Below are 72,089 nucleotides of genomic sequence, written 5' to 3' on the forward strand. Positions count from 1 at the left end.
ATGGCGATGTTATAGTTGAAATCTCTTTTCACTCCAAAGGTATTGCAATAGTTGACAAAAAGTTTAGTAATGGTTCCTCAGACCAATTACAGAGATGGATGAGAGCTTGTTCTTTTGCTTATAATGAGATGTTCCTAACTCCTTTACTGACTTTGAAAACATATAAATCTGAATTTAAATAGAAAAATATGATAATTAATATTCATTAAATAAAATACACAATCGTCGGACCTTGTACTAACACTCAATTCTTACCTGCTTACTTACACATAGGTTATTTGAAGGGAGCCAGCAACAACTCAGTCCGGCAATAAGAGAATTAGATTCTTGAATATCTCCAGGGTGTGGGGTAATAAGCTTACTTGTGACAACATACCATATAAGTTCGGTTTCCCCATTAAATTTGAGGTTAATAAATTTTACTGTTTAAATAAAACGATAAATTAATTTGATAGAACAAAATTTATTCTTGAAATAATTTCAATAAAATTAATGAGAACTGCTGTGATTAAAACAGACGAGAATATGAAATTATGACATTGCAACTGAAAGAAACTAGGCATGAATTTGAATTCTTCTTGACCGGACATTTAACAATTATACACGAAATGTATCCCCCACTGGTTCACTTGATTGTATCTTCAACACATTAAGTGTAATTACGACGTATTCCTTTGAGTTGGTGTTTTGCTGTAGGTGTTTCAAACCTAATTTGGTTATGTATCCTTTTTGTTTCACTGACGAATAAGTATCCATGTGATGACGTCTTAGTAAGTCTGTCCTATATGACTTCATGGAAAATCTATCCTATGACTTCGTGGTAAGCCTTTCCGTCCGTATCTTCGACTTAGTGACTGACCAACTGTGGCCTCACTCTCTCAGTGACCAATGACTAATGACTCACTGAGGCCTCTCCTTCCTGTTGACGCTCCGACTGACGCTACAATATGCAGCCACCTTTTATAGATATTTGTTGACACACCTACGCAATCTCCAGGAATAACTATGATCTACTCCCACCTCGCGGCAAATATTACACCCTATGGTGAAACCGCCGGCGGCACCCTGGGTATCTCTTAGAAAATGAGCTCACCGCTAAATGCTCACGATGACGTAGGAATGACTCTGCAGTTACTCCAGCAGTATTTCGCAATATTACAATGTCAGAAGTTATTGCACACACTACATCCACATCTGATATACAGCAACTCTTACTGTACATGTTTTAGTGTTTAATCTACACACACATATATACGTAACAGTTTGACTACAATCACGCAAGCGACAAGCATTGCAGAATTGAATTGAATAATACTACGATAATAGTAATCTCACAGATAAAATAATAATACGGGCATAATAATAATAATAATAATAATAATAATAATAATAATAATAATAATAATACAGAGATCATCTTGTAGCGGGATTTGAATCGTTACAATAGAAGTCCACCATTTCTTCATAAATTATTCTTCTTTTCGCATCGAGCACTTGTGGCTTGTTTTCGTTGGTCTCAAATCAAATTGTTGGATCAATGATGAAACTTTCAGAACAGGATGGCTTAAAAGCAATAATATTAATGCGTCGGTTGCTTCCTCTGTTGGAGACACCGTGTACTTCTTCATAGACATAACTTTGGGCGTTATAATAATAATAATAATAATAATAATAATAATAATAATAATAATAATAATAATAATAATATATTATTAACATTATTATTGTTATTATTATTATTAATACGTGGAATGAACAGGACAATAGAGAATGTGTTAAATGTACTTAGGGCCCTGATGTGGAATGAGGCTAAATTTTGTGAAAATTACTCAGCAGAGGGGCGTTAATACATCTGAAGGTGCATAGCACTTAAAGAGTTAATTGTCCAGGTGTCACAAGACTCCCAAGGCTATCCCAGCTACTGAACTGACAGCCACAATGATGCTCCAGAACACTCTGGCCTCTCCCATCGTCAATTCTGTCAGTCTTTTACCCCAACTGCCAAGTCAACCTTCTCATGTCTCAGTGGCCATCCCAGCACTACATACAACGACCCCTGTTGGAAAGTTTAATTACATTTCAGAAATATCATGAGAATTTTACGCGTCACACTTCAGAATTTATATCTAAAGCACCTACCAGCCTATTACTTTGTATCATGGCTTCAAACTTACTGTAACTTTGCAGCCTAAAAGTTAAGAGCTTCATTTTTATTAAAGTCTATGTGTCTCATAAACCATCCAGTGGAGGAAGCTTCAATGAGTGACGACGTTTCCGCACGTCGAAATTTTCTGTCGAGTTTATTGCGTCGTTTTATACTCGACGCTCTTCACCGTGGCACGGAATGAGTTTAATTTCACAGGGTGGCGCCGTTCTGAAAGGTGATGAAAATGTACGTTTTAATATTGAAGAGTAGATGTGAAGTCTATATGAGAACTTTTGAGAACTAGTGGTGTGGCCTGAATTTATTTCAGACGAAATATTATTTAAAATGTTCATTTGGTCGTAAAGTTATTCAATTATGCATCGTATCTTTATCGCAAATTAATTGAATCAAGATCTTTAATTATTATTATCTATATATGGAAATAGTTCACTAAAAACTGCTTTGGGAAGTCTCTTTGTACGTTCTTCTGGATCGGATTGCTTCATTTTAGTTTTATTTTCTCCAGAATTACCTGCCGGTGAATCATGAGGTATGGACAGGAATCTAAGTTCAGCCAACTTTGACTAATCATAAAATAAAATCATTAAATGAACACTCCAGTAATTGCAAGCGAAGGCTCATCCTAACCCGCAATGCATTCTGCACATAGCAGGTTGCTAAGTGACTAGCACTTTCGTTAATATTCTGTTATATGTGATTTTCATCCTGTCATTGCATGCAGCCATCTTTGATTACCACATGTCAAGCCAGGGATTATATACTTCCTCTGATCATGGAATAATATTATTCTGTGCTACATACTCTTTGATTCTCTGACCTTCCGCAGCTTCTAAACATGCTCAACAGATGGCAGAACTTTCGTAATAAATTACATGCTACTGACAGAAAACAGTCTACGTACGTACAGAAGGGAAGGTATCAAGTCGACCAGCCTTCTGTATGACTATTAATAAAACGCAGGGACAAACGCTTGAAAAAGTGGCTGTCCACTTACCCGAACCAGTATTCGTCCACGGTCAATTGTATGTTGCACTACCTCGGGCAAGATCGTTTGAAAATGTTAAGAACCAGATTCGGTAGAATGGTCGAAGCACAGATAATATTGTATGGAAGGAAGTGTTATAAACTACATTACCAGTATTAAATGTTTATGAAGCTATTTGATATATATATATATTCGTTTGCGGCCATTAGAGACCACGTTAGGTAACAATTACATGTTTCTGGAAGCCTTCCGCACAGCCCAGAACTTTAGCATCCTTTCTCTGGCAGCCTGTCTTCTTTCTTCCGTCCACGCACGGTTAAGTTTTGGTTCGTCATGGAATCCCTGAAATCTGTCGATCACTGACCTAAACTTTGTTGGGTTCGATATGTCTTCTGAATTTAGTACCACCTGTTTGAGATCCTTTCTCAGCTCCCTGAACAATTTGTCCGACACTTTAGGTCTGCTGTCTAGTATTGTGAAAATCCTTTTCATTAGTCTCTTCTCATCCATTCTAAATAAATGCCCATAGGATTTAAGTCTCCGTTTTCTCATGGACTCAGCCTTTCATTGTCTCGGTAAAGTTCTTCCCTTTCTCGCAGCCTATACTGTCCATCCACAATCTTTGGACCCATTATTTTGCGAAGGATCTTTCTTTCGAATTTCTCAGCTTCTCTCAGTCCCGCTTTTCCTGTCATTTGGAGGCATTCACTAGCATGCAGGCATTCCGTTTTAATCACTGTATTGTAGTGCCTTAGTTTAGCTCGTCTGGAGATGGTTATTATTATTATTATTATTATTATTATTATTATTCTTTATTTCACAATTATAGCAGGTAATACATTAAGTACAAGAAATAAAGCTCAATAATTATTTATACCTGTGGGAAGATTAAAAGGACACATAAGTTGAAATACCTGGGTAAAAAGAATGTAATGGGGTATGGCTTTTAGTGCCGGGAGTGTCCGAGGACAAGTTCGGCTCGCCAAATGCAGGTCTTTTGATTTGTAGGCGACCTGCACGTCGTGATGAGGATGAAATGATGATGAATATGACACATACACCCAGCCCCCGTGCCAGCGAAATTAACCAATTATGGTTAAAATTCCCGAACCTGCCGGGAATCAAACCCGGATCCCCTGTGACCAAAGGCCAGCACGCTAACCATTTAGCCATTGAGGCGGACAAATACCTGGGTTAATGAATCCAACCCAACGGACTGGGTAAAGAGGCAAGCAAGGCAGGAGACAGAAAATTAGATCTGGCGCACAAGCTAACACAGAACAGGTATAGCAAACGGGCAATATCTTACAAGACTGAAATGAAAATCCACAGCTTGTTTACAGTCATTTGACCGGGTCAGGAATGGAACGAATGAAGCTCCATCTAGCGGCGAGGATAGGGACTGTGCCGGCTGCCAAAGCGTGTTACTCTCCTCTGGGGCAATGATTAATGACTGACAGATTAAATGAAATGATTTTGGAGTGTGTTACTGGAATGAAAGATGACAGGGAAATCCGGAGTACCCGGAGAAAAACCTGTCCTGCCTCCTCTTAGTCCAGCACAAATCTCACACGGAACGTTCGGAATTTGAGCCACGGAACCCACCGGCGAGAGGCTGGCGCGCTGCCACTTCAGCCACGGAGGCTCATTTACAAGGCCAAAATCCGATATTATTAATCGGTAATAATAAAACCGGAAGGACTGTACGCTTCAGAATGTATTATCTGTGCAGACAGTACAAAATAAGAGTTTTGTGTGTAAATTGCTCAGAATTTAAAAAGAGTGGCATTTCTTTATCGGTCATGTCCACAAATAACAAGGAAATGCACTTCTTACTTTTCCGTAATTTCTGTATGTATGTATGTATGTATGTATGTATGTATGTATGTATGTATGTATGTATGTATGTATGTTCAGTCGGTTAGCGATGCCGCTGGTGGGATCCTCAACAGCTCTGCCGTCAGCTGTCATAGATGGCCTAGGCATCACTGAAGAGACGTACTAGGGAAAGGAGAAGTGAGGTAGTTTCCCGTTGCTTTCCTCGCCGAGCCGGAGTTGCTATTACATATCAGTCTGCCAAGCCCACTGAAATGCATACACCAACCGACCCTATGAGCAACATTTTCACACCATTCATAGCAGGGACTGGCTGCATAAGGATTGTCATTACTAGCATCGTTCATACCTCAGTCACTTTCATATTGTCAAAGCCAAGGATAAGACAGAGGCAGATCTATGAAAGTAACAAATTGCTCTAGCCTATACCAGAAGACATAGTGCACTGTAAACACTAGGTCCTTCCAGCAAAGGCATAGAAAATGGGCAAACCGAATTTAATGAAAATCGGTATATAGAGTCGGGGAATAAGAAATACAGTTAGCTATAAACAATATTATTCAGCCTGGATTAAATGGTAGTTTAGGGGGAGGCGCCTAAAATTTAATTTTAAAATACCAATGTTACTGGTCCTATCGAAAAGTACTACATAACAAAAGTTATAGAGAATACAATTTCCGATTATTTATATTTTATTAAGTTTTACCGTACCAGCTAAGATAAGAGTGGTATTCTAGAGTCGAAAGAAAACTAAATTCAAAAGCCTACAATATCGAAAGCTCATAAAATTGATCGAAAATAACATTACATTGACCATTGTTGTGATATTCCTTATCTCTTATGCTGCCACTCACCTCCGATAGATGGGATTACTGCTGCGTATCGACACAGTCTTCGTGATGTGCAAAGGCAGTGGTACCGAGTATAACACACTGGTTCATCATAATATTCCAGCTATTCGATTCCTACTCTGACGTGCTGATTGGAATGATCAGTGTGCACACTAATGACCTGGTCTAGAATTACAGTTTCGGCCTGTTCCAAATTATAGCATCACTCTAAATTCAATCCTGTAAAGAGCCGTTGCTTAAGAAAAGCTTCTTCCCCTTCATTTTTAATAAATTCTAAATTAATTTTATTCCAAATTACCAGCAAAGAGGGTGTTTCTCCTTTGGCTTTGAGGAAAAATTTGCCTCCAAGTCAGATAGATTTTCCCCAGCCTAGTGTAGTGAATTGAAATTTTCCGACTCATCGGGTACTCCTATTAAACAGATGAGTAAAAGGGCATAGATTTTTCCCTGTGACTCTACACTATTCGCCCCACTCCCTCTCGCCCCTCGAAATTAAAGAGTGTTCACGGCTTACGGCTGTCTGCGGCCCGGTCGTTCCAGCTCTGGAACTTTCGACTGTTAGATTGACAGTGTAGTACTGTTCGCTGAAAGTGACAAAATGTGTGGTTTTTCATTATTCGAGTATATCGTATGATAGCATTGCTTTTTGTTGCCCATTTCAGTTGGGAAAACCACTAAGACAGTCTTTCTGAGGATGTAAAAATACAGGTGGAGATTGCATGTCTGTCATTATAATGAAAACACCCCAACATGATTGTGACTGATAGTAGGCACTATTGCCTACCATTACAACGAAAATTCCCTAACCCAGTCTTAACATAAGAACAGACGTTTGGTGACTTTCCCTTCGTATTTCTAGGGATGAAATTTAATACTACCTTACTCACAATGTGTACACTACCTAACCTAGAAACCTGTATACAATGTAGAATTCCATAGAAAAGCACGAGTACATCAGCTAGTAAAAAAATAAAATAAAAAGAAGTGGAGCTGCAAGACCTCGAGAAGAAGGAAAGGAAAATTCTGAGGAAAATTTTGGGACCGCAGAAGACTACTGATGGGAGATGGAAGAACAGGAGAAATGAGGAGTTCTACAAGTACACTGAAAAGATCACGGACAAAATGCTGCAACGAAGGCTGAAATTCTACGGACACCTAAGAGGAATGGATGAAAAACCACTGACCAAAAATATCTTGAGGTACATCGTGAGATTCAGGGCCACTTCGAAGCGGAGAGTCAAGTGGGATGCAGTTGGAATTACACTAGAGATGATCCATAACAAAAGAAAATTTGGAAGGAAAGTCGACAATTTAAAATCATTTGAAAAACACAAAAAAGGAGACCCAAACGGATCATTTCCGGAGAGGAGAGAAGGATGAGAAGTGAAAGAATTAAGTGGTTCTGGGAAGAGAAGAAAAGAAAGGCCAAGAAGCCTTAAATTCTATGCGATCCATATTTGGCTAAATTCGGAAAGAAAAAGATTTAAAAACTAAATTTACAATATACGCAGTGAGAATTTTACTAAAATTCTTCAGCATACTTCATTATTTCCTTTTCTATTTACGGTCCGTGATGAGCATTCAGAAATGTTCTGACCATGTTGCTGGTATTTAAAAACGCAGACATTTTTTGCCATAATGTGACCGTAGATGGGGAGCTTCCGTAACTTTGTGTTTTCTGGGAATTATTTTGGTATGAGACTAGTGATGGAAAGGAGGAAAGTAAGAATTGTCGCTCTCTCTTGTTTTCAGATTCTTGCTACTTCTATAGACAGAGGAGTACTGTATATTTGTCAATCTTCTCCCTGAATTTCTGTTGCATTTGGTGGTCATTCCGAACAGCGATGTCAAGGAGATAGTTGGTTCTCTTAGCCTCTTAATATGATGCTTGATCCATTGTGTGGAGCTATTTTATACATTTGTACCGTGCGATCCCAGTCGAGTAAAAAGTCATCATCCTCCAGGACACTTTGTGGGAAATATTTATGATTTTTGGTGTCTAACTTTGGCTACAACATTATGTCCGTCAGTCTGTGAGGATGTTGGCGCTAGGAATCTGCTATTGCTGTGATGTGCTCAATGGTTTCTAGGCTCCTGTTACATTTACTGCACTCTTCATTTTTAGTACTGGGATATTTAAGGACGTGTTTTCTGTAACTCATTGTTGACATCACTTTATCCTTTGTCCCACTGGTTGAATCTCTCAGTTCCTTGAAATTATTCTCCCCTAGACAACCATGAGTTTGAAAGTTGTTTCTCAGTGTCCTTGTCAATGCTCTTCTTATAGTATCTGCCAATAAGTTCTTTACTAACCCATCTGTCTATCTTCTCCCTGTGCAGGAAGTTCCCTGGACTGTATATTGATGTGGTCTTAATGTAAATTCGAAAGGCAGTAGTTTAGATCTGCTTCAACTATAGCCATTCTTATTATTCTCATTATTATTATTATTATTATTATTATTATTATTATTATTGTACCGGGCGGTACACCTCCGCGCCGCTAATTTAAAATTTGCGCCAGTTGAAACTCTCCTACTGGAGGAAGCCTGAACTTTAACTACTGTGCTAATTTTCTAGTTTCTCAGAAGATGTCACTACTTGTAAATTTTGAAGTTTCTGAACTTTGTCGTTTTCGATGTATTTTTGTTTTGCCTGTAGTATGAAGTGTGGACATTCTCTTCCAGATGGCACTTCTGAAGAAATACAATTATGCACCCTAGTGCGAAGTGAAAGAACTATGTTTTTGAAGAAATTTTGAGTTTATAAGTTTGTTCTTTGTTAAATTTCTTTCAGTTATTGTTTATGTTGGCAATATTAACCCCTTCCTTCCGCCAGGTTTGAATTTAGCCAATCCCGAATTTCTTTAATTAATTTATGACCAATCAGGTGTATCTTCTTCAACTTGGATATGTTGCTTAACCCTAACCAATAAAATTCTTGTGGGAGGGTGTTCTCATTCTTGAAACGCCTCGAACTTTCCGCGAGAGTATATAAACTGCTGATTTTCGGGTCTCCGCGGCAATTCAGTAACATCTTTCAGTGTGTAAAGTACGTAGCAGGGGGCGGGAAGCGCCTCTTTCTTCGGGCAGCAGTTCAACCACAAGGTAATGGCCTTTTAATAACTTCTTTTCTTGCTAGCTCAGCAGTTTAACTCTCGGGGCAGGTCCGAAGCCTTTTCCATGTAACTTTCCTTTAAAATGTAAAGACACTCGGTATCAATTCTTTCTGTTTTAACTACAAATTGGGATAGAGTGTGATTAACCCTCTCGAGCTCCCACTCATTTTGCTTCGAGGTGAACTTATTTTCTCAACCGTTTCTTCCTGTCTAGCGTAATGTAAATTGTCTTCTCATATAAGTCACCTCTTTAGTATGGGATTAGCCCTTGCATTAACGGCCTAGTGCCAAGTAGGTTTTAAACAAAATGTATTAGGAGTGCAGCTTCGCCTCCTCTCAAATTGGTATTGTCGAGGCCATGTAATATTTCTGTTTCTTCACTTAATAGGCCTCAGTAGGTTGGGTATCTTTTACCCCTGTGTCTATGTCCTTGGAGGACAGCTTAAAAGTTGAGTTTGGTGTGGCCTTTGTTAGGCTTAAACTTTGAGAGTGGATCGCTCTTTTGAAATTGATTTTGGGTGCCTCGAGGAGGCTTTACCTTGTAATTGGGAGCAAGTGCTTCTGAACATGATTGGGGTCTTCTGCCCCTTTGTCGAATCTTGTTTTTTTGGGTAAAGTTGGGCTAATTGCTCAAGAATTGTGAGTCCGGGGCTCGAAGCCCAAATCCTGTGAATACTGTAATTGTACATTTGTTACCTTGCTACTCTGTACCTGCCATTCTTGTTATTTCTTGATTTTGCTAAGAAAATATAACCTTGTTAAATTTTATCTTAACTTTAATTCCGTATTTTGAGACCTGTTCACCCCCGCACCTTCTTTCACCTCTGCCGTTCCACAGATAGCTCGGAACAATTATTATTATTATTAGTATTTGCTTCCTGATTGACCTGTCAAGGGCTGCCTAGATGAGGTGGTAAAGGCGTGTTTGGTTCACCCGAAAGGACATTGGTTTGATCGTACATCAGAAAGAAGAAAACTTTAGGAACGAGCTTTCCACTCAGCCTGCCACAAAAATGAGCAGTAGATTAATTCTTGTAGGCGAACTTGGCCGAGTATAGAGCTATTCACTCCATTCCACTAAGTGCTGAGATTACGGATAGAGTTCCTCTGCTCCCAGCGCCTTCATAGCCTGTGGGGAGCTGGCTCTGCTTAACGTCTCACTAACACGCACGTTTTCGGCTACACTGGAACAGAACAGGACTAGGAACTGGGAAAATAGCTGCCATGGCCTTAATTAATGTGCATTCCCGGCATTTGATTTAGATGAAAATGGAAGGCAATGGAAAATGGCCTTATGGGCTGGCAACGCGAAGTCAGTTCACTCAGTATTATTATAGGTAAAGCAATCTCATGGTAGGTCCTTAAAGAGGATTTCCTGCGTCTGTGGAGACTGATAACTGTTGAAACTGATAGTAAAATCGTTATTTTATGTGCTGGTACATCAGCCGACATGTAGCTGGAGTATTTGTGCACCTTCAAATACTACCAGACTTGGCTGAAATCATACCCACAAACTTGGTTCATGCTGAAACGGTACGAAGCTCGACGGCGCTATTCGTGAAGTATTTTCACCTGAAAGAGACTGGAAGGTTTGTAATTTTTGTTAGTCATCCTTAAGCGTGTATTCGGGAACTCGAACTTCGTGTGCGCGTTCTTAATGGTACAGTAGGTACCATGGTTAACGACTTCATAAATTTGTCTTCGAATCCTTTCAGAACTTACGTACAGCGTAAATAGGTCCCCGTTGCTTTATTTTTTGATAGACGACAACTCCAACAGAGATTCTTCCACTGACTTAAAATGCCGTCCTCGGGCATCACAATGTATATTATCCTATTCTTATGGCCGTGTCTGTCTTTCGTTGTATTTTATTCTATTTCTTCTATTATATTCCTCCCCTATTCCCCATCGTGTTTGATTAGTCAGATGCCCTTGTTGTTTTTTTCGTTACACACAGACACATTGAACAGGAAATATCTTCTTTCAGCTCAGATGGTGTTGTCACTTCCTATTTGGAAGGCTAACGCACAGTGATCCCGCTGAGGATGGGGGCGGTAGAATAACACACAAGGTATACCCTGTCTGTCGTAAGAGGCGACTAGAAGGGGCCGCAGTGGCTCTAAACTTTGGAGCGTGGGTTGGCGATCATGGGGTCCTTAGTTGAGTTATGGCATTGCTTCCATTTACTTGTGCCAGGCTCCTCACTTTCTTCTATCAGACCTCCCTTGGTTAACTCTTCTTGTTCTTTTCCGACCCCGAACGGTATTAGAAAACTCGAGGCCTAGAGAGTCTTTCTTTTTCACGCCCTGCGAGGCCCTTGCCTTACTTTGACCGATATCTTCATTTTTCGAAGTGTTGGATCCTTTTCATTTTTTCCTTTGGTTAGTGTTCTATAGAGGATGGTTGCCTAGTTTTGCTTCCTCTTGAAACAATAATCACCACCACCACCTAATGCATAGTGAGGCATCTGGAGACGAAAACCAACACTTATAATTGACCACAGCCAACTAGATCTCGCTGCATTCCTTATGACGAACGGGTCTACGTACTGTAATGAGAGTAGTTTCATATACTTCATCGAAAACTTGTTTCTACTTGATGTTTTGATAGATGTTGCCAAGTTTAAAACAACTGACGAACAACTTTGTTTCCGTGCGATACCAACAAACTGAAGCTACTTTAACTGAATGGATCACTCGCAAAGTTAATTTGCCAAATGTAACGCTTCAAACAGGGCATTAAATAATCACACACAAGCAGTTACATTACTTTGGAATACGTCTATTTTTATGAAACAGGAAACGTTAGGATTAACGAGGAAAATAGAGAATTATCCTGCACTTACCAAATTAACGTGAGAAATATAACGCGCATATAGACGTAACTTACAGGGTACTACGAATTGACATAAATGACGATGAAGGTAATAAGAACACACAATAATGCACTTACTGTACTATGACGATATCAAGGTTGTAGATCCAACACATAATTACAAGAAATGACATACAGGGAGAGCAGCGTGGTGGGAAAAAGTATGCAGCAGTAACATATCTCATTATTATATCCCCGTGTCACTTATAGAGCCATCTGAAGAGTTTTCACTGTCCACAGAACTGACGAACCTCTCCATTATTATGTTATCCATGTTATCCAGAATTCCCTCCTTTCCTGAATAACGCCCTTCACGTCAATCACTGCATATATCCTCCTCGCAGCCGTCACATGATCAATTAGGGCGCACGCCGCATTATATTTTCTACCTTCCTTAAATTGTAATTTTTTTTGTTTCGGAACACGAAACAGGCGGTGTTCGAGACCTATACGTCAAGCTCACACTGAATCTCCCGTGAAGAATACACTTGAAAAACGAACAGTAATCCCTTAATGTGCAATACAGTGGTGTTATGACAACAACAAAAGGGTCCAGATACTCAGTGACTCGCAAGCTGCGTTGAAGCCTATAGACAACGAATAAAATATTAACACGTTAGCAATTGCTATAAGAACTATAGCTCACCAAAACCGTCATATCTGCATTTCTTGTATTGGCGGACATACTGGATCCATTGGGAATGAGAGATCTGATCAACTAGTAAAATGTGGAAATCTTGTATGACAGTTCTCCCTTATGCTATGCAAGAAGACAAATCAAAGAACATTTCTTGAGTCAATGGAACCTCCTTTGGACCTCTGCTTCAAATTGATCCGTTACCAGAATAATACATTTTCCCCATAGTTTACAACCGACTTCAGTGTAAATTTTAGTGGCAAATTTTGAGTTACAATTTATGTCAGGTGATGGAAATTTTAAATCATATTTTGAACGTTTTAAAATTATTTTGACAGGTGACTATTCTTGCTTTTGTGTGTCTACTCAAACAGTTGATCAAATAATATTTGATTGTCCTACGTTTACAAGAGCAAGATTTGATTTGGACCCTCATTTGAACTGCTGTAACATTAAGCTTTCACAACAACCACTCTACCATATTTTCATACAGAAATGCTATACAAACATTTCTTAATTATCATTCATCGCATCTTTCGAAAACTGGTTCTGTAAATCACCATCATTATATTTAACTTATAATTGTATGTTTCAACCATAACCCTAAAATACTTCGCAAAATACGATTCATTTGTATTGTATATTCATACTAATAATAATAGTCTCTTAACTGAAAATATCGTAAATGCGAAAACTATGATGCTAACGAACAGAAAAGGAATCCTGTCGAAGCACTGAATCCTACAGTTGACGACTTCAAATTGCATACTTGTATCTCTCGAAAACGATGCAAATAAATTAACCGTTATCAATTAGAGTTTAATTTATTAAACGATGCAAATAAATTAACCGTTATAAATTATAGTTTAATTTATTAAACGATGCAAATAAATTAAACGTTATCAATTTGAGTTTAATTTATTAAACGATGCAAATAAATTAAACGTTATCAATTTGAGTTTAATTTATTAAACGATGCAAATAAATTGAACGTTATCAATTTGAGTTTAATTTATTAAACGATGCAAATAAATTAAACGTTATCAATTTGAGTTTAATTGATTAAACGATGCAAATAAATTAAACGTTATCAATTTGAGTTTAATTGATTAAACGATGCAAATAAATTAAACGTTATCAATTTGAGTTTAATTTATTAAACGATGCAAACAAATTAAACGTTATCAATTTGAGTTTAATTTATTAAACGATGCAAATAAATTAAACGTTATCAATTTGAGTTTAATTTATTCAACGATGCAAATAAATTAAACGTTATCAATTTGAGTTTAATTTATTAAACGATGCAAATAAATTGAATGTTATCAATTTCAATTTAATTTATTGAAAGATTTGTTTATGATCATTTCATTTCCCCAGAGGGAAATGTGACGCCATTTTCTAAAATTTTAATGAGTTTCTCCTGTCATTGCAAATCATTTGTTATTTACTGTTTTCTTAATATTCTCATACCTAAACCAAAGTACATTTTTAATGTTGAATACATTTCTTAACAGACAAAATAGGGGTCTTCATACTGTCAACAACGTAAAATTAAGCAATTTTCTCAATTGTGCCGAATGTTGAAGGTGAAAGGGGAATAAGGATTCAAATTATGAGTCTTGGATAGCTCTTCTTCTTCTTCTATACTATACGCGAACCTTTTCTTGAGCCCGATTTGTACGGGGTGAGGAGCAAGGAGGGAGCATTGCCGGTTCCGGTTATTCTGCCAACTGGATGGAAATGAAATCTGAATTGAATCGATAATATGATCGATCGATCGATATGAATTTTCTAAACATTTATTATCTTACGTCAACAACTGTGTCACACATACATTATTTAACATTATATAACATTTCTCGATGCGAATCTTATTACTAGCATGAATTATATAGTTTGGCTTTGCTGTGTAAACAAATACAGTACTAGTTCGTAAACTGTACGCCAGATGTCGCACAGCGATGATTAATCGATTCATAGTTTGTGTTTCAAAGGTTGCCAATATGGTTGTCGAAGATAACCGAGGTCTACCGATTCAGCAGTAGGGAGTTCACGGCTCAAGAAAAGGTTCGCGTATAGTATGCCTTCTCCAGTCTCCCGGACGTTGGCGACCAGTATGGACAGTGTTTCTCGATCTTCAGCAACACGGTTCGTATTCCAGTCCAGTCTTGAATGTTCTTGAGACGTGACGTTCTTTTTCTGCCTACTCCTCGCTGTCCCTCGATTTTTCCCTTTAAAGTGAGGTGTAATACTGCATATCTTTCACCACGTAACACATGCCCCAATTACGCAATTTTCCTGCATTTCACGTTGATCAGTAGTTCTCTCTTAGAGTTTGATCTCTGTAATATTTGTTTGTTAGAGACGTGTTCTATTCAGGAGACTCTTAGTATTCGTCTGTGAAACCACATTTCTAGAGCTTCCAGCCTTTTTATGGTGGTCGTTTTTAAGGTCAAAACTTTAACTCCATAAAGAAAAATTGACTAAACATAAAATTTAACCATGCGCTGTCTCAGTTTTAAGTTTAAGGCGTCATCACAAAGTAAAGCCTTCATGTTCTTGAACGTTGATCGTTCCATTTCTGTACGGGTCTTAATTTCGATATATTGGTTTAAATAATATGATATGCAACAACCAAGATATTTAAATTTGTCAACTTGATGGATTTGTTTAGTTTCCTTAGTGTTGATTGTGAGACCCATTTTTTCGAACTGTATTAAGCTTTTCTAAATACAGTTCTAGGCTTTCAATACTACTGGTAAGAAGTACTGTGGCATCTGCATATCTGAGTGTGCGTATCAGTTCTCCGTTGACCTTGATTCCCACTTCTTCATCTGTTAATGCCTTAAGTACAGCTCCCGAGTAGATGTTGAATAATAACGGGAACAAAACACAGCTTTGTCGAACCCCTACCTAATTTCCATATAGTCTGATGTACCAACATAAAACTTAACCACAGATCTATCAAACTAAACAAAAACAAATTTCAAAAATCACTTCCGGCCTAAATGCAGTTTCGGTAAAACAGCCTAAAATCGCTTGTTTCTTTACTAGCTTTTTCCCCACTCAAATCCTAGCTAAATTATCTCATTTACATAATTGTTTCTATAATGTGTTCCTTGGTTGAATGCCCTCAGGCATTTTTTGAGTTTTGAAAAATGTGCACACCGAATGTTGTTATAAGGGCTTAAGTGAAACTCTGCATTGACTCACATTAGTGCTCGTAGTGATGCTTAAGTGAATCAATGCATGGGCTCACATTAGCGCTCGCAGTGGTAGAAAAAAGTTAAACTGGTAATCTAATCAACCGGATAACGATAGTTAAGGAAAGGTTTGTAATTTTTTGGAATAAATAAAGAATAGGCTATATTATTATATTTTATTATATGTTATTTACCTAATTGTTAGCTTATGTCCCTAGGATGTTTGCAACATTGAGTTGTTTGTCTGAAGGGCTAGAACTGTGGATTTTTTCAAATATATTCAAACTCTTAATGCATTTTCAATCGTGAAGTGTTCGAATCCCATTTTCGGCAGCCCCGAAGATCGTTTTCCGTGGTTTCCAATTTCCACACTATGCAGATGCTGGAGCATTGCCTTGAGGTCACGGCCGCTACATTCGCAATCCTACCCCTTTCCCAACAACTAGAAAAAACCAATCATAACATTTACAATGTTTCGTCTCCGCGTGGCAATGTGCTCGTCAGTTGGATTTCCACACGTTTCCAAGACACTTGTGGTAAGTGCGCCGTTGAGACACTACCATAAGCCTCTTTTGTAGGACAATGCAGTGACGGTACATTAGGGGAAGTATGCATCTCCACATGAAGAGAATGAATATCTGCCTCCGGCTTTACATAAAAGTTTACTCTCCCAGAATGAAACCATACTAACATTTTTGCATTTGCTGAAAAGACGCTTTTCCGGGGCACTCGAAGGAATAGTTGTGTTTAATTTTCATCCTGAGCAGTGATGGATATTTTAAGAGAAGTTTAATGTCTGTGGAAGGACTAGAGAGGTGAGAAAGTAGGTCTGTCTCATCTATTTCTGGTGAAGCTATTGGTTCTGTTGTAGTAAAACTGAAAATTATTCTTCGTCAATATTTAATTTTTTGCCCATTTCTGCTTCCATGCCATGTAGCCCATATCGATTACAACAATTTTACGATTGCTATTCTACAGGGTGACCCAAAGGTATGTTAACATTTGACGAGGCAATTCATGGAATATTGGAGGCAGAGGTAATAATTGACACACATGATTGGCAAGATGTGAGGCTTTAAAATAAAGTACGTAAAATGAACAACAGATGGCGCTTCATATGATATACAAACAATAATTACCCTAAAAATCGAGGTTTAGCAAATACGATGTTCTTCATATCACATGCACAACATGTCGGTCGACATTCATCAGCAATACGCCTAGTCGAGGGACAATGTTGTAAACAGAACGGTACGGCATATTCGTAGGTATGGTGGGAAATTGTCGTCGGATGTTGTTTCTTAGCATCCCTAATGAGGTCGGACGATCACGGTAGACTTGCTACTTCTTGTGTACTTAAGTTTAGTGCCAATAAAACCCCATGTCATGCCAATCAGGTGTGTCAATTATTATCTTTCTACCTCCAATATTCTGCGAGGTATTGCCTCATCAAATGTTAATAGACTTTTGGGTCACCCTGTATTTCAAGAAGTAAATTACTACAAAAATACAGTCTAAAAAGAAATAACGAATACAAGTAAAAATTACTACAATTACTTCCCAATTATTTATATTATTTTACCATTACGTTCCGTAGTAATTTTACGTTGCTAGGTACTAGGCCCCGTGGTGTAGGGGTAGCGTTCCTGCCTCTTATCCGGAGGCTCCGGGTTCGATTCCCGGCCAGGCCAGGGATTTTTATTTGGATATGAGGGCTGGTTCGAGATCCACACAGCCTACGTGGTTGCAGTTGAGGAGCTATCTGACGGTGAGATAGCGGCCCCGGTCTCGAGAGCCAAAAATAACGGCCGAGAGAATTTGTCGTGCTGACCACACGTCACTTCGTAATCTGCAGGCCTTTGGGCTGTGCAGCGGTCGCTTGGTAGACCAAGGCCCTTCAAGGGCTGTAGTACCATGGATGTTTTAGGTACTCACTTCCAGACTTCGTGAAGGCATTTAGATTGCCCTTTTAACACAATTTTATGTACTACTACTTAAATGTTTTATTTCGTGTTCGGTGGGCCACCTCGACGGTAACACCTTCTCTCAGCCCTGGGGCGTTTGTATCGGTGATGTGATTTGCGGAGGAGGTGAGGTGTGTGTGACCGTGGCCTATACGGGAAACTGTACCACCAATCGCCTTACAGCAGGAGAATGGGAAACCATGAAAAACCATTCCCAGGACAGCCGAGGGTAAGCACCCACTCCTCCACCTCCCGAATATAGAGCTGTAAGGTGGTAAAACTAGCCGCTTTAAGCCGAAGACCACACAACTCGGTGCATTTCTGCACTCATGTTCATAACCAGAACACCTTGGAAGACTACAGATGGGAAGTTCATATTCACAGGACATGCGGATTAGTATGTTCTGAAGAAATGATTAGCATTTGAACCATATTGGCCCTCAGGTTCAAGGTCCACATCGATATATCGACGCACCACCACGACTGGTAAAATGCGCCTGCGGCTCTCGTTGTCGCTATAAACCGAAGGTAATGGATCAGTGTGACTTGAGCAGACGTGCAGGATGCCTCGCAGACGTATGCGAGAACCATACCATCAAATGAGTGAGTTTGTAAGAGGGCGCATTATTGCCACGAGAGAACGTGATGCATCCATCCGGGGAAATTGCTGCTCGTGTGGGTGAAGTGTGCCAGCAATGCAACGGGCGTGTCCAGAATGGTTCACAGAAGGCCGTAGAACACGACGAGATGGGTCTGGTCGCGCCACTCAGGCTACCCTCCGATAAGATCGACACCTCATCCGAATGGCATTGCAGGACAGATCTGCATCCTCCTCGGCTCTGGCGCAATATGGAACAGTGTAACACATCGCACACTATCAGGAGTGACAGTCCGTTGCCATTTATTACGGTCTGGGTTACCGCCGCGTCGTCCAGTTCTCCGCCTTTGACTAATGTGCATAAACATGCTCGACTGCAATGGTGTATGAAACGACATCACTGGGGACAGTAATGGCAGCAGGTAATGTTTTCGGACGAATCCAGGCCGCATTTTGGTTCGCCGCAGGCAGGGGGAGAGGAATCACACGGACTGCATTGGCACAAGACATGCAGCGCCAACTCAAGTTTTTACGGTGTGGGGTGCTATTGGGTACAACCACAAATCACAGCTGGTGCGTGTCCAGGGCACTGTGACGAGTTTGACCTACGTAAATGACATCCTGCGACCCTTTCTGCACGACACTCCAGACGCCGTATTTCAGCAGGACAATGCGCGAGCACATGTTGCTACACGAACATGTATCTTCTTGTTGTCACAGGATGTCAGACTGATGTCCTGGCCTGCCCGATCACCAGACTTCTCGCCAGTCGAAAATGTGTGGGATATGGTGAAACGGCGGGTGCGGCGCTGTGACCCAATGCCAACCACCAAAGATGAACTGCGGAACTAGGTGAATGCAGCACAGATGGCTATACACAGGACGCCATTTGCGCCTTATACGCGTCGATGCCATCACGCATGGAACAAGTTATCAGTGCCCATGGAAGACCCAGTGACTACTAGGCAACAGGACACACGATGAACCTAGGTGACTGACATGTTAATCGTTTCTGCAGAACATACTAATGAACATGTCCTGTGAATATGAACTTCCGACCTCCAGCCTTTCAAGGCGTTCTGCTTTTTATGAACATGAGTGTATGTTAATTCTTGTACACGTACTTGGGGCTTATGGTTTTTGGTTTAGGCAGTGCGAAGCAAGAAAGTGTTTGAAAGGCCGGTTTTGGCATAAACATGTCTCATGGCTAGGGATCACCTGAAAATTTCTGTCTTGAAATTAGCGATACAAAATGTACGTCGCGGTGTTACCTAGCAACCGTGCAGACTGTGCCGTAGACGGCCATGATTGAGTGACATTATCGAAGAGGGGCGTTAGAGTAAAGATGGTATATGCCATCTTGCAGGCTGTGATGTGAAATATTGATGGATGGCCATAACTGAAAGACATGGAGAAGGCTCTTTTATTAAAGAGGCCTAATCTCACCATTCTACAGAGAGCTGATTATTCCATTCCGTGAGAGTTTCATATATTCAGAGTCAGTTTCGCTGTTTCAATGCACTGAATCTGAACTTGTCGACTTGTCTATACAGCTGTCGAAAACGATTCTTTGGATGCAAATAAATTATTTGTTATCAATTTGAGTTTAATTTATTGAAAGACATATTTCTGATCATTTGATTTTCTGAAAGGAAAATTGAACACCATTTTTTTGGACTTCATTCACGTACATCAGAACTACTACGCTCCGTTTCGTCACATGGAAGTATTTCTCGATAAATGTTTTATAAAATAATTGAAATCCCTATCAAATTCAGTAGGATGGTTATTGAAATTAGCCTTCACAAAGACACCTGCTGGGGACTTTATTTAATAAATCAGACTGTGACCTACCAAGCTGTTGGTGCAAGCATTATCCGGTTTGATGAATCGATCAAGTTTCAGGTAGTCCAATTTAGTGGAACATCCCAAGCCTTCCTGTTCCGAGAAGTGAATTTTGGAATGCTAACAAAGTTGCCCATATCTGGCTACAAGCGGAAATAGCAGAAGATTAATATGAGCTCATTTAATTCAGTGGCAAGTGTCGAATGCAATACGAGTGTTCGTGAAAGATGTTCTTGTTCTGGACGTGTCCGTTTACATGGCCGTCACTTGTTCTCATTTCCATGTGCCGTGACAAATGATCGCCGACCACTCCTGCAGCCGATGTTCACTCAGTTCACCCTCGAACTCCCAGGCAAGTTTCATTACGAAAGCACTTACGGAAATAGCCAAAGTTAGCCAAGCAACCTACGGAAAAGAAATCATTGAGAGGACGTCCATTAGCAGTACAAGAGACGCTTTTCATTGCAGTAATCCTTGTGATTAGGTAATCTAATCTCTGAAGGCAACGACACCTGGGTAAAAATAACAAGTAACAATTACATAAACAGCCGGAAGTAGTAGCTCAGACGGTGGAGTGCTGGTCTTCTGAGCCCAAATTGGTAGGTTCGATCCTGGTTCAGTCCGGTCGTATTTGAAAGTGCTGAAATATGTCAACCCACCAACCTCATGTCAGTAGATTTACTGGAACGTAAAATAACTCCTACGAGACAAAATTCCAATATCTCAGCTTCTACCTAACACCGTAAAGGTGGTTAGTGGGATGTAACATTAGTAACAACTATTATTAATTACAGTCTGCCTCTGTGGTGTAGTGGTTAGCGTGATTAGCTGCCACCCCCGGAGGCCTGGGTTCGATTCCCGGCTCTGCCACGAAATTTGAAAAGTGGTACGAGGGCTGGAACGGGGTCCACTCAGCCTCGGGAGGTCAACTGAGTAGAGGTGGGTTCGATTCCCACCTCAGCCATCCTCGAAGTGGTTTTCCGTGGTTTCCCACTTCTCCTCCAGGCGAATGCCGGGATGGTACCTAACTTAAGGCCACGGCCGCTTCCTTCCCTCTTCCTTGCCTATCCCTTCCAATCTTCCCATCCCTCCACAAGGCCCCTGTTCAGCATAGCAGGTGAGGCCGCCTGGGCGAGGTACTGGTCATACTCCCCAGTTGTATCCCCCGACCAAGAGTCTGAAGCTCCAGGACACTGGCCTTGAGGCGGTAGAGGTGGGATCCCTCGCTAAGTCCGAGGGAAAAACCGAACCTGGAGGGTAAACAGATGATGATGATGATGATTATTAATTACATAAACGCAGCTTCACTGCATTTCTTGATATCACAATAAAAAAAAATCACCAAAAAGCATCCACTTACATAAATGCATCTTCGTTATAGACCTCTTACGCATTCCATCGTTTAGCATAATAATAATAATAATGATAAAAGAAAGGAAAATTTTAAGAAAGATCATAGGATCAACATTTCAGGATAATAAGATAACTTATATCAAGAATGAAACACTCTACAAGAAAATTGAAAAACTCTCAGGTACTGTGCGAGAAAGATGGATATATGTTTACGGTTTTCTTCTCAGAATGAACTTCAATAGATTAACCAAACAAATCTTTGACTTGCTTAGTAACCGTAAAAACAAAACCCAACTGGTTTAAAGAAACTGAAGAAGACCTAGTAGAATATTAAAAATTACAGAAAATTCACTATTCGATGGAACCGTTAAAGTAATAACTAAAGATGAAAATATATAAAAATTAATTAAAACGAAACCTATTATCTCGGAAGATGAGAGGAAACGAAGATCAGAAAGAATGAAGAAATACTGGGCACTAAGGAAAGAACACCACACAGATAAAGGATTGATTCAACGTACCACAAAGAGAGTGAAACGAAATAATAATAATAATAATAATAATAATAATAATAATAATAATAATAATAATAATAATAATAATAATAATAATAATAATAATAATAACCTGATAATAGCAATCGTCCTACTGCTCAAAGAATTACAATATTCATTTGTTTACAAAGTTAATCATGGCCACGTCAAGGCCCACATTACAGAAAAATAATGTCAATTTATTAACTTTCCAAAGCCCAGAAATTTCTTCCTTTCTTTCTTTCTTTTTAATAGCCGACCTGACTTAGAAATGTGTCGCAGCAAGTAATAATAATGAAAGTTTCTATCGACCTAACAGAACATTTCCTGAGATGGGTTATTTTTGTTTGTTTGTGCAATTTGCTTTACGTCGCAGCGACGCAGGTAGGTCTTATGCCGACGATGGGACAGGAAAGCCCTAGGAGTGGGAAGGAAGCGGCCGTGGCCTAAATTAAGATACATCCCTAGCATTTGCCTGGTGTGAAAATGGGAAAACACGGAAAACCATCTTCAGGGCTGCCGACAGTGGGGTTCGAACCCACTATCACCTGGATGCAAGCTCACAGCTGCGCTCCGCTAACTGATAGCTAGGAAAAGGGTTTCCAGGCACTAATTAGGTTAGAATGCAAACGTATTCGAACAAGGCGCAAGTGTCGTCTACTCGTTCTGCAGTTGTGTGAAGTGAGTTGCATAAATTGTAGTTGCTCTGATAATTCAAATCACTAATATTTTATGCAAATCTCACTGCTGAACCATTGTACGGGTAGAAATCGCTTGCGCCTTGGTTAAATACGCTTGTATTCTAACCTTTTAGTGCCTCTAGCCGATACCCTCTATCTTCCGTGAAATGCTGCAGCATAGTGGCAAGTACACCTGTTTTAGGACGGCGAGGTAGAGGATAAAACTGCGGGTGACAGAAATCTCCTCCAGTTATGTGAACCTCTCTCATACAGGAGGAATATTTTGTGCTGCACTCTAGTGTATAGTTATAAGAAGTGAACTCACTCCTGGTGACATTTTATGAACTTAATAGGAGTTAGTAAAGCCAGGCCGTGTATATTGGGTCCTGCAGTTAAGCCACCCAGCCATGGAGTTCATAGAGTAGTGTAACGTGTGGCAAGAGTGTCAGATACAGGCGGCTCGGCCGTTCTGCCAGCTCCCGATTAACTTAAAGAGGAGAGCACTGCCGTATTGTTGCGTTCTTGGAAATCTAGCCACACTGCCGATAAAATGCGAGGCTTTGAGTGTCTGTATATATTTTTTCCATTGAAACTGAGAACGATGCGACATATGCGGACAGTTTAGAAAACATGGAAATATAAATGAATCGAGAATTACAGAAAATCTAATTTCGAGGATAGTGAACAAAATGTCTTGTCTTCCTTATCATAAATATTTTTGTTCTTATTATTTTAAAAGTATATTTAAAAACCCAATAATTTTATTGCTAATGAAACGAAATTCACTAGTAGCTAAGGAGTTATTCATTTTTAACATGATGGGCATAAAAAACAAATATACCCAATTATATTTTAACACTTTTGAGGGGCGTGCTTGGCTGCTGGCTTTCCATCCGAAAGGCTGTAGTTCGAATCCCGGTCGATTCTGTGTCGAGATTTCCATCTCAAGAATCACGTGACGTCAGGAAAGGCATCCGGTCTTAAACCCCCGGTCAGAAAAATGAGCCTAGGTGGCTGTGGTGACCCCGGAAATAACTGGGATGATCCGAAGAAAACTTTATCCGACTCCTTGGCTGAATGGTCAGCGCTGAGGCCTTTGGTTCAAAGGGTTTTGGGCTCCATTATGGGCCGGGTCGGGGATTTTAATCGCGTCTGATTAATTTTTCTGGCTCGGGGACTCGGTAATTGTGTTTATCCCAACAACCTCATTTTCATATTCAGATCACATAGTACACTACAAACCACCACAGAAACACGCAATAGTGATTACATCCCTCCGCATAGGTTTGGAGTCAGGAAGGGCATCCGGCCGTAATGCAGGGCCAAATCCACAAGTGTGACACAGTTCACACCCGCGACCACGTCAATATGCGAAAAGGCGTAGAAGAAAAAGGATAAGATATTTTAACACTTGTAATTTTTATGTTCAGTGATGTGAAATGAATTACGGCCTGTAGCAAATAATTGTCTCTACTATCCCCAACACTGAAAGAAAGTAGGAGTAAAAAGGAAGCGGCCCTGGACTTAATTACGTTACAGACTCAGAATTTGCCTCGTGTGAAATTGGAGAACCACGGAAAATCATCTTCAGGGCTGCCGACAGTGGCGTTCGAAGCCAACAACCTGATCAGTAAAGCCCGGATTTTTATGCAGTAACAGGTTAGACTGCAAACAAATTTGGTTAGTAGGAAGTGTCGGCCACCCGCTCTTCCTTAATGTAGCAAGAGTAACATAAATTATAGGGGTTGTGATGGGCAGTACCCCTAAAGTTTATGCAAACCTCATAGCATGGGCGTTGTGAAGGTAGGCTATACTACTCGCCTCAGTAACTTTGCATTCTAACCTATTAATGCATAAAAATCCGGGCTCTACTGATCAGTGTTAGTTTCCACAAGGAAATGTATTAAACAGTATTCATGTAAATTATAATCTATTTATTCTTCTCTTTGTAGAAAATTTTCAGTCAGAAGAACATTAATGGCTAACAAGTATGATTTACTTGGAGGATTTACTCCACCGAAATATATACCACCAGAAACCTTGGAATTCTTCCTATTTTAGAACGAACGTGTCAGGGAATTAAGAGTACAGGGAGCTACCTTGGAACTCCGAGAGTGGTCAGAGGAGGGCGTGAGGAGGCATATCCATCATAGCTCACTGAACAGAATAAGGTGAAAGCAGAATGTAACCGCAGAAATGTTCAGACGTGAACAATGTACGAAACTGAAGCGTAAAAGTTACGTTAATATTAAGTCAGTGTTGGTGTCGTCGTGTCGTGCGTACGGTGCACAAATCGGCGAAACTCAAATATTCCTGGAATAACATTTCACGTGTAATATTTTAATTATGGCATATTACTGTACCCGCTCAAAGTCTGAGTCCCAACCAGCATTTATCTCAGGGAGTGTTACGGTCCGAATCTTTCGCAACTAATACACAACAAAAAATTTATTGAGATATAAGATCTCAAACTAAATGTAAGGGCGCCATCCAATCAGTACTACAGGGTTGAACGGGACACTCTAATCTTTAACTTTAGGGCTCATCATCAAACACACAAATGATATATATTCAGATCAAAGGAAAATTATGAAGGCTCCGTCCTAGCAATGGGGACGGATATTTAAACGGTCACCGAGGGTTTACTATTCTACAAGAACAAGAACCTGGAACAGTTTCCTTGCAAATGCTAAAGGAGCATTTTATTTAAGTAAACAAAATAATTTTTACACACAACAAAATCTGTTGACCCTTGATTTGCCGGTCATTTGGCAAATTATTCCTGAAAATGATTACATAATATTTATCACTTTTCACCACCCTTCCATTTGGGTGGTGGAACTGTTGATATCTGAAGGTATCAGATTTACCTTCGTAAACACCATGACCATATTTGGTCATGGACCAATTACCTGTTGGCTAAGTGGGCGCGATCACATGGACCATGTTATCGCCTCCACTTTGATTGAGATGAGACCAACCCGGGAAACTACAAACTCTCCCCGGGTTCCTAACCAAGATATGCTAATCGTTAGTTGAAGAAAACGACAAAGCGACTCTAACCTACTGGTCCAGATGTAGGGATTTGCCTTCATTTTACAATTATCATCTTAACTTATTATTCACAACAACCTGACATTATTACGTTAATTCTCCAGCTGACTTCCCTAGTATCATTCATTATTAGCATCCGAAATAATAAAATAAGATGAAAATAAAAAGAAAATTATTATTATTATTATTATTATTATTATTATTATTATTATTATTATTATTATTATCAACATTATCATTAATAGTGGAGATCGTGATTATCGTAACCCGTAATCATCCTCGCTATAATACTTCAACTTCTCGCTCTTATTATACTCATCTGAAATAAAACAGTAGCTTCCTTTTTTATACTTCAAATATTATTATTATTAAAGTGGTTTGAATATTTCAATATTTTCAATTCAACTCCAAACATCATTATTGTGTTCATAAATAAAAATAAAATTTAAAAAATTATTCTTCTGATTCTTCAAATATTATTATTATTATTATTATTATTATTATTATTATTATTAATTAAAAAATAATTTCGCTTGTTACACGGTAGTCCACTCTACATATGTTTAGTGCATAACCCCTTTTACAATTTCGATTTTTTTTGGCACTAATCAATCCAGACATGATTTACTTGGAATATTATTATTATTATCATTAATATTATTATTCTTTCGAGAATTTTTATTTTTATTTCCCATCTTTATAATTTAGTCACATACGTTCTCTCCCAAACATAAATCACCAAGATCCGAATTCACATCGGTCGGGACATAATAGTGTTCGAACCCGCAACCTTATTTTCGTACTGTCGTTAACTCATGAAGACCATATGCTCCTAAGACAATTCTCAAATCCCATAACACCTCGCAATTGAGCAAATACCTCCAATCTCTGAAAGTGTTAAATTATTCCTTCCTTTTCCATTTTGAAGTCCATTTATCTATCGGAACTCTTCAAAACATTTTTATTAATTAACCCTCGGTGCGTGGACTCTCTTCTGCCACTCATATCACCGGTATAGAAATACAACCTCTATGTAGGCCTTAAGATCCATCTATTTCTTCATCAACATCAGTACAATTCACTTCCATTTCGGGCCTGATTTCTGTCCCAACAAAACTCCAAATCTCAACTTTTGGCTCAAATCACTCTGGGCCTCAAACATAGCGTGACCATATTATTAAAGTGCCTATCTCGTTTCTACCAAAATTTATTTATGATTATTATGGAGTCCAAAAGCGTTAAATCAACAATTAGTGTTAAAATCGGATTCACTGCACAAATTAAAATATTCGTGCCACATATTATCTCCACATTTAAATTACTTTAATTTGCAATCATTCTATCCAACTAGGCCCGTGGCTTTATTCTCAAAGATTATTATTAAACACGCCTTTACACATTACCCAATATTAATGTAATACTTCGACACTTCTACCGATTATTATTATTTTGTCCACTGGCGAACGTCGCGATATTTACAAACAAACCAATGGACTGCATTCCGTCCCACAACAATTTAAATCACTTGGCAACCCTACCTCTGGATTATTTTAACAACATGCCTTAATATCTATAAAATTTCCGATAACGTAGAAACACTTTAGAAGCACTTCTAAATGAATATTAACATTATCTTTACGTGAAACGTGCTCCATATCATATCAAACAACTCAAGCACTTGAATGAACAAATAAACCCTACTCTACTCGATTTAATACTCAAAATTATGATGAGAGCTTGATCTAATTATGTACATATTAATTTGTCCCTTTGTCTATCTATCTCTGAAGTTATACGAGCCGGAAACGGCTCGTTTCACAATTAAGTTACATGATAAATTAATATGATTTCCTCCCCCTAACGATAGCAATCTACAAATATTTTTAAAGGTTACTCATCTCTTTTCTGTAGTCTCCTGAGAACGGACGAGGAGCACAGGCCCCGTCCAGTCTTAGCCCTGCATCCTACTGGTTTTCATGTCAGCTTGAAGAAGTAATCCAATGCACTTTCCAGATTTACACATATTAATTTTCAAGTCTTTAAAATTTTAACATTTTAACAAATTTACACACACTAATATTGAACTGAAACTTTACACTTCTGGCCTTTATCTGACCCGCCTAATTCATACACATATTCTTCATTCCTTCCCCGGCACTAAGGAACTGTGACACCTCGATATCACATTCAAACGGCCCGGCGCGCACTCGATTTTCCCGTCTCACGTTTGCGTAGCTGACCAGATATCAATTATGATCGACAGTTTACTAGGTAAAATACATCGAACACTCGTGACCGTTCTCACGTAACGTACTTTCTAATCTGTTGGTAGAATCTCACACTCCATAAGTTATGCTTTACTGAGTCCTGTAACTATTGGAACACTTCATATTAGTATACTGCTCAAGACTGTAATATGAGCTACATCACGTCATGAATCACTGTACTATGTAACAATATAATACTTCGAACCCTACTCCACGAGTAAGTATACATATGCTCCCTGTCGTAGTAACGGCACGGAATATTCACAAGTAAGTTACGCACCCCTTGCGTTGTAACAGCTTCGACACTTTGTCAGAAGTAAGTAAGTCCGTCTCCACGACCCTATATTTATATTTGACTCCCCTCTCCTCCGAGTTCACGGGAGGTCATCTTAGGACGCACTGTCCCGATATCCTCATACGATAATTTGCGGCTTTGCCAGTGGTTTAAATATGGGATTCAATGATGTAATTATGTTCTCAAAGGCTCTATACCAATTCTCAACTATTATCGTTCGCTGGTAATTGATATATTTGCGAATTTAGCTGCCATCTCCCGGCTCGGGATTTCGCGCTATATTGTGGCGTCCCTTGCCTGTAGCCAATCAACGAATGGCGTCCATAAATTCTCAGAATTACGCCAATCAATCTCCGTCAGTTAGTGACTTTTAATAACTTTTATTACTTGGTTAGGCTTCTAAATTCCACCTTATTCCGAATTTATAACTCATCTCCGTTTATAATTTTAATCCGTGGAGTTCAGGTTTCTCGTGCTTCTTACAATACGAAGTTGGCGTACCTGCGACTCCTCGATGAATTTTTCTATTGGTCCACATAGACCACGGGACCGGGAAGGCTCATATTTTTTTCTTCAAGTGCCAACCTCGCGTTCAACTCCCGCTAGTACATGGAGATACCCTGCCATCATTTCTAAGAAATCTGCACCTGGCTCTGTGCGCTGTTGCCACTACCTATTTCGCTCGAGGCGAGGAATGTGTCCCCTAACTTGTCAACAATTCTCGCCTCTCTCTTTTCCCCTTCGTCACCATTTCTGAGATTTCTAATTCTGATGTTCATTGTGTTTGTTAATCTCAGTGGAGACAACAGTCTGGGGTAAGTTTCACAACCGCCTTCTCGGCCTGGTCTGTATTTATAATATATAAAGTACGATCTTTTCGCTTCTGAAAGTGAAATATATATTCCTGCATAAATAATTGCAATTGCATGACGCTTATCATACCCCCACCAGGGAGCATTACATTACCTGCATTGTCATGTTGCTAATATTTTGGAGTCTCAGAAGTACAGACCACACTGCGTTAGAATTTTTAGGTTAGACGTAAAATTTTTATTGTCAAATTCGTTTCCTGCTAATGAGGAAAGGAGGACAGACAAAATTAAGACCATTAAAAGGAAAAAATGGGTTACTTAGGTACTCTTTACACCAGAATATGTTATTTGATTGGTCTGTGAAGAAAGTTCTTTTGAAGAAAAAAATACGTAGGCAAGTCAATTAGTATCTCCAATTTTGCTCTAATTGTCCTTAGGTTAGATCTATGGCGTTTTGTGTTCACCAGCCGCTAGATAGAACTGTTGTCTACGTCTGTGATAGGTTTCAGCGTTATCAGATCAGTTCAGCTTGCGCTGTTGTTGAATATGGCCGTGCCATTCTCTGTTTGCACCAAGGAAGAACAGCGTGCCGTAATCCGTTCTTTTGTGGTCTGAGGGTGTACAAGGAACGGAACAGCATAGAAAACTTTCTGAACTATACGGGGACAATGTTTTGCCACAACGAAGTGTTTACTAGTGTATTAAACAGTTCTTTGCTATTTGCTTTTCGTCGCACCGACACAGATAGGTCTTATAGCGACGATGGGATGGGAAAGGCCTAGGAGGTGGAAGGAAGCGGCCGTGGCCTTAATTAAGGCACAGCCCCGGCATTTGCCTGGTGTGTAAATGGGAAACTATGGAAAACCATCTTCAGGGCTGCCGACAGTAGGGCTCGAACCCACAATCTCCCGATTACTGGATACTGGCGGCACTTAAGTGACTGCAGCTATCGAGCTCGGTATCGAACATTTCAAAAGGTCTCGCACGGGCATGACGAATGAGGAAATAACCGGGCGTCCATCTGGAGCCGTAACTGATGCCAATAGTGAACAAGTGTGAGATATAACAGACGAGTGACTGTTGATGACGTGGCGAACCATACGCACATTATCCATGGTTCTGCATATGAAATCATGCATAACAAGCGTAACTTTCACAAAGTCTCTTCGAGGTGGGTTCCAAATAAACTCAATGAAGAGCAGAAGCGCAATCGTGCGAGAATCTGTCAGCACCTACTGCACCGTCAAGCTAACGAATGTGAGACGATTCTGAAACGGATCATCACTAGAGATAAAACATGGGTTCATCACTTCCAACCAGTGAACAAACGTCAGAGCATGGAATGGAAGCATGTTCTCTGGCAAAACATTGTCCGCGTATTGTGCTGAAAGTCTTCTATGAATTTCCGTTCCTGGTGCACACTCAGACCACAAGAAATGGAATACGGAACGCTGTTCTTTCTTGGTACAAACAGTGAGTGGCGCGGCCATCTTTACGTCGCAACAGCGCAAGCTGTACTCATCTGATAACGCTGAAACCTACCACAGACGTAAACAACGGTGCCATCTAGCGGCTGGTGAGCACACAATGCCATTGGAGCCAAGCTAAAGACAATTAGAGCAAAATTGCAGATACTAATTAACTTCCCCTCGCAGTTCCTACTGTTGATGCATTTCCTTCTTACCTACAGGATATAAGTGGAGAAATAATAGTGAAAATTCTCCTACTAGGGAATTAATATATTATCATACAATCTTGAAGATTTGTTAGTTTGGAACTTTTCAGGACTGGTTACTGAATGGAATTTGAACATTTTGACAATCATCTGTCACATCTGATTCATGCTGTAATTCAATAACCACGAGAATCGAATCAAGCATTTTGCCCTATCATATGTCAGTTACATTACATAAAAAAGGCAGTTGGCGAACAAAATATTTCTTCTCCGAGGCCAGTAGTATAAAGTGTACATAAGGTTAGGATTATGAATTATAAAGCATGTACCTAGTGAAGAATGCTTTTAAGCTCAGTTTTACCCCCACGTTTTCAGATTGCGGTATGATCTTATTAGAACTTATTTAGAAAAGCATATGCTAGAGTGGAAAGAAAGGACTGCATTAAGATAAGTATAAGAGTTCAAGTTCGTAAGTGTTTAAACAGAAATAAACATAAAAATTTGAGTTTGATTTGATAGAATCTGATGATGTTCTTACAGAATGGAGCATGTTATTCTATTTTAAATAAGTTCTTCTTTTTCAACTATAATACTGTTACCATATGTTATATTTTTTTCAGGTAGTTTATAAATGCATTATTCAAAATTAGTTTCGAAAGACTGAAGAACTTTTATAAAATATTATTCGTTGTTCAGAAGAAAAGTTTAAATTAAGGTCGGTAGATCTGAATTTCCTTTCGTGGTAGTCTAAAATGTACTCGTTAACAGAGGGAATAGTTTTCAAACTGCTGTTCTGAATAAAATCAATGAACCGAAAAGTGATCGCCTGGATATGACAGACAGTTGACAAGCGCTGTCCGTTTCCACCACATTGTTAATAATATTCCAGTCAAAATTAATACCGTCTGTGTACAAAGTTGCGTATTCAAATAGTACTTAATAAATAATTACGATCCGTGACGTTGGATGCATAAATGAGTAAGTAAATACATTCAGGGTGATTTTTTACAAGTTCGGACCTTTTATAGGACAAGGAAGATGCTAATACTGTCAGAAAGTCCAGGGATATTTTCATATATAATATTAGTTTTGGAGAAGGAAGGTTGTTCAATTTTCACACTTCATATCGTGAAGATAATTGAGCCGCTGCGAGCCAAAGTGATCTAAGTCAATAAATGTCAGTTTTTGAGTTATATCACTCAGTGTACTTATAACGCATGCAAATTTGTTGTAAAGAAGTGGTATAACGTTAACTCCCATGGGAGAAGCTTCAGAGCGCTAGATGCATTCTTCCCATCACGTCAGAGTGGAGCGCATTTACAGGAATAGTGGTATAAGTCAAGCTTCATTGCCATGTGGTTGTGTTGTTCTGTGTTCATTATCATTGTTATTTACGTTCTAAAATCAAAAAGTCCTTGTAACTGTGCTAGTAAGTATCGGTATTGTTTTCTTTATTTAGATTTTAAATATCCAGGTGTTATTAAATTTAAAAAAGTCTTTATAAGGGAAATTCGCTCTGTATGTTGAAATTCTAGATTGTAAAGAACTCGAGAAATGAAAGCCAAGTGGTTGACCATAAGTTCATGCTATCAGGAGACTCCTTTTCTTCCATACGATCTGGATTTCGGAGTTATCGGGAGAAAATCAAGAACTGCTCAATTTCCACTCTGGATGATTGGTGTAATACCATTCAAAAGACAAGGATAAAACAACCCTTTGCCGTTTATAGAATGGCTCTGAATGACTTTGTCTCAACAAAAGACACAGAGAAATGTGTAACATTTAGAAAGATGAACACGCAAAATCAATAGTTCAGTTGGCTTCATGTTCGATGGCTTCGTTTTCAGAAAGACTCTCTCATTTCATTCTCTATAAGGAATCTCTCGATGAAGGAATCCCTTTCAAAACTTTGGACATTACTCCTTCACATCGTGTTCGTGGCCGTCCTCGTTCGTCTGATGCTCAACTTATCCCTCTCAACAACGCTGTGCGACCTGTCACCGAGGCTAAGAAGAGAGACATGATGACCCTTCTCCTATACATCCCTCCAGTTTGAGTAAACTGGCATCTTCCATTATAAAGTCTGTTTAGATTTCAGTATGATAATTTAATTTTCAGAAATTTTGACATTTGGGAAAAACGATTTATTTATAATTCATGAATGTCTGTACTGCTGAACTATTAGACCAGATTGCGTGGCTAAACATTTAACAAAAGAGCAAATATTTTAACTCAGTCTGTGAGAGAAAAAGGTGTGATGGAAACCGTACGTGCAATTTCACATCTACTGTACAACATTATATTTCGTTAACAATTATTTTATAAATACATAGCCATATTAGAGGTTAAAACACAACCTAAAAATTTTCCTTTTACTCATCTTCGCCAAAACACTTATCGGAAGAGTGGTACAACTCTTGATTTGTACCACTTTACCTTTCGCTATGAGTAAACTGCTGACAGGAGGAGTGGTGCTCCAAATTTTAGGAACAATAAAAAGCAATTTAAGGAACAAATAACTAAAATGTCTTTATTAAATATAATTTTAATATATCGTCTGCATAGTTTATCAAATGAATCATGAATTCTTGTAAAACATGAATTTACATGAAACGAAACGCGAAACCTTTAATTTCTCAGAATGGGAAAAAATTGACTTAGACCACTTTGGCTCTCAGCGGCTCAATTAACACAAACCGTTTTTCTATATTCCAATACAGTGAATTTGAATATCTTATAGGAAAGGATTTTTAGGAACTGACAGGTTGGAATGCAAACATATTTGAACAAGGCGCAAATATCTTCTAGCCCTTCTACAGTTATGTTAGTGAGTTGCCTACATTTTAGGGGTTCTGATAGTTCAGATCGCATTTATGCAGAACTCACTGCAGGGCTTTTTTGCGAGTAGTAGACACTTCCGTCTTGGCTAAATGCTAACCTTTAGTGTCTAGAAATCCTTTCCTTACTTAAAAAATTTCGAACATGCCTCTGTCTTGTTCACGGCTGCAACTTTTGATCAAGAATACGTACGGCATGATACGTACTGTCCAAGTAAAATATCGCGTCAATATGGGTTTGACATTTTACTTCTTCATTCTAAACAAATTTGCGCATCTTAGAGAAAAAGTCGATGATACGAGAAGTAAAGCACATACGGAACGAGAGCGACGTCAATATTTCTGGCGAAAGTTCTTTCTTTCTTAATCTGTTCACCCTCCAGGGTTGGTTTCTCCCTCGGACTCGGTGAGGGATCCCACCTCTACCGCCTCAAGGGTAGTATCCTGGAGCTTCAGACTTTGGGTTGGGGGATACAACTGGGTAGGATGACCAGTACCTCGCTCAGGCGGCCTCTCCTGCTATGCTGATCAGGGGCCTTGCGGGGGGATGGGAAGTCTGGAAGGGATAGACAAGGAAAAAGCCATGGCCTTAAGTTAGGTACCATCCCGGCATTCGCCTGGAGGAGAAGTGGGAAACCACGGAAAACCACATCCAGGGTGGCTGAGGTGGGAATCGAACCCATCTCTACTCAGTTGACCTCCCGAGGCTGAGTGGACCCCGTTCCAGCCCTCGTACCACTTTTTAAATTTCGTGGCAGAGCCGGAAATCTAACTCGGGCCTCCGGGGGTGGCAGCTAATCATACTAACCACTACACCACAGAGGCGGACATAAAATTCCCTATTGGCTACAGTATTTAACTGGCGGGAAGAGATAGAAGTGTTGATAACTTTAGAATATCAAAAACCATCTACAAGCAATTCAGTTTGCTAACTAATAACAACCAATTTTTTCTTGAATTTTAATCGTTCATCCTCTCATCAGAGGGAGCACCTAGGTTGACAGTAGAGACATCTTGAAAAACATTCAAACTTCTTCCGCTAGCAGTTTCATGGTTTTTGTTATAAATGCCCTTCCAAAAGGCGCTTGTTTTAAATGCACGGGGCGGGTGTACCTCCGGGTCAATTATTATTATTATTATTATTATTATTATTATTATTATTATTATTAATAGCGTGAATGAGAATTTTTGAATTTGAATTCCTGTAGGCCCTAAGTGGAATTTAAGTTGTCACTGTTTATTACCGCCATACTTGTTCTATGACATCATGCGGAGGTCTAGTATGTATTCCTTATAATGTTTCGTTTCTCATAACAGCTTTATATTTTTCTTTGTTTGATACGCATTGCTAACTTTACTTATTATGTACTTTTCCCACCTTATTATCCATATTAGTTACGTATCTAATTAAATAATAGTATTTCTATATTCTATTCAGTTGACCTCCCGAGGCTGAGTGGAATCCGTTCCAGCCCTCGTACCACTTTTCAAATTTCGTGGCAGAGCCGGGAATCGAACCCGGGCCTCCGGGGGTGGCAGCTAATCACACTAACTACTACACCACGGAGGCGAACACATAATTCCCTATTGGATACAATATTTAGTTGGCGGGAACTTCGCCACTGCTAAATAAATAAATAAATAAATAAATAAATAAATAAATAAATAAATAAATAAATAAATAAATAAATAAATAAATAAATAAATAAATAAATATTTTGCAAATGAGGGAATTTATTCGCACCACAATTTTCTCAAATTTTCTCTATTTGATATTTTGCCAGGTAGGCACGGTGACTTTTTTAACTCAAGATGGCGGCGTTATTGCAACACCCGATGAGATCATACTGTTAGTGGAGACGGTACACTACACGCACCGTATCCACCGACATTCGTAAGAGGCGCCTGAATCGGTCCGCAGGGACTCTCAACATGGGAGCGTACGTTGGTGACCATAGGGCTCTTAGCTGAGTCCTGGCATTATTCCCCTAACTTGTGATAGGCTCCTCACTTTTATCTAGCCTATCCGACCTGGTTACTCAAGACGTGTTCTTTTCCGACCCCGATGGTATAAGGCGGACAGGACATTAGTAACACCGAAAAATCTATTGAAGATAGTAGTAGTAGTATTTATTCATTCATCACGTCGTTTACATATTTACAGGACTCTGTTTTATATATATATATATATAACTCTTCTAATAACATTATTTCTTGAGAAATATTAATCTTGTAACTAAACCACATATATATACCGGGCGAGTTGGCCGTGCGTGTAGAGGCGCGCGGCTGTGAGCTTGCATCCGGAAGATAGTAGGTTCGAATCCCACTATCGGCAGCCCTGAAGATGGTTTTCCGTGGTTTCCCATTTTCACACCAGGCAAATGCTGGGGCTGTACCTTAATTAAGGCCACGGCCGCTTCCTTCCAACTCCTAGGCCTTTAATATCCCATCGTCGCCATAAGACCTATCTGTGTCGGTGCGACGTAAAGCAACTAGCAAAAAAAAAAAAAAAAAAACATATATTACAGAAGTAGTAGTATTATTATTTACATATTAATACTTAAAATAAATTGAACTTGTAACTATCTCTTGCACACATTAAATAAATTATTAGTATTATTATTATTATTATTATTGTTATTATTATTATTATTATTATTATTATTATTATTATTATTATTATTATTATTATTATTATTATTATTATTATTATTATTATACAAAATCACACCAACCTCAACAGAGTCGTAAGTACAAAGTTTGGAAGGGTAATTAGCAAACATATATTTTCACAGAAGGCTAAAAGAAACCACAAGGGTACAGGATGGGCAGAAGAGCACCGGAACAAATTCAGTGAAGCAATGAAAAGATATTGCGAAGAAAAGGGAAACAGTGTGTTCAGTAAGTTCAAACGTGTTCCTTACATGGACATAGTGAATCAAAAAATAAATAAATCAAAGGGAAAAATCAAGGTGTCGTACAACACAAATAGTATCATCCATAAAGGAGACAAGAATAGAGAAGAAACACTGCAATACTGAACCTTTTAGATACCTCTCACGAGCATGGCACATTCAGCAACTCAATACACGCCTTGTGAACTGCGACAGACTTCCGATAAAATCAATCTGACAGAAACCAAGAGTGACATCCGTTATCATAATTAATTATCTATATACCGGTGAAACTCTGTGTTCCCTTCAGACAAGGTCGGAGGACCGAACAGGCAATTCGCAGAATATACTTCAAGGAAGCCTCAAATTCTTTACGGGATAAAGATTAATGTTTTTAATGCAATTCCGTTTATCTCGTTATATGATTAATTTTTATACACTACAGCCGAAATTCATGTAGATTCATTTAGAAAGTAAGGCCGAAAATAGATTTTTGTGGAGGCACTTGGTTAATCAGGGGCTGCCTGGCCGAGGCGGTAAAGGCGTGCTCGGTTCGCCCGGAAGGATGTGGGTTCGAATCCCCGTCAGGAAGTCATAAAATTTAAGAAATGAGATTTCCACTACCGGAGGTGCCCCCCAGGTTCACTTAGCCTGCACCAAAAATGAGTACCAGGTTAATTCCTGGGGGCAAAGGCGGCCGGGCGTAGAGCTAACCACTCTACCCCATCATGTGCCTAGGTTAAGGATAGTGGAAGCTTTTAGCTTCCACCCCTCCAAGGGCCTTCATGGCCTGTATAGAGATGACTTTGCTTTTTACTTAGTTAATCAGTGAGGCTTATTTTTAGGGTATCGTTTCTGGATATTCCCTGTCTCTCTCTAACATTCTCTTAACCGAGCTCGATAGCTGCAGTCGCTTAAGTGCGGCCAGTATCCAGTATTCGGAAGATAGTGGGTTCGAGCCCCACTGTCGGCAGCCCTGAAGATGGTTTTCCGTTTTTCCCCATTTTCACAACAGTCAAATGCTGGGGCTGTACCTTAAATAAGGCCACGGCCGCTTCCTTCCCACTTCCAGACCTTTCCTGTCCTATCGTCGGCATAGGACCTAACTGTGTCGGTGCGAAGTAAGCCAACTTGCAAAAATAAAAATAAAAACAAGATGCTAATAAGGTGTGACGTCATTACTCTTCATGATTTGCGTGCGCTCTCGTAGTCATATATAGCGAACTATTAGAACGCAGTATTTTAGCACCTTATCTTGTTCCCCGCACCTTCTTTACCGTTACACCCACAATTTCCAGAACGCAAGGTTACAGCTTCGTGGTTTAAACAACGCAACAAACTCGAAGAGTACCTAGCGCTGTATAAAGGTAATTGTTACGGAGATATCCGTGGTAGGCGGAGGTGAGAGAAGGTGCGGGCTGGAATAGGTCTGAACTACAAAATTAAAGTTAATTTAAAACTTTAACAAAGGTTATATTTTCTTTTCAAAATCAACAAATAACAGAGTATAACAGGTACCAAGTAGCAGATCAATGAATTAATAAATTACAAATTACAGTTCGTTACAAGATTTGGGCTTCGAGCCCCAAGTATAATTTCTGAGCTCACAGCTCACAACCACAAATTACCTAAGGGCAGAAAACCCCTAATTGCATGGAGCACATGCTCCCAACATTTAACCTCAAGCCTCCCAGAGGCACCTTTACCACAACACCATAAAGAGCTGACCCGCTCTCGATCTTTCAAGCCTATAAAGGCAATAACAGACTTTTACACAACCTGCCAGCAAGGCATAATAAAGAAACAGGGGTATCTCGTACCCAATCTACTGGGCCTTAGTGTGCAAAAACTAGGTTAATATAAATGGCCCAAAACAAAAGGATGGAGGCGTGAATTTGCACTCCTAAATTTACATTTTAAAACCTAAGTGGCTCTAGGTCGATACACAGGGGCTAATCCCAAGCTAGGGAGGTGACTCGTATGAGAAAACTTTAATACATTAAGGAAGAGAAGAAACGGTTATGAAAACGTATTCACCTCGATTTCAATGTGAAGGGGAGCTCGAGAGGGTAAAGCACTCTCTATCCCCGCTTTACAGTAAAAGAGATTTGTAGTTTTTACATAGACTGAAACGGAATTTACATTTTAAAGAGATGGGTTACATATTAAAGGTTTCGAACCCTCCCCGAGAGTTAGACTGCTGAGCTAGCAAGAAATAAAGATGTTAAAAGGCCATTACCTTGTTGAAGAACTGCTGTCTGAAGAACGAGGCGCTTCCGGCCCCCTGCTACATATTCACACACTGAGTAAGATGTTATACGAGTGGCCCGGAGACAAGAAAATCAGCAGTTTTTATACCCTTGTGGAAAATTCGAGACCTTTCAAGAATGAGTAGACACACCCCCTCAGTTTTTATTGGTAGACTCTGAATTACACAAGAAAATTTGAAGAAGAAAGCTATGATTGGAGGAAAATGAATTACAGAAATTACTGATTGGTTAAATTCAAAACAGGCGGAACGAAAGGGTTAATATTGCCAACCCACAAACCACGGAACAAAATTTAGTAAAGAGAAAACTTATGAATACAAAATTTCTCCAAGAAGGTTCATTCCTTCACACCAGAGCGCATTATCATAGTTTTTGGTCGAGAAATCTGTTAGAGAATGTCCACACTTCTTGATCAATGAAAAACAAAAGCAAAATCAAAAACAACATCTTCTGATAACCAGTAGAGTTAATTCAGTTGTTAAGGTTCAGAGCTTCTCCTGTAGAGAAGTTTCAATTGGCGCAAGATTTGAACTTGCTTCGTAGAAGTGTACCGCCCGGTACAGTAATAATAATAATAATAATAATAATAATAATAATAATAATAATAATAATAATAATAATAATAATAATAATAATAATAATAATAATAATAATAATATAAGTAGGCTTGCTTAAAGTGTTCTGAGCTCGGTAAATTCATGAAGCAGGATACTACCCTACTTGCACATAGTCCAAGTGAGGATCTCTCCTCTAACGGGTTATGGACCACTGATGAATTGTGTAGCCCTAGCCGTCTGAGCACAAGGAGGGCCACGACTCAGAATATGTCCGAGATGCCCACTCCCATTCCATAGCAACTGGTATCCCGATTCTCAGGACCACTTACTAGGCCACTCAGCCGTTGCCCATGGTTCACGAACTAGGACGTGACTACGGTAATCCACAAACATGAACCACACTTTAAGCAAGCCTCGGACCTATGGGAGTAACGGAGTCCCACTCCCATTTGACAGGTGAAGGATTCCTTGGAAACAACTTGGCGAACGAAATGGAATTCGATGGGGAGCTATCAATGTTAATGGGGCTTATGAAAGAAAGAAAGTAGAACTGGCTGAGCCAGCAAAGAGGATGCATTTGGATGTGCTAGGAGTAAGTGATATTCGGGTAAGGGGAGATAACGAGGAAGAGATAGGAGATTATAAAATGTACTTGACGGGTGTTAGAAAGGGAAGGGCAGAGTCTGGGGTAGGGCTCTTAATCAGGAATACCATTGCACGCAACATAGTTTCTGTTAGGCACGTAAATGAGCGAATGATGTGGGTAGATTTGTCAGTTGCAGGAACTGGGACTAGAACTGTGTCCGTGTATTCACCATGTGAGGGTGCAGATGAGGATGAAGTTGACAAGTTTTATGGAGCATTGAGTGACATCGTGGTCAGGGTCAACAGCAAGGATAGAATAGTGCTAATGGGCGATTTCAATGCGAGAGTTGGGAATAGAACTGAAGGATACGAAAGGGTGATTGGTAAATGTGGGGAAGATATGGAAGCTAACGGGAATGGGAAGCGTTTGCTGGACTTCTGTGCTAGTACGGGTTTAGCTGTTACGAATTCATTCTTCAAGCATAAGGCTATTCACCGTACACATGGGAGGCTAGGGGTACCAGATCCATAATAGACTATATCTTAACAGACTTCAAATTCAGGAAATCTGTTAGGAATGTACGAGTTTTCCGCGAATTTTCCGATGATACAGATCACTGTCTGATCTGTAGTGAACTAAGTATCTCGAGGCCTAGGGTAGGGAAAGTGAAATCTGTCTGCAAACGAATAAGGGTAGAAAATCTCCAGGACGAGGAAATTAGACGGAAGTACATGGATATGATTAGTGAGAAGTTTCGAACGGTAGACATTAAGCAGGTTCAGGATATAGAAAGTGAATGGGTGGCATACAGGGATGCTATAGTAGAAACAGCAAGGGAATGCCTAGGAACAATTGTGTGTAAAGATGTGAAAAGGCGAACATCTTGGTGGAATGATGAAGTGAGAGCAGCTTGTAAACGTAAAAAGAAGGCTTATCAGAAATGGCTCCAAACAAGGGCAGAGGCAGACAGGGATCTGTACGTAGATGGAAGAAACAGAGCGAAACAAATAGTTGTTGAATCCAAAAAGAAGTCGTGGGAAGAATTTGGTAACAACCTGGAAAGGCTAGGTCAAGCAGCAGGGAAACCTTTCTGGACAGTAATAAAGAATCTTAGGAAGGGAGGGAAAAACGAAATGAACAGTGTTTTGAGTAATTCAGGTGAACTCATAATAGATCCCAGGGAATCACTGGAGAGGTGGAGGGAATATTTTGAACATCTTCTCAATGTGAAAGGAAATCATCCCTGTGGTGTTGCGAACAGCCAAGCTCATGAGGAGGAGGAAAATGATGTTGGTGAAATTATGCTAGAGGAAGTGGAAAGGATGGTCAATAAACTCCATTGTCATAAAGCAGCAGGAATAGATGAAATTAGACCTGAAATCGTGAAGTATAGTGGGAAGGCAGGGATGAAATGGCTTCGTAGAGAAGTAAAATTAGCATGGATTGTTGGTAAGGTACCTTCAGATTGGACAAAAGCAGTAATTGCACCTATCTATAAGCAAGGGAACAGGAAGGATTGCAACAACTATCGAGGTATCTCATTGATTAGTATACCAGGCAAAGTATTCACTGGCATCTTGGAAGGGAGGGTGCGATCAGTCGTTGAGAGGAAGTTGGATGAAAACCAGTGAGGTTTCAGACCACAGAGAGGCCGTCAGGATGAGATTTTCAGTATGCGCCAGGTAATTGAAAAATGCTACGAGAGGAATAGGCAGTTGTGTTTATGTTTCGTAGATCTAGAGAAAGCATATGACAGGGTACCGAGGGAGAAGATGTTCGCTATACTGGGGGACTATGGATTTAAAGGTAGATTATTAAAATCAATCAAAGGTATTTATGTTAACAATTGGTCTTCAATGCGAATTGATGGTAGAATGAGTTCCTGGCTCAGGGTACTTACAGCGGTTAGAAAAGGCTGTAATCTTTCACCTGTGTTGTTTAGTTTACATGGATCATCTGCTGAAATGTATAAAATGGTAGGGAGGGATTCAGTTAGGTGGAAATGTAGTGAGCAGTTTGGCCTATGCTGACGACTTGGTCTTAATGGAAGATTGTGCCGAAAGCCTGCAGTGTAATATCTTGGAACTTGAAAATAGGTGCAATGAGTATGGTATGAAAATTAGCCTCTCGAAGACTAAATTGATGTCAGTAGGTAAGAAATTCAACAGAATTGAATGCCAGATTGGTGATACAAAGCTAGAACAGGTCGATAATTTCAAGTATTTAGGTTGTGTATTCTCCCATGATGGTAATATAGTAAGTGAGATTGAATCAAGGTGTTGTAAAGCTAATGCAGTGAGCTCGCAGTTGCGATCAACAGTATTCTGTAAGAAGGAAGTCAGCTCCCAGACGAAACTATCGTTACATCGGTCTGTTTTCAGACCAACTTTGCTTTACGGGAGCCAAAGCTGGGTGGACTCTGGATATCTTATTCATAAGTTAGAAGTAACAGGCATGATAGTAGCAAGAATGATTGCTGGTACAAACAGGTGGGAACAAAGGCAGGATGGTACTCGGAATGAGGAGATAAAGGCTAATTTAGGAATGAACTCGATGGATGAAGCTGTACGCATAAACCGGCTTCGGTGGTGGGGTCATGTGAGGCGAATGGAGGAGGATAGGTTACCTCGGAGAATAATGGACTGTGCTATGGAGGGTAAGAGAAGTAGAGGTAGACCAAGACGACGATGGTTAGACTCGGTTTCTAACGATTTAAGGATAAGAGGTATAGAACAAAATGAGGCCACAACACTAGTTGAAAATCGAGGATTGTGGCGACGTTTAGTAAATTCACAGAGGCTTGCAGACTGAACGCTGAAAGGCATAACAGTCTATAATGATAATGTATGTATGTATGTATGTATGTATGTATGTATGTATTTATATAAGTTAGCCTGGATTTATTAGACTCTTTCATATAACCTACAAACTTCAAAGTACTACAGAAACTGATACACACAACATCCGTAGAAAAAATCCCAAAACTCCCCAAGGGGTGAAGCTGAGTGGGGATTTTGAAGTTGGACCTCACAAACAAGACGGCATAAGCACAGAAGCGTAAGAATATTTTTTATTTGGATAACATTTTTAAAAGTGATGAAATATATAGTTTTCGAGGATTAAATCAATCAATCAATCAATCAATCAATCAATCAATCAATCAATCAATCAATCAATCAATCAATCAATCAATCAATCAATCAATCAATCAATCAATCAATCAATCAATCAATCAATCAATCAATCAATCAATCAATCAATCAATCAATCAATCAATCAATCAATCAATCAATCAATCAATCAATCAATCAATCAATCAATCAATCAATCAATCAATCAATCAATCAATCAATCAATCAATCAATCAATCAATCAATCAATCAATCAATCAATCAATCAATCAATCAATCAATCAATCAATCAATCAATCAATCAATCAGGGGCAGTCGCGCAGTTGGCAGATTCGCTAGCTGTTATCCCAAAAGTACAAATCAGCACAGATCGATCCTGGGGAAGATCTGACGGAAATTTCTGGATATATGAAGGGCGTAAGACACATTATCGTTGTATAGAAGCAAAATACAGTCGGTCAAAAATCGTATTTCTGAGAAAGAAGTGTTTGAAAACGTTCTTTCTTTATTACCAATATATGTTTTCCGAATTTTTAAAATAATCTTACGTGTTTCCTAGAATGTCTACTGTAAAATAGTGCTGTAGGGCAGTGTGAAAATGTAAAGTAATAAAAAACGTGTTTTTCTTGCAAATGCACAATATAATACGTGACACGGTTCATTCTGTTAGTAATATGCACTTTCCCTTCTACGTGCTCTGAAACTCATGCGTACAAGTAGTATTGATGTATCACAACATCGTGAGAAACAACAGGAGGCCGACGATATTTATGTTACCTTATTCGTATTTGGAACATGTATAAAGTACAATTTTATGTTCAAACGCGTAGGTGACAGGAGCTTGCAGTCAACGTAGTTTAAGTATTTCCTATCTTTCAGTCGTCAAACCTCTTTTATTACAAATGTGGTTAAGGTAACCCATGAGTGAAATTCAAAATTCCTAAACTATCAAAGCTATATTTTTCAAATTTATACCAAAGATGTAATATGATATCAGAGGACTGTTTATAAGTTTTCAATTCTGTAGCTTTAATGGTTCAGAATATATGGTCAAATTACTTCATTTTTATGGGATGCCATAGAAAAAGTTCCTCGTATTGCAAAATTGATTTTTTCAACTCCATATTTTGTCAACATGTTCATCAAACATGCACTTTTTAAAATTGCTTTTGGTTTTAATGTGCTAATGATAGATAATCCATTAGAATTTTTTTAAATTTAGCATTCATAAATTTTTCCTTAAATATCAGCAAAAAAATTGTAATTTGAAAAATAATAATAGTAATTTTTTTCCCAGAAGAAAACTGTTCGCAATTTTAATTCATCATACATCTGTGAACTAATGTAGCAAGTTTGAACTGCCTATCTCAAAAACTGTAACGCAAGGGACATTTTATATGCAGGAAGGTACTGAAAATTTGAAGTATGAGAAAACAGCAATTAAAGATCTGCATGCACTTCTCACCCTAAAATCCTCCTGGTACATATGTGGGGCGCTCTAATTTTTTTCTCCTGCTCTCCTGATGCTTTAGCAATCTTCGTCTTCTTTCTCTGGTCCTTTACACTGGTAGAACCTTGCTTCTTGCATTCAAACACAATGCAACGAAAATGTAAATGAAAACTAAGTGATGCATGGACTGAAGAAGTGGGCTCCGCGAGACATTTAAATCGCTGCAGGGACGTTAAAAATGGCGGTTGCGGTTCGGCGATGCAATATTTCGATAGAAGAAAGCCTGGGGTATCTTATACCGTCAAAATCAAAATTTCAATTTTTTCATTGATTTTCACGAAAATTCACTCATGGGTTACCTTAAAGGCTATAGCGATTATCACTGCGGCTTTCTCTCAATTACAATGTCACTTACGAGAGTGTTAAAAGACTTGATAGTAAATCTGGGTCCTGAAAAGGACTTACTTTGATATTTCCTTCCTGTCATGTTAAAGGCTAGGTGGTCACCTGAATGAAATATATTTACAAAACATGCTTCTCGTGCTGCTTTAGATGGGCGTAACGATGTAAAAATATCAAAGAGATAAATCAAGATGCCATACAATACAGATATTACCATCAATAAAGTAGATAAGAATACAGAAGATACCGGGAGAGTTGGCCGTGCGGTTAGGGGCGCATCCGGAAGACAGTGGGTTCGAATCCCACTGTCAGCAGCCCTGAAGATGGTTTTCCGCGGTTTCCCATTTTCACACCAGTAATATGCACGGCCGCTTTCTTCCAATTCCTAGGTTTTCCTATCCCATCGTCGCCATAAGACCTATCTGTGTCGGTGCGACGTAAAGCCACTAGAAAAAAATATATATACAGATGATTGTGGCGCTATTGCAAAAATCGATGAGGTCATTCTAAGGTCCTCCCTGTGGTTTGGGACGGTACAATACAGGCATGGCATCCTCTGCCTTTCGTAAGAGGCGCCTGAAACGGTCCGCAGGGACTCTCGGCTTGGGAGTGTGTGTTGGCGACCATGGGGCTCTGGTGTTCCTTAGATGGGCCTAACGATTCAAAAAATAAACAAGTCAAAGAGATAAATCAAGGCCATACAATACGTAGCTAGAAATATCCCGGTGGCCAAAGCTTTCTTTCTACTGTGCGTGTAGTAAATCAGAAGTAAACAAGTATTTACGTACTAAATACAATTAAATTTCCTTGCACCCCGAGGTACTGCCGTGGCCCTACAGAAAAGTTTACTAGATGACCAGAGTGGTACTAAAAGCTTGCGTTGTTTGATGGTACTCATTGTAGCCAAAAGATTGTGCCACAATTACTACAATCACAAGGCGCTCATTGTTCTACAGTAGGGTAGTGCATGTTTCACCTATCCCGCAGCAAATATTCTCAAGGCGAACGTGTAGACCACTAAAGCCTATCAACTCAAATAATAATATTATTTACCTTTCGACCAACTAACTACATTTTAAGGGTTTTCCGAGAAGCCGAGATGCCGAAATTTAGTCCCGCAGAGTTTCTTTACGTGCCAGTAAATCTATCGACACTAGACTAACGTATTTTGGCACCTTCAAATACCACCGGGCAGAGACATCAACTCAAACATAATAGATATTGTAAAACGCCTGATTTATTATTTTATGTGTTGAAATTTTACGAATAAATCAATATTTTTCTTGAACATGTGAAAATGAAAATCTACAGCCTGTTTCCAGTCATTCAACCGGGTCAGGAATGGAATGAATGAAGCCCTCATCTAGCGGCGAGGATAGGAACTGTGCCGACTGCCAAAGCCTGCCGCACTTCTCTGGGGCAATGATTAATGAATGACAGATGAAATGAAATGATATTGGAGAGTGTTGCTGGAATTAAATATGACAGGGAAAACTGGAGTACCCGGAGAGAAACCAGCCCCACCTCCGCTTTGTCCAGCACAAATCTCACATGGAGTGACCGGGATTTGAACCACGGAACCCAGTGGTGAGAGGCCAGCGCGCCGCCGCCTGAGATACGGAGGCTCTTATAAAAAGCAAATATGCTCATAATTATGCTAATTTTTTTGGATTAAGCGACAAGTATCAGTTCGGAGAAATAGGTATGGCTGCAAGGTTTTGGAAGGAATCGGTGTGGTCAATTGATAAGGTTAGCGTAAGCACTGAGTGAAAATGTGAAACGACAGAATACCATTCCGAAAAACTCAAACCACCGATCTCGATAGCTACAGTCGCTTAAGTGCGGCCAGTATCCGATATTCGGGAGGTAGTGGGTTCCATTCCCACTGTCGTCAGCCCTAAAGATGGATTTCTGTGGTTTCAAATTTTCACACCAGGCAAATGCTTGCGGTTCTAGCTTAATTAACGCCACGACAGCTTCCTTCCCATTGTTAACCCTTTCCTGTCCCATCGTCGCCATAAGATCTATGTGTCGGTGCGACATAGAACAAATAGTACAATAGAACTCAAAACCACTATCTCTCATATCCTGTGAGCTTGCATCCGGGAGATAGTAGGTTCGAATCCCACTATCGGCAGCCCTGAAGATGGTTTTCCGTGGTTTCCCATTTTCACACCAGGCAAATGCTGGGACTGTACCTTAATTAAGGCCACCGCCGCTTCCTTCCAACTCCTAGGCCTTTCCTATCCCATCGTCGCCATAAGACCTATCTGTGTCGGTGCGACGTAAAGCCCCTGCAAAAAAAAAAAATCTCTCATATCGCGAGCTTGCGAGTTAGCTAACCCGCCACACAAAGAGCATGGCTAAACTAGTTAGACAAATACTCACATATTGCTAATACAAGGAAGTAGGACTAATAAAAAGTATAAACTAAAATTTGGGAACCATGCACGCCAGGATTTCATGCGGTACGCTAACACAGCTCAGCGGTCCGCCAGCCCGTCATATAAGGCTGATTCTCCACGAGCAGGTAAAACGCCGCTTGCGGAACAGAACCATGGGGTATCTGTAGAGTTGTCTACACGGGCGGTTTGCACGCCGCGGGTGGACGCGTCAATGAGCGGGCGGGCGGTTCTAACGGCAGCACAGGCGAGCAGGTAAAACGCCGCTGTTCGCCCGCTACAAACCCGCTTGCGGAACAGAACCATGGGGTATCTGTAGAGTTGTCTACACGGGCGGTTTGCACGCCGCGGGTAGACGCGTCCATGAGCGGGCGGGCGGTTCTAACGGCAGCACAGGCGAGCAGGTAAAACGCCGCTGTTCGCCCGCTACAAACCCGCTTGCGGAACAGAACCATGGGGTATCTGTAGAGTTGTCTACACGGGCGGTTTGCACGCCGCGGGTGGACGCGTCCATGAGCGGGCGGGCGGTTCTAACGGCAGCAGAGGCGAGCAGGTAAAACGCCGCTGTTCGCCCGCTACAAACCCGCTTGCGGAACAGAACCATGGGGTATCTGTAGAGATGTCTACACGGGCGGTTTGCACGCCGCGGGTGGACGCGTCCATGAGCGGGCGGGCGGTTCTAACGGCAGCACAGGCGAGCAGGTAAAACGCCGCTGTTCGCCCGCCTGACCGCTTCCCGCTAGCGGTGGTACAGCGAATCATAATCTACGTGGCGGCAGTGAGCAGTTCACCCGCCTCCGTCGCACGATATGAACTGCCTGAAGTGTAGTATATTCTTTACTAGCTCATGTACCCGTGCTTCACTAAGGAATTCTACATTGCATGCAGAATTCTAGGCTAGGTAGTGTACACGTTGTGAGCAAGATTGTATTAAAACCATAGCTCTTAACGTTATCCTAGAAACGCGACGGGGAAGTCACCAAACGTCTTTTCTCATATGAAGACTGGGTTAGGGAATATTCATTGTAACGGTAGACCCGCTTGCCTACCATCAGTCACAATCAAGTTGCGGAGCATTATAATGGCACACACTCAATCTCCACCTGCCTTTTTACATCCTCAGAAAGACCATTTTCCTAACTGAAGTGAACATAGGTCATTACAATGATGTCAGTAGGAATGACACGATTAAAAGCAATGTTTTCATATGAAATACTCGATCAAATGAAAAACCACGCATTTTCTCACTTTTAACGAACAGTACTATGCTTTCGATCGAACAATCCAAATTTTCAGAGCTGGAATGACCAAGCCGCAGACAGCCGTGATTCGTCAACACTCTTCGCCTTTTTTCAGCGTTGGAGGGGGGGGGAAGACATCGAATAATGGAGAGTCCCAGGGCAAAATCTATGCCCTTTTAATAATCTGCTTCCTAGGAATACACGATGAAACGGAAAATCTCAATTCACTACACTGGCGGGGGAAGAAACTATTCGACTTGCAGGAGGCAAATTCTTCCTCAAAGCCAGAGCAGAAAGCCCCTCTTCACTGCTAATTTGGAATAAAATGAACATATATTTAATAAACGTGAAGCGGAAGAAGCTTTTCTTAAGAAAGGGCTCTTTTTTAGGGTTGAATTTTGAATTATTTAGTGAAATGTGGTGCTATAATTTGGAGTAGGCCTAAATTGTAATTCTAGACCAGGTCATACTATTACTACTACTACTACTACTACTAAGTGAGCCTCTGCCTTAAATGTGTACACTACTCATTCAAAACAGCGCGTCAGAGTAGGGATCGCATAGCTGGAATACTATGATGCACCAGTGTGTTACGCACTAGCAATATAAGGACATGTATGAACCAGAGGAATTGAATGCAAAAGAAGAAAGTTTTCTAACTCCCCAGCTATTTCCCGCCAATATTTAGTCAGGCTGTTATACTCGGTACGCAGCATTAATCCCATCTATCGGAGATTTTTGCTTTACGTCGCACCGACACAGATAGGTGTTATGGCGACGAGGGGATAGGAAAGGCCTAGGAATGGGAAGGAAGCGGCCGTGGAGTTAATTACGGTACTGCCCCTGGTATGAAAATGGGAAACCACGGAAAACCATCTTCAGGGTTGCCGACAGTGGGGCTCGAACCCACTATCTCCCGGATGCAAGCTCACAGTTGCGCGCTCCTAACCGCACGGCCAACTCGCCCGGTCTATCGGAGTTGAGCGGCAGCAGAAGAGACAAAGAACATCACAACAAACAATGGTCAATATAATGTTATTGTTGATGAATGTTATGCACTTTCGATATTGTAGGCCGTCACATTTAGTTTTCTTCCGACTCTAAAATACCACTCTTATCATAGTCGGTGCGGTAAAAATGCCCGAAGGCAGGTTCGAACCTCCGCATAGCTGTGCTTGAGCCGGAGTTTACGTGCGGTAGGGTGGCCAGTTCGTTTCCAGTCCTCCATTCCCTTACCCCCACCAGCAGCGCGTGGCAACCCATCCAAATCTTGACCACGCACAATGTTGCTTAACTTCGGAGAACTCACGGGACCCGGTGTTTCAACACGGTTACGATCGTTGGCAATAAAGCATAAATGATCGGAAATTGTATTCTCTCTAACTTTTGTTATGCAGTACTTTTCGATAAGACCAATAACTTACTGTAGGTATTTAAAAATAAATTTTAGGTGCCTTCCCCTAAACTGCAATTTCATCCAGGGTGTATAAAATTGTTTATAGCTTAGACTGAATTTTCTTATTCCCCGACTCTATGTACCGATTTTCATTATATTCTGTTAACCCATTTCCTCCTGGTTCGGCGTTGATATGTACTTAGCAACAACAATACAAATTCATGAATGTTTCTGTTATCATAGCCGGTACGGTAAACATGTATAAGACATAAATGATCGGAAATTTAATTCTATATAACTTTAGTTATATAACATTATTGATAAGACCACTAATAATATAAATATTTGAAAATTAAATTTCAGGCCTTTCCCCAAACTAAGTTACCATTTCACTCGTTTAGTAATATGCACCATAATAAGTTCAAACAGCTCATCGAATGAAGCAACTGACATTCTATAATATTCAAAAAACATTTCCGGATTGCTCCTGTGTTCGCAAAACTTTAAACCGATTCGATAACGCAGGGTGAGTCCACCAACGTCTTTTCTTACCAGGTTTCTAATATTGCTAATAACTGTAGTTGAACAGCTCCGACAACACAAGCTATTTGTACGACATCCATCATTTTACAGGTTTATCGCAGGTGGAGAATGACTGCGCGTGTCGCCGGCGTTTTTGGCGCTGTTTACAACCGCTCGTGTACTGTAGAATAGGCAAAAAGTTTTAGCGGTCAGGCGGGCGAACAGCGGCGTTTGATCTGCCCATGGAGAATCAGCCTAACAACACCTATCAGCAGCACTTTGTACCCGTGGCCTAACGAGAAACATATAACGCACAATGTACCGCTCCGGCAAACAACGTGTTAATAGAAGCGACCGGAAGTAAACGAAGTGTACTTTGGGCGAATTTGCGTTCTGTGAAACAGCTAGTGAGAGAAATACGGTACAGTTCAAGAGGGGTGTGGGGAAAGCCCAATGAATTCATCTGAAGGCCTTGCTCGTGGTTCTTATTATTAAATAAGTGGAATAATCTCCATGGCTAAATGGTTAGCGTGCTGGCCTTTGGTCATAGGGGTCCCGAGTTCGATTCCCGGCAGGATCGAGAATTTTAACCATCATTGGTTAATTTCGCTGGCACGGAGAATGGGTGTATGCGTTGTCTTCATCATTTCATCCTCATCACGACGCGCAGGTCGCATACGGAAGTCAAATCAAAAGACCTGCACCTGGCGAGCCGAACTTGATCTCGGATACTCCCGGCAGTAAACGCCATACGCCATTTCATTTTTAGTGGAATAATAATGCTATTGGTTTTACGTCCCATTAACTACATTTTCATGGTTTTCGAAGATATTGAGGTGTCAGAATTTTGTCCCGCATGAATTCTTTCAGTGCCAATGAATCCAAACAGACGAGACTGACGTATTTGAGCACCTTCAAGTACTACCGGACTAAGCCAGGATCGATCCTGCCAAGTTGGGCTCAAAAGGGCAGCGTTTTACCCACTGTGTTATTCAGTCTGGCTAAATATGTGGAAAACTGGCAATTCCGAAGACTTCGTGATTTTTAGAAACCAATTACTAGAAAAACGTTTGTCCTTTTGGTCATAAATATTTACAAATGCCCTGAAAATATCTACTGAAATATACCCTTGTCAACAAAACTTAAAAATTTGATAATGAAGCACACAATTAATCTGTTGTTCTGTTCCAGTTATGCTACTCTTAGGAAGTATAGGAAAGTATAAATTTTGTAACAAAAGGTGAGTTAAGAAGATATAAAACATATCGAACATTGATCTAAAAATAATATATTCTTCCTGTCAGTATTCTCGAAAACCTGATAAATCAGGCTTTTATGTAATTTCTGCACTGACAAGTACATAAGTTGAAGAACATTATGTAGGCTATATAAAGTTCCAATATTACACAATATTTAACCATATTTCAACGTTAACTATGATATTAGAAAGTATAACGCATACAATGAAGCTTAGGGGAGTACTTAAGCTTTAATTCTATGTCCCGAAACATATGAAATATGTTATTTTCCATGCTATTTGAGCTGAGCTGAGCTGAAGTATGTTATTTCAATTCTTACCCTATTGTGGGTAGCGGGCCGTCAGCTAAACCAGTATCTCCTATCCCTGGCCTTTTGACTTGTTAAGAGTGATTAAGAACTGTTATTATAACAAGCGTGATTTCACAATGAAGGCGAAACAACTAACATACCAGTATAAATTACCATTTAATACTTTATAAATTAATTTAAATATAGCCTACAAATATGAATTTTGGTCACTCACCAAAAGTAGCAACTAACGCTGGCCTCGAAACGATTAGTTTAGGAACATGCAAGACACCACTTTCACCACAACATAACACAAACATGTCTTAACAGGTCACGTCGCATCTACAAACTGATTTGAATGAGCCCGAGAGGATCGTACTTGTTACCTCAAATATTTAGAAGGCACTGCATGCGTACTCATTCGCTACTGACGTCACTTGACAAGGCGAGCTTACACTGATCGTCAGTTGAGAAATTGAATGAGACAATAATACTTATGAGAGCCTCCGTGGCTCAGACGGCAGCGCGTCGACCTCTCACAGCTGGATACCGTGGTTCAAATCCCGGTCACTCCATGTGAGATTTGTGCTGGACAAAGCGGAGGCAGGACAGGTTTTTCTCCGGGTAGTCCGGTTTTCCCTGTCATTTTTCATTCCAGCAACACTCTCCATTCTCATTTCATAGCATCTATCAGTCATTAATAAATCACTTTGGAAGTGGCGACCCCATCGTTCTAACAGCCTATATCTGCTTCATTCATTACATCCCTGATCCGGTCAATGACTGGAAAACAGGTTGTAGGTTTTCATTTTCAATAAAACTTATGACTCGCCGATCTGCAGGTTGTAGGGTAGGCATGGCCAGACTTTAGAGAGTGAGAGATTGAGACAACTTATCCGCTCCACTTATTTCAGATGGAACAGGAAGACGTAATGCACTGGCTTCTTCTGCGTCTAGGGTTGTGAAAAACTAATGTTGCCAGGGCATTGTACAGAGCATGTCTGCCGTTAGTAGGCCTACACATTTAGGAATCAACATCAAGGATGATTTTTTATAATCTTTAATAACATATACTTAAATCCATTTTTTTTGCTATTTTGCTTTACATCGCACCGACACAGATAGGTCTTATGGCGACGATGCGATAGGAAAGGCCTAGGAATGGGAAGGAAGCGACCGTGGCCTTAATTAAGGTACAACCCCAGCAATAGCCTGGTGTAAAAATGGGAAACCACGGAAAACCATCTTTAGGGCTGCCGACAGTGGGATTCGAACCCACTATCTCCCGGATGCAAGCTCACAGCTGCGCGCTCCTAACCGCTCGGCCAATTCGCCCGGTAAATCCATTTTATTATTGAAATGAAGTGTCGTATGGCTTTTAGTGCCGGGATATCCCAGGAAGGGTTCTATTTGACGCCCATAGGCGACCTGCGCATCGTGATGAGGATGAAATGATGAAGACGACACATACACCCAGCCCCCGTGCCATTGGAATTAACCAATTAAGGTTAAAATCCCCGACCCGGCCGGGAATCGAACCCGGGACCCTCGGAACCGAAGGCCAGTAGTCTGACCGTTCAGCCAACGAGTCGGACATTTTATTATTAGTAATACAAAACTGGGATATTGTGTGAGAAAAACGCGTTCTTTGTCATTTACATTTAGTCCGGTTCCTCGGCGGAATAGTCAGCGTACTGGCCTTCGATACAGGAGACCTTCGTTTCGATTCTGGACCGGACCGAGAAATTTAACTGCGAATGGTTAATTCTTCAGGTTCGTGGACTGGCCGAGTCCATATAAGTTGCCGACCCCAATAGAATGGGAGAAAGTCCAGAAAAGAGTTATTTACGTGCTGCAGATTAATTAGAGAAAGTGACCGAGGTATGAGTGATACTAATAATACCATTCTTTATTCAGCCAATCCCTGTTATGAATGGTGTGAAAATATCGCTCGTAGGGTCGGCTGGTGCATGCATTTCAGTGGGCTTGGCAAGCTGATATATAACAGCAACTTCTGGATCAGTGAGGAAAGCGACGGGAAACTCACTCTTCAATAACCTAGTATGCGCCTTCAGTGACATCTAGGCTATCTGTGACACCTGTTGGTGGAGCTGTGGAGGATCAAACCAGCCTTCGGGATGAATACCCAGCATACATACAACACATAATTTATTATGGTTAAGTTTATCTATGCCGAGCGAGTTACCGTGAGGTTAGGGGTACGCAGCTGTGAGCTTGCATTCGGGAGATAGTGGGTTCGAACCTCACTCTTGACAGCCATGAGGATGGTTTTCCTTGGTTTCCCAAATTCATGCCAGAAAAATGTTCAGATTATATCTTAATTAAGGCCAAGGCAACTTCCTTCCCATTCTTAGCCCTTTCCTATCCCATTGTCGCCGTAAATATTATTATCTGTGTCGGTACGGCGTAAAACAACTCGTAAAAATAACCATCATATTATATTTACACGAAAATTTAAAGTTGACATATGATGATTCTATGTTATACCAGGTGTATACATTAGTCTTCGTCTCACATTAACCTGCCAAGACACACAAGTTGAGTCCGCCAAACACTAGCGTGTGTATTGTATCGTTCAGTGATCATGTCGACGTTTGTGCTTGAAAAATAATACTTGCGGCACGCATTGCTTTTCTTATTTAATAAAAAAAGACTGTGGGAAGTCATCGTTTGTTGGTAGAAACTTATGGTGAACACGCTTCATCGATTAGAACATGTGAGACAAGGTTTCGACAATTTAAGACCATGCTCATGGCTGTCAAGAGTGAGGTTCGAACCCACTACTTCCCGAGTGCAATTTAAGACCATGGTCTTGTGGGACTAGAGCGGTATTGTGTATTATGAACTCTTGAAGCCCGGTGAAACCGTTAATTCACAACGCTATCGCCAAGAAATGATTCATTTAAATCGCGCATTGATCGAAAGACAACCGGAATGGGCCAGAAGACATGGCAAAGTGATTTTGTTACACGGCAATGCGACGTCTCTCACGGCAAAACCAGTGAAAGACACCTTGAAATCACTTGGATGAGATATTCTTCCGCACCCGCCGTACTGCCCCGACCTGGCGCCATCTGACTTTCACCTCTTTGCATCAATGGGTCACGCGCTCGCAGAGCAGCAGTTCAACAATTTCGACGAAGTTGGAAAATGGCTCGACGAATGGTTTGCCAAAAAAGACAAGGAGGAGTTTTTCTGGGATGGTATTCATGACTCACCTGAAAGATGGGCGAAGTGTGTAGGAGCCGGCGGCCAATATTTTGAATAAACAAATACTGAACTTTCCTTGAAAATTAAATGTTTTCTTTACCACAAAAACCGGAAAAAAGTTTTGCATACACCTGGTGTGTGTATGTGCATTGTTTTTAACTTTTTTAAATAGGAATGGTTCGCAGATATAAATACAGCCAAGGTTCGCCTAATCTTTGGAAGGACAACCGCACTGGTTCAGCTACTGGCTCCCCACCCAGAAGTGTGAGGTTCAAATCACAGTCGAGTTTAATCTTAAAACTCACGTGGCATCAGACAAAAACCAAAATGAGTCTGCGACCCCAGAAATAACTGGAATAAAATAAAGAAAGTTTGAGGATAGCCTAATCTTTGCTTCAAAATCACGTAACATCATCTTTACTATAAAATATTTTGCCCTTTTACCTGCTTCTATACAATACATGGTGTTACATTAAGGTACTACCAAACTTTCATGACACCTTCCTCACACGTAGAGGAACAAATATGTTGTATGGACATGGGTTCGGAAACCCTTTATTTCCATGTTGGAACACATTTTCTACAACTCACATTAATCATGGGAAATCCAGAGGAACCGAACGTACGAGCATGCCACATGAAACTCTTTCTTACATTCCCTCCATTAGCATCAACCCACGTGGTCGCATTGAATTAGCGCATTACTGATTCCTTTTTAAACGTACCGTCTTTCTTTCTTCTTTCTTAATTTGTTTACCCTCCAGGGTTGGTGTTCCGCTCGGGTTCAGCGAGGGATCGCATGTCTACCATTTTATGGGTAGTGTCCTGGAACCAGAGACTTTGGGTCTGGGGATACAACTGGGGAGAAGGACCAGTACCTCGCTCAGGTGGCCTTACCTACTTGTGGGAGATTGAATGGGATAGACAAGGAAGAGGGAAGAAAGTGGTCGTGCCCTAAGTTAGGTACCATCCCGGTATTTGCCTGGAGGAGAAGCGGTAAACCACGGAAAACCACGTCGAGGATGGCTGAGGAGGGAATCTAAACCCCTCTACTCAGTTGACCTCCGGAGGCTAAGTGTTCAGACCCTCGTACCAATTTTCGAATTTCGTGGAAAACTGGGAATCGAATCCTGGCCGCCGGGGGTGGCAGCTAATTGTACTAACCACTACATCACGGAGGTGGACACATTTATTTTCAATGATTGAAAATCCGCAGCCTGTTTCCAGTCATTTGGCTGGGTCAGGAATGGAATTAATGAAGCTCAGGTGGCAGAGCGCTGGCCTTTCAACGCTGGGTTTCGTGATTAAAATCCCGGTCACTCCATGTGCGATATGTGCGGGATAGGTTTTTCTCCGGGTTCTCTGTCTAATATTATTTCATATGTAAGTCATTAACCTTTGCTCCAGAGGAGTGTGACAGTCTTCATCAGCCGGCTCAGGATGGGTCTAATTCATTCCATTCCTGGCCCGGTCGAAACTGGAAACAGGCTGTGGATGTTCACTATAATGATCTCGTGTGGCTATTGATAGCCTGGTGCAGCTCTTGAAAAGCGGACCCTCCGACGAGGGTGGGTTGCATACGTTGTGTATAGGAAAATGCGTTTTACTGTAGTAAAGTGGCGTGTGAGTTACAGAGATGTTGATGACAGTAGAAACACCTATTCCCCGAGTCATTTGAATTAACCATCAAGATTTAAGTTCCGACTCGACCGGGAATCGAACCCGGGGACCTCTTAAACGAAGAAGACTATGCTGAGCATTCAGCTAAGCCGACGGACATTTGAAATACTTAACTGTAAGTGGATCTTTGTCCGACTCTTTGGCTGAACGGTCAGTGTCATGGCATTCGGTTTATAGGGTCCCGGATTCTATTCCCGGCCGGCTTGGTGATTTTAATCGCGTCTGATTATTTCTTCTGGCCCGGGGACTGGGTATTTGTGTTTGTTACAAAACTATCCTCTTCATATTCAGACAACATACGACACTACCAACCACCGCAGAAACATGCAATAGTGAGTATATACCTTCAGAATCCAGTGTTGCCAACACAAAAATATTTTTCTCCGCTAAATTTTAGTTGAAAATCCGCTAAATTCCGCTGAATTCCAAATTGAAGATCAGTAGCATGAAACAGATATTTGTGTAGAGGAAATTAACTCAACACTCACCAATTTTAGAACAGGGAATCACCATCATCTCCTTCTCTTGCAGAATGGCACACGCAGGGAATAATATGAGGTTAGAAAGTTATTATTGTAATTACTTGTACACTCCAGTGTTAATACCAACCATAAATGAAGCAAATAATATTATTGTTGCTTATGCAGAAGCACATACTTTTTTTTTTTTTTTTTTTTTTTGCTAGTTGCTTTATGTCGCACCGACACGGGTATGTCTTATGGCGACGATGGGACAGGGAAGAGCTAGGAGTTGGAAGGAAGCGGCCGTGGCCTTAATTAAGGTACATCCCCAGCATTTGCCTGGTGTGAAAATGGGAAACCACGGAAAACCATCTTCAGGTCTGCCGACATTGGGGTTCGAACCTACTATCTCCCGAATACTGGATACTGGCCGCACTTAAGCGACTGCAGCTATCGAGCTCGGTAGCACATACTTTAGAATGCCTAACTACAGATAATTCTAATTTATGACTGCGTTTCAATTAAAACTGCGAAGGAACTTTTAAAAGTTTATTAGATATGCCATGATTAAGAATGTTAGACAATTTCGGATTTATATTGCACTGATAACATCTGCATCGTCCGTGTTCGGGATCACTGGGAGCTCAACCACCTTTTAAAGCTTCATTATTATTTAACCACACTTTTCTAAATATTTCTCTGTACTTCTTAACCTTTCCTTTCGGGATAGCGATATACCAAAAGTAACCTAATTTCAAAAGAAACTCGAGATAAAGCACGACACACCCAGCTCATCCGGATTGCAGTAACGATTGCAACACCAAACAAACATTGGCTGAAGTTAAAATTGCGGGCAAGAGCTGGTGTAAGAAAATGAGGGGCATTACTGGCTTTACGTGACTAATAAGACGTACTGATGGGTCATCGTACTTCTGTTTAATAAGCCTACAGTATGCAGCACAAATTCAGTTAACAAGGGGATTATCATTACGGCAAGCTTTGTAGATTACTTTCTCCTTATGACAAACGTCTCCCTTCTTTCCTTTGCCCAAAGGGCACCTCAATTTTTCACACGATGGTCTGTCCTGAAATCTCTTTTCTTTGATTATTCACCCGAGAAGTGCTCGGTTTCTGATGTCGTTTTCAGTTACTTCCACATCATCCATGTCTTTCTTCACTTCTGTTAGCCACGGTGTTCCTATCTTTCCGGTTTCCCAGTAGTAGAAAAGCCTCAACCTCGTGACATGTCCATAGAAGGTCAGACGATTCTTCCTGGCTACGTCTGTCCTGTTTTCAGTAAAACTGTGTAGCTCCTGGTTTGGTCACCTTCTGTAGTAGCTATCTACTTTAATTGGTCCTGGTATCTTTCTCAAGATCTTCCTATCCTGGACCTCCAATTTGTCCATCAACCCCTTCCTGTTCAGCATCAAGCATTCTGTGGCGTATAGGGCTTCCTGGCGGATAACTGTCTGGTAGTGCCTTAATTTGGTGTTATGATTGTAACGGTTCAAATCCCGTTACAAGATTATATCTGTATTTTTATTATTTTATTATTTTATCTGTATTACAAGATTATATCTGTATTTTTATTATTTTATTATTTTATCTGTATTATTATTATTATTATTATTATTATGATTATTATTATTATTATTATTATTATTATTATGTCCGAATTATTGTTATTTTATCTGTGAGATTACTATTATTTTGTTATAATTATTATTCAATTCGATTATGCATTGCTTGTTGCTTGCGTATTTGTAATTGAGTGTATGCATATATACGTATATGTAGATTAACATTAAATACCTGTACAGTGAGAGTTTCGATATATCAGATGTGGATGTGACGTTGTTATATTTTGCACTACTGGCGATTCTGCCAAGTCATTGCTATGTCATGGCTACGTCATCGTGAGCTTTTAGCAATTCGCTCAGAGACTCGGCCACCCCAGGGGATTTCACCATTACATGCAACGGTTTGAGGCGTTGTGGGAGTATGTCATTGTTATTTCTGGAGATTACGTAGCTGTGTCAACCAACGTCTATAAAAGGTGGATGCATATTGTAGCGGCAGTCATTATTTAAACGGAAGCAGTACAGTGAAGAAGCCAAAATGGATAAGTGAACAGTCATTAGTTAAACGGAAGCTGAACAGTGAAGAAGTCTACTAGATGAAGAGGCCTCAGTCGGTCAGTCAACAAGTGTGAACGAGAGATGGAGAAGACTCAGTGAGCCATTAATTATTGGTCAATGAGAGAGTGAGGACAAAGCTGGTCGCTCACTTAGTTGAAGACACGAACGCAAGGGCTTACCATGGAGTCAGAGAGGGATACCATATTGACTTACAAAGAAGTCAGATGATATGGAGAAGAAGCAGTCACAAGGATGTATCACAAAGTTAGGCGTGACACATCTACAGTAAACACCAGATCAAAGGATTACGTCGTAATTACACTCAAAGTGTTGAAGGTACAGTCAAGTGAATCAGTGAGGGAAATATTTCGTATAAATTGTTAAATGTCCGGTCAAGAAGAATTCAAATTCATGCCTAGTTTCTTTCAGGTGCAATGTCATAATTTCATATTCTCATCTATTTTATCGCAACAAGACTCATTATTTTTTACATATTATTTAAAGAATATATTTTGTTCTATCAAACGAATTCATAGTTTTATTTGAATGAGAGTAAAATATCTTAACCTCAAAATTAATGAGGAAACCGAATGCCAATCTCCTTTTCCCAGAACTTATATGGTATGTTGTCAAAAGTAAGCTTATTACCCCACACCCTAGAGATAGTCAAGAGTCTCATTCTATTATTGCTGCACTGAGTGGCAGCTGGCGCCCTTCAAATAACGTATGTGTAAGTAAGCAGGTAACAAGTAAGTGTGAGTACAAGGTCCGACGAGTGTGTATTTTATTTAATGAATATTAATTTTCATAATTTCCATTTTAAATGCAGATGTTCAGATTTTTCAAGTTAAATGCAGTTTTATAATATTTGTAAAATTAGTCAGCGACTTAGGAAAGTCTCATGATGAAGACATTTCTTGTTATAAATATTCTTTCAGTCGATATGCTAACTCTAGTTTGTTAATCCGGGTTGTTAAGGCTAACCTTCTGACATACTGGGTTCCAGCAATTCTATCAGGTACTTAAATCTGTTGACTTTCTCAGTCCGACCCTGTTCCAACTGTAGCCTGCTGGGAGTATAATCACTGATAATGGTGATGTATTTTGTATTTTCTACAAGAGAGAAATGTTTAATATTATAACTAATACCAGTTGAATAGAACGAACCGTAAAACAGCGAAACATTCCAGTTCCTAAGCTCTCCGGAAATTACAACTTATTTTCGAATTATGCATGTTCGTCGAATTTGTGCACACTTGAATCTACCAGCCAGAAGGTCAGCTCTCTGGTATACACGTCACAACAGAATACTTGGGGTGAGGAAGTAGGAGAAATACACTGTATACAGGCCCCGCGATGCAACATATTGTCCATGCCTGTCGTGGAGGAATGTCCCTTTAATATCAGGTTGAAACCGACCTATAGGAAGGGTCTTAGTTCTAGAAATAACCGTGAATTAGACTGGCAAAAGAAACACCCTACACACCAAGAAGGGGTTGTGCTAGATTAACGAACGTTGGTAGGCGTTTTTATACATCTGACAGATGAAGATAATTCAAATTTCCCGCAAATCACATTAGCGGCCCCATGACGTTGCACATCAGGTTTGCTTTAAATACGTTCTGTACTGCGCGAGAGCGTTAGTTACCTGTGAGATTGGACGGAGTGACTGTGAGTGAGTCAAGAATGCTTTTACGACGACAAAGAGGCCAGTATCAACAGCTCACTGCGGTTCAACGAGGCCGTATAATAGAGCTACGTGAAGGCGTATTTTCCTTCCGCGTTATTGTAGAACAACTTGGCAGGAATGTCTCTACTATGCATGCGTACTGGCAGCAGTGATCACGAGAAGGTACGTTCGCAAGAAGACCGAGCTTCAAACGTCTCCGTGGCACCACCGAGAGGGAACACCGCTATATTCGGCGCATGACTGTGGCGCAGCGGATTCCGTCTGCAGCAGCAATTCGAGCGGCAGTTGGCACCGCAGTGAGGCAACGAACTGTTCGAAAGCGATTACTTGAAGGACAACACCTAGCCGGACGCCCTGCGGCGTGCATTCCTCTTACCCTAAATCACCGCCGTCTGCGTATCAGTGGTGTAAAGCGAGAGCTCATTGGAGGATGGAGTGGAGGTCCGTTGGGTTTTCCGATGAAAGTCGGTACTGCCTTTGTGCCAGTGATGGCCGTGTGTTGGTTAGCAGGAGGCCAGGTGAGCGCCTGCATTCCACCTGTCTGCGGCGTCGACACACTGGACCTACACCGGGAGTTCTGGTCTGGGGTGCCATTTCCGTGGTTATCCCACGCACCCTGACTCCAGACGTGCACGTCCGTCTGGTGATTCGACTTGTTGTGCTGCCATTCATGAACAGCATTCCCGGGGGTATTTTCCAACAGGAGAATGCACGTCCCCATGCCGCTGTTGTAACCCAGTTTCCTCTACAGAGTGTGGACATGTTACCCTGGCCCGCTCGATCCCCCTATCTGTCTCCAATCGAGCACGTATGGGTCAACATTGGACGACAACACCAGTGTCATCCACAACCGGCATTAACCGTCCCTGTATTGACCAACCAAGTGGAACAGGCATAGAACTATCTCACAAGCTGACATCCGGCACCTGTACGACACAATCCGTACACGTTTACATGCCTGCATTCAACAGTCAGGCGTTTATGGCTCTTTTGCGATGGATTTTCTCGCGCGTATATTGTAATAATTTGGTGACTACTGATAAATAAAATCACGAATAAAAATATGTAAATAAATAACCTTACTCAAAAACGTAATAAGATACTTGAATTAAAATAAATTAATAAGCATAATTAATCGAAATATCCGTAGTATGGATCCCTCGAATTTAGATAGAGCATGATAATTCTTTATCTCCCAGGGCGAGTACATAAAAGTTGCGAACTGGTACATCTGCTACAGGCCTTACCTAACCTTCGGAAAACGACTAAATACGTAGGAACTGCACCTAGGTTCATCAATAACTCCACTGATTCTAGAATATCTAACTATATTCCTAATAAAATCCGTGCATGAGCACCTCATCAACACACCGAAATACACTTATAATACACAAACAAAAGATTGCTGGAAGACTCCATATTTATACCAACAACAATGAAAACAGTGGGGAAACGAAAGCGAGAACTAAGCCACCATTTGTAGTTAGTTCGTTGAACAATGTACATATATGTACACTGACTGACAGAGCAAATGCAACACCAAGAAGGCGTGGTTCGAAAGGGATGAAAGTTGGGGAAAAAACAGAGACGGCACGGATGAATAATTGACGTTTATTTCAAACCGATATGCTGGTTACACAATGCGCACGGCAGCGACTCAGTAGGATGTAGGACCACCGCGAGCGGCGATGCACGCAGAAACACGTCGAGGTACAGAGTCAATAAGAGTGTGATTGGTGTCCTGAGGGATGGTCCTCCATTCTCTGTCAACCATTTGCCACAGTTGGTCGTCCGTACGAGGCTGGGGCAGAGTTTGCAAACGGCGTCCAATGAGATCCCACACGTGTTCGATTGGTGAGAGATCCGGAGAGTACGCTGGCCACGGAAGCATCTGTACACCTCGTAGAGCCTGTTGGGAGATGCGAGCAGTGTGTGGGCGGGCATTATCCTGCTGAAACAGAGCATTGGGCAGCCCCTGAAGGTACGGGAGTGCCACCGGCCGCAGCACATGCTGCACGTAGCGGTGGGCATTTAACGTGCCTTGAATACGCACTAGAGGTGACGTGGAATCATACGCAATAGCGCCCCAAACCATGATGCCGCGTTGTCTAGCGGTAGGGCGCTCCACAGTTACTGCCGGATTTGACCTTTCTCCACGCCGACGCCACACTCGTCTGCGGTGACTATCACTGACAGAACAGAAGCGTGACTTATCGGAGAACACGACGTTCCGCCATTCCCTCATCCAAGTCGCTCTAGCCCGGCACCATGCCAGGCGTGCACGTCTATGCTGTGGAGTCAATGGTAGTCTTCTGAGCAGAAGCCGGGAGTGCAGGCCTCCTTCAACCAATCGACGGGAAATTGTTCTGGTCGATATTGGAACAGCCAGGGTGTCTTGCACATGCTGAAGAATGGCGGTTGACGTGGCGTGCGGGGCTGCCACCGCTTTACGGCGGATGCGCCGATCCTCGCGTGCTCACGTCACTCGGGCTGCGCCTGGACACCTCGCACGTGCCACATGTCCCTGCGCCAACCATCTTCGCCACAGGCGCTGCACCCTATGGGTATCGGCTGCGATTTGACGAAGCGACCAACCTGCCCTTCTCAGCCCGATCACCATACCCCTCGTAAAGTCGTCTGTCTGCTGGAAATGCCTCCGTTGACGGCGGCCTGGCATTCTTAGCTATACACGTGTCCTGTGGCACACGACAACACGTTCTACAATGACTGTCGGCTGAGAAATCACGGTACGAAGTGGGCCATTCGCCAACGCCGTGTCCCATTTATCGTTCGCTACGTGCGCAGCACAGCGGCGCATTTCACATCATGAGCATACCTCAATGACCTCAGTCTACCCTGCAATTGGCATAAAGTTCTGACCACTCCTTCTTGGTGTTGCATTTGCTCTGTCAGTCAGTGTATATAAGAACCCCTCACTGTCTCTGTATCAACACGACTTGCCGATTCTCATAATCGGCAGTTATAACAACACACAGATACTGTACCTCGTAATACTGTGTTCACAGACTTTAACACTTGTCGTAAAGACATATACATTTGAGTAACACACGCTTGTTGAACCTGAACATAAATTATGGAAATTCTGAGATAGCTTTCGCCAACATATAATGCCAGGCCGCCCCAAGTGCTACAATACTTAATGCGTAAGCACTCCACAATTTGTCGATCAACCACTTTCCACGAACATAGCAAGACTACGTTCCACGAACGTTTGAAGTCCAGTCCATTATAGGAGTGTCACTTGAATACCGTATATCCAGCACTGCTTCCTTCTAGTACAGTGTGTCAGTTGTGGTTCTCTTCCGCTGTGATGTCGAACTATATAAAGACCTCATCTCTCACATGATTCGCCGAGATTGATCCTTGCCAACCAATCATGAGTGATCCTCTTGTCATGACCATGCCCTGAACTTCTTCTTGCTCCCAAGACATAAACAAACTCTCGGGTGTTTCACATGAGTCATAGAACTTTCCTAGTACAACGAGCTCATCTCCTCAGACACTGAGAAGTCCGCATGAGTCATACAAATTTCCAGAGTCCAATATAGCAATGTTTTCCCACTCGTTGTTCAAAGAAATTACTCATACTACATATATGGAGATCTCCCAGCTTACAAATATAAATGACAAAATATAGAACTGAAATACTGACGATAAAATAATAATAATAATCATAATAATAATAATATTAATAATAATAATAATAAATCGAATACTGACATTAATATATCTCACTTATATATATATAGTGCGAGGGTGTGATATATGTACTATCACAATATTAACCAGTTGTCGTGTACTTTTAATCAATGAAATATGTTACCTCGACAAATAAATTGCCAATTTTTCCGTATTCTACATTGCTTATTTCATGGTGTGTTTAACCGCCAGTGTATGCTTCTAGCAAACATTCTTTCTCGCTCTCACGCTGCTAGGAGTTTCCTCTCGGAGCACGACTCTTTTATCCTTTCTTGTACACAAGCCAACTTCTGCAGCGAAATCGATTAATCGTTGTCCTTCTATTCTCAAAGTACTCGATTCGAAAATAGCTGCGGTCTGTGACAAATGTGTTAAAATGAGACAACGTCGCATTTTTGGCTTCCAGCAAGTTAAAGAATTCCCGTGGGTCAAAATTACGGCAAACAGGCAACTATTAAAATCTATAGCACTTGAAGGGATTTATTTATTTATTTTTATTTATGTATTTACATATCGGTTGGTCCGCCTCTGTCGCGTAGTGGTTGGTGTGCTTAGCTGCCACCCCCGGAAGGCTAGGTTCGATTTCCGGCTCTGCAAGGAAATTGTAAAGTGTTACGAGGACTGGAACGGGATTGACTCAGCCTCGGGAGGTATAATGAGTATAGGTGGTTCAATTTCAGCCTCAGCCATCCTCGAAGTGGTTATCCACTTCTTCTCCCGGCTAATGCCGGGATGGTACCTAACTTAAGGGCACGTCTGTTTAGTTTCCTCTTCCTTGGCTATTCTTTCCAACCTTACCATGCTCCACAACGCCCCTGTTCAGCACAGCAGGAGACGGCACCTGGGAGAGATATGGTCCTCCTCCCCAGTTTTATCCATGACCACATGTCTCACGCACAAGGCCACTGCCCTTGAGGTGGCAGAGGTGAAATCCCTCACGAAGTCCGGGGAGAATACCAACCCTGGAAGGTAAACAGACGAAATAAAAATAAATATATCGGTTAATTGATAATAATTCATTATTCCATTGGAATTCAGTTTGTAGACTTACGGACAGATTTTTATTCTTCTCCTCCTCCTGCTCCCGCTTTTTTCCACAGCCTGTTGGGATTTTGGGAATGAGCTTTGTCGCAACTAGACTTGACCCTGAATTACGGCAGGATGCTTTTCCTTGAAGCCAACCCTTTGTAGAGGGAGGCACTCACTTCTTCTTCTTCCTTTCCTACCCCCACACCGGTGGCGTCGTGGGTGAAAACTGTGGCGTACATGTAGATGTGGTCATGTTTTACGGCCGGATGCCCTTCCTGACGCCAACTCTATATGGAGGGATGTAATCACTATTACGTGTTTCTGTGGTGGTTGTCAGTGTGATACGTTGCCTGAATATGATGAGTAGAGTGTTGGAAAGGTCACATAACCCAGTCCCCGAGCCAGAAGAATTAATCAGAAGCGATTAAAATTCCAGACCCGGCCGGAAATCGAACCCGGGATCCTCTGAACCCAAGGCCAGTACGTTGACCATTCAGCCAACGAGTCGGACAGAGGGAGGCACTCACTATTGCGTGTTAATGTGGTACTTGGTAGTGAGGCGAGCTGTGTGGGTATGAACAAGTGTGGTTTGAGACAAACGCAAACACTCAATCCTTGAGGCAGAGAAATTAACCCGACGTGATTAAAATCCCAGACTTGGCTGGGAATCGAACCTGGGCCTATTTGAACTGAAGGCTGCTGCACAGACCATTCAGCAAAGGAGACGGACAGAATAATAATAATAATAATAATAATAATAATAATAATAATAATAATAATAATAATAATAATAATAATAATCATCATCATCATCATCTGTTTATCCTCCAGGTTCGGCTTTTCCCTCGGGCTCAGCGAGGGATCCCACCTCTACCGCCTCAAGGGCAGTGTCCTGGAGCTTCAGACTCTTGGTCGAGGGATACAACTGGGGAGAATGACCAGTACCTCGCCCAGGCGGCCTCACCTGCTATGCTGAACAGGGGCCTTGTGGAGGGATGGGAAGATTGGAAGGGATAGGCAAGGAAGAGGGAAGGAAGCGGCCGTGGCCTTAAGTTAGGTACCATCCCGGCATTCGCCTGGAGGAGAAGTGGGAAACCACGGAATACCACTTCGAGGATGGCTGAGGTGGGAATCGAACCCACCTCTACTCAGTTGACCTCCCGAGGCTGAGTGGACCCCGTTCCAGCCCTCGTACCACTTTTCAAATTTTCGTGGCAGAGCCGGGAATCGAACCCGGACCTCTGGGGGTGGCAGCTAATCACGCTAACCACTACACCACAGAGGCGGACAATAATAATAATAATAATAATAATCTTTTGGGCTTTTGCCGTGTCAACAAAGTAAAAGAAAAAAGGAAAAGAGAAAGAGTGGAACTGTAATGTTTCGCAGAGCACTTCGCTCCGCGTCTTGAGAAGAAAATCTCGAGATCCTCCGTTGCTCAGGCTGTAGCGTGTCGGCCTGTCACCGCTGGGTTCCGTGGTTCAAATCCCGCTCGCTCACTCAACGTGAAATTGTTGCTGGACAAAGCGGAGGCGGGGCAGTTTTTCTCCAGTACCGTACTCCGCTTTTCTCTCTCATCTTTCGTTCCAGCAATACACTCCAATATCATTTAATTTCATCTGTCAGTCATTCATCATTGGCTCAGAGGAGTGCGACAGGCTTCGGCGGCCGGCACAATTCCTATCCTTGCCGCTAGATGGGGGCTTCATTCATTAAATTCCTGACACGTTCGAAAGACTAGAAACAGACTGTGGATTTTCATTTTCATGTTGATGTAGGCCTATTCAATTCAAGCACTTTTCAATTAATACCATATCTGTTTTTAAAACTTCAAATTTATGACTTGAAAACCAGCTGTTTTTGACTTATACTCTTGAAGGCACAGTAATTGAACAATGCATAAGGGAAAATCGTTCGTATAACTCACAATTACTGCAGCAGTTTAGTGGAAAATGCATTAAATGAAGCCATCTACAAATGTGTTTCAATGTTCCATCTTTATACGTAATTGGATGGTTTCACGATATAATTAATTTACGTGGAATACCAAGAAGTGTTTCGACGAAGCTCTAATCACTTAAGCCTCTTAATAGGAAATACTGCTTCACTTACTTAGCTATTTCCTTGATTGGGCCATCTGACGAAGTGATCCCAACATTGTTACTAACGGAGTGCAATCCTTAGTGTTGAGAGAGGTAATTTACAAACTGAATTGAAAAAAAAAAGTGACGGTAAACTAACTTGGGTTGCCCTGGAATTATTTTTCTCTTTTACGTCAGTAATAGTAGTTATTACCGTCGTTGCCGCATTTGTTGTTGTTGCTGCTGACTGATTTGTAGTTCCAGCAGTAGTAGAATGGAGGCAGTCTAGCTGAGATGGTAAAGCAGTGTTGGTTTAACCAGGAAGGACGTAGGTTCGATTCTCCATCAAGATGTCCAAACATTTACAAATGGGTTTTCCACTTTGGAGAGGCAAATGGCCCTGACGTTCAATCTTCTTACACCAAAATGTGTACCAGGTTGATACCCCACTTAGTTTTGAGGTTATGGATAGTGAAACCTTTAGTTTTCACTCCTCCGAGGGTCTTCATGACCTTTACGGCTATTGCTCCGCTACGCCTTGTGATAGTAGCGTGAGCTGGGATAAATAGTTCAGGCGGTAGAGCGCTAGTCTTTTGAGATCAAGTTGGTGGGTTTGAACCGCTCTCAGTACGAAGATATATAATGTATGTATGATGGGTATTCAGCCCGAAGGCTTGTTTGATCCTCTGCAGCTCCGCCAATAGCTGCCATAAATAGCCTAGGCGTCACTGAAGAGGTGTACTAGGGAAATGAGGAGTGAGGTAGTTTCCCGTTGCTTTCCTCACTGAATCAGCCGTTGCTATTACATACCAGTCTGCCAAGTCCACTGAAATGCATGCACCAAGCGACCCTATGAGCGATATTTTCACACCATTCATAACAGGGAATGGCTGCATAAGGAATGGTATTACTAGCATCACTCATACCTCAGTCACTTTCATATTGTCAAAGCCAAGGATGAGACTGAGACAGGTCAATGAAAGTAACAAATTTGATATAGCCCATACCAGAAGACTTAGTGCACTGTAAACACTACATCTCGCCAGCAAAGGCATAGATATATAATAATAATAATAATAATAATAATAATAATAATAATAATAATAATAATAATAATAATAATAATAATAATTATGCACCTCGGCATTTCTGAAACCACAAAATTATTATTATTATTATTATTATTTTGTGTGGCTATTTCTGGCCGAGTGTAGCTCTTGTAAAGGCAGACCCTCCGATGAGGGTGGGCTGCATATGCCATGTAACTGCGTGTTATTGTGGTGCAGGATAGTGTTATGTGTGGTGTGTGAGTTGCAGAGATGTTGGAGACAGCACAAACACCCAGCCCTTGGGCCACTGGAATAAACCAATAGAGGTAAAAATCCCCGACCCGGCCGGGAATCGAACCCGGGACCCTCTCAACCGAAGGCCAGTACGCTGACCATTCAGCCAAGGAGTCGGACACGAAGATATATGAAGATGCTCAAATACGCTAGCCCCGTGTGCCTACAATCACCAGTTTTTAAAATAACTCTTATCGGACAAAATTCCCGCACCTCGGCATGTCTGAAACCACAAAAGTAGGTAATGGGACGTAAAACCAATAGCATTATCATTAGTAGTAGAGTGCCAGGTGGTGTAGGAGTAGCATATTGGCTTCTTTTCCTATGGCTTCGGGTTAGATTCTCGACCAGACCGGATTTTAATTCTGTAATGAAGACAGGGACGGATTTAATTTCGTTAAACAAACTGCCAGCTGTCTGCTTTGAGAGCCAGTGGACCCGTCAAGAAAGCCAGGCTTTAGGCCTACAGCCGTAGATGTCACTTGCGGTGTCTATGGGGATGCCCATTCCCGCTTGTTTGTGCATGTGTTTGTAGTAGTAGTAGTAGTAGTAGTAGTAGTAGCAGTTTTTTTAGCTAGTTGTTTAACGCCGCATCGACGCAGGTAGGTCTTATGGCGACGATGGGACAGGAAAGGGATAGGAGTGGGGAGGAAGCGGCCTTGGCCTTAGTTAAGGTACAGCCCCAGCATTTGCCTGGTGTGAAAATGGGAAACCACGGAAAAGCATTTTCAGGGTTGCCGACAGTGGGGTTCGAACCTACTATCTCCCGAATGTACGACTCGTTGGCTGAACGGTCTGCGTACTGGCCTTCGGTTCAGAGGGTACCGGGTTCGATTCCCGGCCGGGTCGGGGATTTTAACCTTAATTGGTTAATTCCAATGGCACGGGGGCTGGGTGTATGTGGTTTCTCCATCATCATTTCATCCTCATCACGACGCGCAGGTCGCCTGCGGGCGTCAAATAGAAAGAATTGCACCTGGCGAGCCGAACCCGTACTGGGATATTTCGGCACTAAAAGCTATACGACATTTCATTTCATGTAATCTCCCGAATACAGGATACTGGCCGCAATTAAGCGACTGCAGCTATCGAGCTCGGTAGTAGTAGTAGTAGTGGTTTCTGTTATTGGTGATTCTTAATCTAGTGACTATCAACAGCAATAGCTCTCTGATGAACTGTGTTGCTACCCACATCGTAACTAACTGGTTAGCATGCTGACCTTTGGACCAATGGGTCCAGCGTTCGATTCCTGGCCGGGTCTGGGATTTTAACCTTCATTGGTCATTTCCCGTGGTTCAGGGACAGGGTTTTTGTGCCATCTTCAACATTAGATTACATCCTAGGTAGGACTCTATCCTCAGAGACGAGCACCAGGCCTCTCTGGAGGTTATACGCCATTTATTACTATTATTATACCTATGTTTCTGTATTTCGTGAGTTGTCATGTGTATGTTGATATAAATAGATAAATAAATGTCATTATTTGCGTAGTTAAGGCCATTAGGCCTTCTCTTACACTAAACCAACACAGGTAATGCGACAGAATTTTCTTGGAGTTCAGATGGAAAATCATGAAACATTATCATACGTTAGTGTTGTTCCTTAACTCATGCAATACTCTGTGACAAAATTACACTTTGTACATTATATGGTACAAAGAAAACGATTGTGGTGATGGTCACTGTAACGCGTGTGATGAACGTGACAAGTTATTTCAAATCACAGTTATATTTTTAACGGTTACAACATTGTAACTGGGATGAAGTGAAGGCTACATTTTTTCACGAGCATCTACTGTCGCCAAACTATTACGTCCACTCCAGTTTGGAGGTGGTTATGAAATAACAAATGCGCCTCCAGAAAATCCAATAACACATCATTCTGCTCGCTTAATTTTACTTTAGATCTTGTAGGTATGAAAATTTTAATATATATTTTTCATCGTAGGTGGAAGGCAGAAGTTCCAGTTTTTAAGCGTTTTTCAGCCATGTGTCAAATACAAGACAATTTTTCTCAAAAACACGTTATCTGATCGAATATAAATTTTAACACAATATACATTCGAATATTTTGTACACTGTCTATACATTTTAGAATTTCCTGTTTTCAAGCAAAGAAGATGTTATCAATTTTTTAGGCTAACTTTTCTCAGCTAGGGGTGGGTGAAAACTTACGTTATTGGTCACGTTATGATCTTTATATATCCACACCTGTATAGCTGCGAAATACCTAAATGACCTCACCTTTATAAACAAAACTCGTGCGGTACGCCAGATCATGAACCATTAATAAAGGTAAGACGTGGTCGTTATTAATAAAAGGAATAGTACTTTGTAAGAATGTGTTTTAGTATTTATCATCATTATCAAAATTATGAAACACAATAATGGATTTAGTAATTCTGTAGAAATTTCCCGTATTCATGGAAAATATTTCCTTTCCTCACTACGAATATTTCTTTGCCATTTTTCGGGAAATTTCCCTCAAAATGATGACACTTTTATGGTTAGCAGCATTGGTGTGCAGCAAGATAACTCAAACGTATCAGGTAGGGCACTCCAATACTTTTCTCTCACATCAGCTACATCACTCTGACGTCCCCGCGTGGAGAGATGGGGCACCAGGTTTGATGCATTCTTCTGCACATTTCCCGTGCTTGTGCAGCAGCAGTAGCAATGAGTGAAATGACGTATGGCTATTAGTGCCGGGAGTGTCCGAGAACAAGCTCGG

The sequence above is a fragment of the Anabrus simplex genome, chromosome 3 (assembly GCF_040414725.1).
Source record: "Anabrus simplex isolate iqAnaSimp1 chromosome 3, ASM4041472v1, whole genome shotgun sequence".
In the NCBI taxonomy this organism is placed as follows: domain Eukaryota; kingdom Metazoa; phylum Arthropoda; class Insecta; order Orthoptera; family Tettigoniidae; genus Anabrus; species Anabrus simplex.